The sequence below is a fragment of the Lolium rigidum genome, chromosome 4 (genome assembly GCF_022539505.1).
Source record: "Lolium rigidum isolate FL_2022 chromosome 4, APGP_CSIRO_Lrig_0.1, whole genome shotgun sequence".
Lineage (NCBI taxonomy): Eukaryota > Viridiplantae > Streptophyta > Magnoliopsida > Poales > Poaceae > Lolium > Lolium rigidum.
In genome coordinates, this window is record NC_061511.1 from 21,969,949 (window position 1) to 22,042,037 (window position 72,089).

The 72,089-nt window shown below is 44.1% G+C and overlaps 1 protein-coding gene, 1 long non-coding RNA gene and 1 pseudogene across 4 annotated transcripts; 2 read left to right on the forward strand and 1 right to left on the reverse strand.

Annotated features, from left to right (window-relative positions):
- Positions 1-17,516: 17,516 nt before the first annotated feature.
- LOC124646754 lies at positions 17,517-21,076 on the forward strand (annotated as a pseudogene).
- A 642-nt stretch (positions 21,077-21,718) lies between these two features.
- On the forward strand, positions 21,719-34,784 carry LOC124708260. Of its 3 annotated transcripts, XR_007005074.1 has the most exons (5): positions 21,719-21,840; positions 25,222-25,223; positions 32,407-32,428; positions 32,510-32,632; positions 34,310-34,784. It is a non-coding gene; the product is annotated as an uncharacterized LOC124708260 (long non-coding RNA). The 3 variants fall into 3 exon arrangements; XR_007005075.1 differs by lacking the exons at positions 21,719-21,840; positions 25,222-25,223; positions 32,407-32,428 and adding an exon at positions 32,344-32,386; XR_007005076.1 differs by lacking the exons at positions 21,719-21,840; positions 25,222-25,223; positions 32,407-32,428 and adding an exon at positions 32,345-32,386 and having other exon boundaries at positions 32,494-32,632.
- Positions 34,785-39,003: 4,219 nt separating this feature from the next.
- On the reverse strand, positions 39,004-44,024 carry LOC124646755 (geraniol 8-hydroxylase-like). Its single transcript, XM_047186825.1, has 3 exons — positions 43,653-44,024; positions 39,815-39,925; positions 39,004-39,519 (listed from the first exon to the last, which is right to left on the reverse strand). The coding sequence occupies exons 1-3, from the start codon at positions 44,022-44,024 to the stop codon at positions 39,004-39,006; spliced, it is 999 nt and encodes a 332-aa protein (XP_047042781.1).
- Between the last annotated feature and the right edge of the window lie 28,065 nt (positions 44,025-72,089).

The window sequence follows — 72,089 nt, forward strand, 5'->3', positions numbered from 1 at the left end:
GCGGCAGGGGATCAAAAGAAAAAGGAAATAGCCAAAAATCAGAGGGTGAAAAAAAAAATAAAGAAAATAAACTTTTATAGCACATAGAGGATGACATGCGGGTCCCATGAGCCAGCAGGTTCCTCAACGTTTCAAACGTGGCATGAGATCGAAAGAAAAAAGGCAAGTGACCAAATATGAGGAGCCAAAAATAATTCAAGAAAAGAAAGTTTTATAGTACATAGAGGATGACATGCAGGTCCCATTTAGCAGCAGCGGTATCACCGTTTGAGAGGCGGCAGGGGTTCAAAAGAAAAAAGAAATTGCCAAAAATCAGAAGGTGAAAAAAACCAAGAAAATGAACTTTTATAGTACATAGAGGATGACATGCGGGTCCCATGAGCCTGCAGGTTCCTCAACGTTTCAAACGTGGCATGAGATCGAAAGAAAAAGGCAAGTGAAAAAAATATGAGGAGCCAAAAATAATTCAAGAAAAGAAACTTTTATAGCACATAGAGGATGACATGCGGGTCCCATGAGCCAGCAGGTTCCTCAACGTTTCAAACGTGGCATGAGATCGAAAGAAAAAGGCAAGTGCCCAAATATGAGGTGCCAAAAAAAACTCCAAGAAAAGAAAGTTGATTGCTCATAGAGGATGACATGCGGGTCCCAGTTAGCTGCAGCGGTCTCACTGTTTGAGAGGCGGCAGGGGATCGAAAGAAAAAGGCAAGTGTCCAAATATCATGAGCCAAAAATAATTCAAGAAAAGAAAGTTTTATAGTCCATAGAGGATGACATGCGGGTCCCATTTAGCAGCAGCGGTATCACCGTTTGAGAGGCGGCAGGGGATCGAAAGAAAAAGGCAAGTGACCAAATATGAGGTGCCAAAAAAATCCAAGAAAAGAAAGTTTTATAGTACATAGAGGATGACATGCGGGTCCCATTTAGCAGCAGCGGTATCACCGTTTGAGAGGCGGCAGGGGATCAAAAAAAAAGGCAAGTGACCAAATATGAGGTGCCAAAAAAATCCAAGAAAAGAAAGTTTTATAGTACATAGAGGATGACATGCGGGTCCCATTTAGCAGCAGCGGTATCACCGTTTGAGAGGCGGCAGGGGATCGAAAAAAAGGCAAGTGACCAAATATGAGGTGCCAAAAAAATCCAAGAAAAGAAAGTTTTATAGTACATAGAGGATGACATGCGGGTCCCATTTAGCAGCAGCGGTATCACCGTTTGAGAGGCGGCAGGGGATCGAAAAAAGGCAAGTGACCAAATATGAGGTGCCAAAAAAAACTCCAAGAAAAGAAAGTTGATTGCACATAGAGGATGACATGCAGGTCCCATTTAGCAGCAGCGGTCTCAACGTTTCCAAGGCGGCAAGGGATCAAAAGAAAAAGGAAGTAGCCAGAAATCAAGGGATCAAAAGAAAAAGGAAGTAGCCAGAAATCCAAGAATAGAAAGAATTTTGGTTCATAGAGGATGACATGCGGGACCCATGATCCTGCATCGTAAACGGCTCGATCGGAGAACGTTGAACGAGATGGCGCGATCGAGAAAAAAACAATGCAGAGAGGCTGCCATCTGGGCCCTACATCCCTCGGCGGTGCGGATTTGCGTTGACTCGGCCGGTGAACCCGAGATTTCGAGATGCACCACGTCCCGGGCCACCATACGCGACGTTTTGGCCGCTTTCGTCGGGCTAGGTGGCCTCAAAAACGAGAAAAAAAAAGTTTTGACATGCACCACGGAGGGACCCAAAATCGTCGGCCATGGTACACCAGCAACCACGGCGCGACTTCAACTTCGTCGGCCATGGCAACTTTTCTTGTAGTGTAGGGTTAGGGTTTAGGGTTTAGGGTTTAGTGTTTAGGGTTTAGGGTGTAGTGTTTAGGGTTTAGGGTCTAGGGTTTAGGGTTTAGTGTTTAGGGTGTTTAGGGTGTACGTTTAGGGTATAATTAGGGATTAGGGATTAGGGTTTTAGGATTTAAGGTTTAGGGATCATCGATCGAGTGCACACACACATTATTAGAGGCACCCGCGCCTTTGCGCATAAAGTGCATGCGTATATATATAATTAATGCTTCTTGGCCACCAACGATATATAGATCGAGAGAGAGATTGATATATATATATATATCCCCAAGAATATGTTCAAATATATATTGAAATATATGCACGAATGATATGCAAGGTATGCCATGCGTGCATGCACACTAATTATATATATATTATGAGACTACTTAATCAAATGTGTTTTCATTCGAGATCGAGAACTTGTCAAAATTCAAGTTAATTAATTTATCAGCGCTAATTAGTTGGTCGCCTGCTTGATGCGCATTTAAGTGTCATTGGCCTATATATGTAGGGTTTAATTAGGGCTAGGGTTAGGGTTAGTGTTAATTAGGGTATAGGGTCTAGGGTTTAGGGTTTAGTGTTTAGGGTTTAGGGTTTAGTGTTTAGCTTTTAGGGTTTAGGGTTTAGTGTTTAGAGTTTTTGGGTTTAGGGTTTTAGGGTTTTATGGTTTAAGGTTTAGGGATCATCGATCGAGTGCGCACACACATTATTAGAGGCATCCGCCTTTATTGGCGCATAAAGTGCATGCGTATATATATAAGTTTGTTTCTTGGCCACCAACGATATATAGATCGAGAGATAGAGATTGAAATCCCCAAGAATATGTTCAAATATACGCACACACATGAATTATTAGAGGCACCCGCGCCTTTGCGCATAAAGTGCATGCGTATATATATATGTTCAAATATACGCTTGAGTCTTCTTGAAATATGCAGGGGTGAACCACCGGGGCATCCCCAAGCTTAGAGCTTTCACTCTCCTTGATCATATTGTATATCATCCTCCTCTCTTGACCCTTGAAAACTTCCTCCACACCAAACTCGAAACAAACTCATTAGAGGGTTAGTGCATAATCAAAAATTTATATATTCAGAGGTGACACAATCATTCTTTATACTTCTGGACATTGCACAAAGCTACTGAAAGTCAATGGAATCGAAAAATCCATCAGGCATGACAAAACAGGCAATGCGAAATAAAAGGCAGAATCTGTCAAAACAGAATAGTACGTAAAGACGTATTTTTAAGAGGCACCAGACTTGCTCTGATGAGAAAACTTAAAACTAATGAAAGTTGCGTACATATCTGAGGATCACTCACGTAAATTGGCATAATTTTCTGAGTTACCTACAGAGAATTAGACCCAGATTTGTGACAGCAAAGAAAACTGCTTTCGCGCAGTAATCCAAATCTAGTATCATCCTTCTATTAGAGACTTTACTTGGCACAACAATGCAATAAAACTAAGATAAGGAGAGGTTGCTACAGTAGTAACAACTTCCAAGACTCAAATATAAAACAAAAGTACTGTAGCAAAATAAACACATGGGTTATCTCCCAAGAAGTTCTTTCTTTATAGCCATTAAGATGGACTCAGCAGTTTTAACGATGCACTCGCAAGAAATAGTATTTGAAGCAAAAGAGAGCATCAAGAGGCAAATTCAAAACACATTTAAGTCTAACATGCTTCCTATGAAAAGGAATCTTGTAAATAAACAAGTTCATGAAGAGCAAAGTAACAAGCATAGGAAGATAGAACAAGTGTAGCTTCAAATATTTCAGCACATAGAGAGGTGTTTTAGTAACATGAAAATTTCTACAACCATATTTTCCTCTCTCATAATAAATTTCAGTAGCATCATGAGCAAACTCAACAATATAACTATCACATAAAGCATTCTTATCATGAGTCTCATGCATAAAATTATTACTCTCCACATAGGCATAGTCAATTTTATTAGTAACAGTGGGAGCAAATTCAACAAAGTAGCTATCATTATTATTCTCATCATCAAATATAGGAGGCATATTGTAATCATAATGAAATTTATCCTCCATAACAGGTGGAACCATAAGACCAATATCATTATAATCATCATAAATAGGAGGCAAAGTATCATCAAAGAAAATTTCCTCCTCAATGCTTGGGTGACTAAAAAGATCATGCTCATCAAAGCCAGCTTCCCCAAGCTTAGAATTTTCCATATCATTAGCAACAATGGTGTTCAAAGCGTTCATACTAATATGTTCCATGGGTTTTTTAATTTCCGCATCAAACCATCCATGTCTTAAATCAGGAAATAGAATAAGAAGCTCATTGTTGTCCATTATGCCTAACAAGTGTAAACAAGAAACAAAAAGATGCAATTGCAGGATCTAAAGGAAATAGCTTCAAGCACACACACAACGGCGCCAGAAAAATAGCTGAGTAGCCGAGATCCGGAGTGTGAGTACCTTTTACCTTTCCTCCCCGGCAACGGCGCCAGAAAATAGCTTGATGTCTACGCCCCCTCCTTTTCCTGTAGACAGTGTTGGGCCTCCAAGAGGAGAGGTTTGTAGAACAGCAGCAAGTTTCCCTTAAGTGGATCACCCAAGGTTTATCGAACTCAGGGAGGAAGAGGTCAAAGATATCCCTCTCAAGCAACCCTGCAACCACAAAGCAAGAAGTCTCTTGTGTCCCCAACACACCTAATAGGTGCACTAGTTCGGCGAAGAGATAGTGAAATACAGGTGGTATGAATAAATATGAGCAGTAGCAACGGCACCAGAAAAGTGCTTTGCTATCCACGACTGGCGTGTGGATGATGGTGGTAATATTGCAGGCAGTACAGATGCAGTAAAACAGTAAACAAGCAGCGATAGCAGTATTGGAAACAAGGCCTAGGGATCATACTTTCACTAGTGGACACTCTCAACATTGATCACATAACAGAATAAATAGATAGATGCTAGACTCTACACTCTCTTGTTGGATGATGAACACCATTAACTGTGTAGGATTACACGAACCCTCAATGCCGGAGTTAACAAGCTCCACAATATTCAATGTTCATGTTTAAATAACCTTAGAGTGCACAACAGATCAACATAACCAAACCAAGTACTAACATAGCATGCACACTGTCACCATCACACTACGAAAGGAGGCATAGATCACATCAATACCATCATAGCAATAGTTAACTTCATAATCTACAAGAGATCACAATCATAGCCTACGCCAAGTACTACACGATGCACACACTGTCACCATTACACCGTGCAGGAGCAATAATCTACTTTAATAACATCACTAGAGTAGCACATAGATGAATAGTGATACAAAACACATTGCAATCATAAAGAGATATAAATAAGCACTTCACTATGCCATTCATAACAATGAATAAGTATTCTGTGAAATATAGCCTAAGAGACCCACACGGTGCACACACTGTCACCTTTACACACGTGGGACAAGGAGTCTCCGGAGATCACATAAGTAAAATCCACTTGACTAGCATAATGACATCTAGATTACAAGCATCATCATATGAATCTCAATCATGTAAGGCAGCTCATGAGATTATTGTATTGAAGTACATAGGGAGAGAGATGAACCACATAGCTACCGGTACAGCCCCGAGCCTTGATGGAGAACTACTCCCTCCTCATGGGAGACATCATCGTTGATGAAGATGGCGGTGGTGTCGATGGAGGAGCCTTCCGGGGGCACTTCCCCGTCCCGGCGGCGTGCCGGAACAGAGACTCCTGTCCCCCAGATCTTGGCATCGCGATGGCGGCGGCTCTGGAAGGTTTTTGCGGGTTTCGTCGATCGTGATAGGGTTTTCGCGACGGAGGCTTTAAGTAGGCGGAAGGGCGACGTCAGGGGGCTTGTGGGGCCACCAGACACTAAGGCAGCGCGGCCCCCCCTCTAGCCGCGCCAGCCTGTCATCTGGGGCCCCTGTGGCCCCCCTCTGGCGACTCTCGGGTGTTCTGGAAGCTTCGTGTGAAAATAGGCCCCTGGGTGTTGATTTCGTCCAATTCCGAGAATATTTCCTTACTAGGATTTCTGAAACCAAAAACAGCAGAAAACAGGAACTGACCCTTCGGCATCTCGTCAATAGGTTAGTTCCGGAAAACGCATAAATATGACATAAAGTATGCATAAAACATGTAGATATCATCAATAATGTGGCATGGAACATAAGAAATTATCGATACGTCGGAGACGTATCAATAAGCACTTCACTATGCCATTCATAACAGTGAATAAGTATTCTGTGAAATATAGCCTAAGAGACCCACACGGTGCACACACTGTCACCTTTACACACGTGGGACAAGGAGTCTCTGGAGATCACATAGGTAAAATCCACTTGACTGGCATAATGACATCTAGATTACAAGCATCATCATATGAATCTCAATCATGTAAGGCAGCTCTTGAGATTATTGTATTGAAGTACATAGGAGAGAGATTAACCACATAGCTACCGGTACAGCCCCGAGCCTCGATGGAGAACTACTCCCTCCTCATGGGAGACAGCAGCGCTGATGAAGATGGCGGTGGTGTCGATGGAGGAGCCTTCCGGGGGCACTTCCCCGTCCCGGCGGCGTGCCGGAACAGAGACTCTTGTCCCCCAGATCTTGGCTTCGCGATGGCGGCGGCTCTGGAAGGTTTTTGCGGGTTTTGTCGATCGTGGTAGGGTTTTCGCGACGGAGGCTTTAAGTAGGCGGAAGGGCGACGTCAGGGGGCTTGTGAGGCCACCAGACACTAAGGCGGCACGGCCCCCCCTCTGGCCGCGCCAGCCTGTCATCTGGGGCCCCTGTGGCCCCCCTCTGGCGACTCTCGGGTGTTCTGGAAGCTTCGTGTGAAAATAGGCCCCTGGGCATTGATTTCGTCCAATTCCGAGAATATTTCCTTACTAGGATTTCGAAACCAAAAACAGCGAAAAACAGGAACCGGCACTTCGGCATCTCGTCAATAGGTTAGTTCCGAAAAACGCATAAATATGACATAAAGTATGCATAAAACATGTAGATATCATCAATAATGTGGCATGGAACATAAGAAATTATCGATACGTCGGAGACGTATCACAAGTCACCATTCATGGTTTTAGAAAAATTCTGATGACGGAACAGTATGGCCTTTCCAACTGTCCATAACCGCGGATGCGGCTATTCGAATAGGTTAAAACTCTGCAGAGGTTGTACACTTGTGCCACAACAATTGCAATAGTTCGTCAGGGGTAACTAGCCCTGATTTATCGTACGCAGTACGCGAACTACCAATCCTAACCTTTCATTTACATACTCTAGTATAGGCACCTCTTGCCATGAGCTTGGCCTCCCGGTGAAAACAAACCATCAACCCGGGAACTGCACAGGGCTTGGGTCGTACATTCACCTCATTTCACGTCATTTCACTTCCAATGAAGGCAGCCTCGGCATAACCCCTATGACGCTTGTTCAGAGGGAACCCATACTAAAGTACATAAGTTTCCAGCTAAGCCTTACCCAGATTCAGGTATTGTGGGGGTACTTGTAAAATTGGAATGGTATCGCATCCGAACCCAACCATCAGTTTTTGGTAAATTTCACCAAGTCAGTCACAAGTCAAATTCACCTTCAAAAGCTTTCAATAGAATGACTCATCATTCCAAGGTTTTCAAAGTCATTTCAAACCACAAGTTCCCAACTAGAGTAGTCACTTTTAATCCTTAGCACTAGCAACTAGTTATGAGGGGTGCTAAATATCTTGGAGCTTGCTAGGCTAAGTGTGATGCTCTTGTACTACTCTATAACTAAACCAAGTGAATCATAAATCAAAAAGGTAACTTTGATAAATAAAATTCAATAAAACTTGTAAAGTAAAAACTTGGGATAGGATCACTAAGCATAAGTAATATGTAATGGTGCCTTGCTCCATGAGAGCTTTTGCACACAGAAACTTTGCAAGAGTGTTAGCTTACCTTGGTTGGTGAGGTGATCAAAGTTTTCTTCTTCTTCAAAGTAGGCCTCCTCCTCTTGATAGTCTCCAGTACTAGCGTCTATAAACGAATACGAGGATACACTCACCAAACAATACTTAGGTAGCCTTAATTAGCCTTAATGGCTCACTCAAAAAGATCTAGCATCATCACTTAAGGTTTATCCAAAATTATACTAGGGTTTCCTTACTTAGTATTAGGAAAATAATTTCCTCTCATTGAATCTTCTTAAGATTTAATCTTCTCAAACAACAAGGTATGATCACATGTTGACCAAGGTCAACATTTCACACTTATTATTTGAGAAACAAGATTTAAATGAGATTCACCATCTCATGTGATTTAACTCCTATTTGATTTAATATCCCCAAGTGAGAAAATGTGAGACCATCTAACTAAGGACCTCACACTACTTCATAACACTTGAGAAAATTATTTAAATGAGGTGCTACACCCCATAGATTTAAATTCCTAATTTTTGAAATGGTTTAAATGGACTAGTATTGACTACATAGCCAATATTTTGCTTCTAGCCCATGATCATGTACTGAAGCCATGTGATATTTTTACATAAACAATTTGAGTTTGTGAGATGTGAATTATGAGAGGTGGAATCACCTCAAAATTCAAAATGGTTGATTTTCTAGATTTATTTGAATTCTGAAAACTCTCTGAATTGTCATTTTTGCTATTCGAGTTCTACTCAAGCTATGAGGTTGAAACCAGTGGGGTTAGTTAGATAATTTCATAAGGGTTCTGGAACATTTTGAATCACTAAATTTGGGTTTGTAGATTTGAAACTATTCAAATTATAGCAAAAGACCAGTATTGAATTTGAACTGAAAAGGGATTAAACGAATTTGAATCTTGGGCTTAGGCGGGAACACAGATGGGCCGAATTGGTTTAAAAAGGTAAAGGGTCAAGCCCAACTAACGCTGTGGCCAACTGACAGTGGGACCCAGCTGTCATTGGGTTTTAATACCGAATCGGTATGGATGAACGTGGGACGTAGGATCAGAAGGAGATCGTGCGGCTTACAGGCGTCGTCTACATCGACGAGAGGGAGGTGCGGGCACGGCGGAGGTAGGGGGTCGGCGGCGAGCTGGGGCTCCGGTGATCAACGGCTTCGATGCACGGCGGCGTTGCGGACGACGGCGGTTCGTCTGGTACCGACGGCGACTCCAATGGTGGCGACAATCGTCGGCCTCTTCTGCAGCACCGCCGCAGGCTTCAGCGGTCGATTGGCGGTCTACGGGCGACAATGTGGAGGGGAGAGAGGTCGAGGAGGATCAGAGAGAGGAGGGGAGCAAGTTTTGTGTAGAGAAGGAGGCGCGGGAGAGGCTCTATTTATAGCATTGAGGTGAGGCCGAGGGGTGCGAGCAAGGTCATCGGTGGCGACGGCGTTCAAGGGCGTGAAGGGGCAGGTGAGGTGGTGCGCGAGGTAGGAGACGGCTAGACGAGGCTCAACGTCTAGCTAGCGCTGCCAATGAGTGACAGGACTGATCGGGCGCGTGCAAATTGAGTGCCGCAGTACTGGCAGGCGAACTCCGGCGAGGACGACGGCGACGTTGCCTCTGCGTGAACCTGAGCGTGTCTAGGAGCTAGAGGGAATGGAGGCAATGCTCGATGCAGCGATAGGGCTGCAGGGGAGGACGAGAGCGATTGCACGACGGCGTGCTCTGGCGCGTCCAGGACGGTGTCCGTGCGCGCTCTGGCATTGTATTGGGCGTGGCCTGGGCGTGCGTTGTGTGGCCAATACCGTGCGAGTTTCGGGCCAGGGAGGGTACTGGCGTGCGTAGGAGAGTGAGAGCTACCTAGTTGACATGGTGAGAGGGATAGGAGAGGACCAAGGAGATCGAGTGCATGTGTGTGGGCATGGTGCACGACATGGTTGGATTTTGCTCTCCACAGGCTTTATTCATCAAGGGCAAGGACATGGCTCAATGTAGAGGTCATAGGGGAGCAATGATCATCCAGGAACTAAAGGGGTTTAGGCTAAGAATCATTGGTTAATAGGATGTATGTCAAATGCCAAAGTCTGCCTGCCAAGTGTTCGATGAAATGGCCGCAAGAGAATTTTGTTTGAATTTTGAAAATCTTCTTGGTGCATCTCATTCATATATTTAAAGAGGTAGAATGGTGGTGGTGGTGGTCAATTTGGTGAAGGTTTGCAAGATTTCAAATATGAGGTGATCTTCTCTTTGATTCAATGTCTGCACTTGGCATCTCTATTCTGGTCAACCTAGGCAGAGTCAACACTGGTGGTCAACATCAACGTGGTTCACCTTGACATGGTCTTGGATGAGGTGGTGAGAGTTGGGCAAGTTTAGTTTAGGAAACTTCCAAACCAGGGGTGCAAAGTGGGTAACATTTTATAAATGGGCAAAGTGACCATTATCACATGTATGTTGAATTTGAATTCTTCTTTGATTTGAATTGGGTTTCTTTGATGCAAAAGATTTTTTTTATATATAAGTGTTTTACAAACAATGGCCCAAGCAAATGTGGCCTTGGTTGAAGATTTGCAAAATTGGCTAAAGTGTATGTGAGTGAAAATGGAATTTTCTCACTATTTCATTTCTCTCTATTTGATTTGATTTTTCTTGACTCCAAATTGATTCTTATTAGTTTAGAAACATTTCCAAACCATTGAACCCATTCCAAAAGGTCTAGCTCAAAGATTTGCAAAAATGGCCATAAACACATAAGAGGTGATATTCCAATTTTGCTTATTTTCCTCTTTTGTTCATCTTGCTTTACTTGGGCATGGTTGAGGTTCCATTTAGGGTTAGATTAGGTTTAGAGATGGTTTCACACCATTTGGGTAAGGTATAAGGCATAGAACAAGATTTGGGTAAAATGGCTATGTGCCACATATGCCTCTATGCATATGTTGCATTTGATTTTTAATTTGATCTCTCTTGACCCAATTGATGTTGTTGAGTGTTGAAATGGTATAGAGGAGTGATCCAACAATTCACCACAAGTCTTAGGGTCAAGATTCTCAAATTCACAAATTTGCTATTTGCTCACATATGCCTCTATGGCATTTTTATTTTCTTTCTAAAATCTTTTGTTTCACCTTGGATTTGGTTTGATAAGTACTAGGTAAGGTTTATGAGGGTTTTCCAATCCTCTAAACAAAGTAGAAAGGCTTAGGGTAAAGTTTTACAAGAATAGCCATAGGCACATAGGCCCTTTTCTTATTTAATTTCTTTTTATTTTTATTTAACTTGGATGATCAAAAGAGGGGTGAGGTTTAGGGTTTAAGATTATTTCAAATACTAATTAAACCATCATGGCAAAAGCACAAGAATTAAGCATGCTCACTATGTATCCAACTAAATTTAATAAAAGTTTTTGTTGGTTCCAAAATTTGGAAAAAGGGAAATTCATTTTCTTTGTTTTGAAATTTTTGGGATGTTACAGCTGGTGACGATGGAGATGAACCAGGCACTAACAGCTCCGCTATCTGACAAGGAAATTGAAGAGGCACTTTTCCAAATGGGCCCAACAAAGTCACCAGGGCCGGATGGGCTTCCGGCCATTTTCTATCAAAGGCACTGGACCTTTTTGAAAGAACATGTCTACCGGTCGGTGAGGGATTTTTTGGCGGGTAAGGAATGCCCCCCAGATTTTAATGATACAATTTTGCTTCTGATTCCCAAAGTCTCTGATCATGAGCTTCTAAGTCAGTTCCGTCCAATTAGCCTGTGTAAAGTTTTGTATCACACGGCTTCTAAGGCATGGCGAACAGATTCAAGAAGATTTTACCAGCGTTGATCTCAGAGGAGCAGAGTGCTTTTGTGCCGGGGCGGTTGATCACGGACAACTCTTTATTGCATATGAATGTGTGCATGCCATCAGGACTCGAAAACGAAAAAAAGCTGCTGTGTGCCGTGAAACTGGATATGGTGAAGCTGTACGACCGCGTAGAATGGGGCTTTCTCGAGGCGGTTATGATCAAGATGGAGTTTTCAAGAGCGTGGGTGGACATGATTTTACGGTGTGCGAAGTCAGTGAGGTTCTCAGTAAAGCTCAATGGTTGTTTATCGGACTCTTTCTTGCCAACGAGAGGGTTACGTCAGGGGGACACGCTTTCACCGTACTTGTTCCTTTTTTGTGTAGAGGGTTTCTCAGCTTTGTTGCGGCAAGTTCAGCTGGATAGACAGCTACCCGGAGTGCGGTTTGGGAAGGAGGGGCTGACGGTCACCCATCTCCTCTTTTAAGACGATAGTGTGGTGTTTATGGAGGCAACCAGGAAGAGTATGATGGATCTGAAAAGGGTCCTTCAGAGGTATGAAGCTAGCTCAGGTCAGAAGGTAAATCTCCAGAAGTCGTCAATCTACTTTGGTAAGGGGTGCTCATACCAACAGAGAGGCACGCTGAAATCGGCGGTTGGAATCCAATGTCAAGCGCTGTTAGGGCGTTACCTTGGCGTACTGACTGTGGTGGGTCACTCCAAGGATGGTGCCTTCAAACATCTCAATTAAGGATCTCGGGGGAAGGTCAAGGGTTGGAAGGGGCAAGGTTTGTCGAACGCGGGACGGGAAGTGTTGGTAAAATCTGTTCTGTAGGCTATCCCAACATATGCTATGGGTTGTTTTCAGCTAACAAAAGGACAATGTGGACAATTATTGTCAATCTCATCCAGGTTCTGGTGGGGTGTGGCGGATGGTCAGAGGAAAGTTCACTGGATAAGTTGGAGTCGGATGTGTGTAGCAAAGAGGAAGGGCTGCATGGGCTTAAGGAATTTTGAGGACTTTAATCAAGCACTTCTTGCAAAGCAAGCATGGCGCATGGTCACATCCCCGAACTTGTTATGTGCCAGGGTCCTCCGCGCACGCTATTTCAAGGATGGAAGTTTCATGGAGGCGGCAAGCCCTAAGCGAGCATCATTCACATGGAGAAGCATTCTCCATGGCAAGGACTTGTTGAAGGAAGGTTTGATTTGGAGGGTGGGTGATGGCTCAAATATAAAGATCTGGGGACCATAATTGGATTCCTAGATCATCTTTGAAGCGACCATGGGGTTGCCGGCCGGGAACATCAGTAAATGTGGTGAAGGAGTTACTTCTCCCAGATGGATCAGGTTAGGACCTAAACAAGTTGAACGAAGTGTTTTTTGATACGGATGTGATGGACATTTTGAAGATTCCTGTAGGTAGAGCTAGAACAGAGGATTATCTTGCTTGGAATTACACCAAAAACGGGAATTTTAGTGTCCGATCGGCGTACCACCTCAAGCAATAGATCAAGGCGTCGTTGGCGGGTAGAGCAAGCTCATCGTCGGGTGTTGATGAACAACAAGGCTGGCTGGCTCTATGGTCTGCGGATGTGCCGAGTAAAGTGAAGGTCCACTGTTGGAGATTAGCAAAGACACTAGTAGGAAAACCCTTATAGGCGGAGCTTATTTCTGTGGCGCACCACCAAAAATGCGCCACAGAAAGTTATTTTGTGACGCACCAGACACGGTGCGCCACAGAAATAGCTTAATTTTGTGGCGCACTAGGGATCTATGCGCCACAGAAATTTGGTGGGGCCAGCCCCAATCATTGGTTTCACTATTTCTGTGGCGCACAGGATCACGTGCGCCACAGAAATAAGACATTCAGTGGCGCACTGGCCTGGTGCGCCACTGAATTAAGACTTTCTGTGGCGCACTGGTCCTGGTGCGCCACTGAATTAAGACTTTCTGTGGCGCACGTGGGATGGTGCGCCACAGAAAGCCTTATTTCTGTGGCGCACATGAGTTCCATGCAACTCCACCCCCGTGGATCGCCTTTTTAACCTCTGAAAAAAATATAAAAAATAGATAAAAATTTCAAAAAATAAATCCCTTGAAGATGCCTATGTATTATGTCATCTTGTACGACTGAGAATTAACAAACAATAATTTCGACTTTTTTTGCAAAATTACGTGGGAAAATCATCAAAGTGGATTTCTGGTTGCATACGAACTCGAAAAAAAACGCATAATATATCAAAATGTTCCCACGAAAAATCTACATCTGAATTCACCGGGGCTTGCCCGGTTGGACAATTTTTAGAATCTAAAATTCGAAAAGAGTAAAAAATTACGGGCAGTTAAAGATTTTTTGCTGCAAAATACAAAAAAAAGAAAAAAAAATTCTGTGGCGCACCAAGTGCCCATGCGCCACAGAAATAACGTTCGAAATTTGAAATTTCTGGCGCCCACTTCTCCTTCTCTCCTCCATTTCTCCACTTCTCCACTTCTCCCCTTCTCCTCCTCTCCTCTTCTCTTCCTCTCCTCCACTTCTCCACTTCTCCCCTTCTCCTCCTCTCCTCTTCTCTTCCTCTCCTCCACTTCTCCACTTCTCCTCTCTCCTCTCCTACACCGGCGACCAACTCCGGCGACCTACTCCGGCGACCAACAACTCCGGCGACCTACTACGGCGACCACGACCAACACCTCCTCCGGCAACCACCTCCTCCACAACAACCACCTTCTCCTCCTCCTCCTCCGGCGACAACAACAACCACCACCACCACCACCTCCTCTACCACCACCACCACCACCACCACCACCACCTCCTCCTCCTCTACCTCTACCACCACCACCTCCACCTCCACCTCCACCTCCACCTCCACCTCCTCCTATTCCACCACCAACACCTCCTCCGGCCGGCCTCATCCTCCACCCACCCACCCCACCCACGCAACCAATCACCCACCTCCGGCGACCTTCCAGAAAAATTTAAAAAAAAAATTCGGCGGCCCCAGATCTAGATCTAGATCTAGATCTGGCCGCCACTTTTTTAGAAATTTAAAAAAAAATTCCGTGGCGCACCGGCGGTGGTGCGCCACAGAAATAAGACTTCCTATTTCTGTGGCGCACCACCGCCCGGTGCGCCACAGAAATAAGCTTTCTGTGGCGCATTGGCTGGTGCGCCACAGAATCCTTATTTTTGTGGCGAGAATTCTGTGGCGCACCACCCATGCGCCACAGAATGTGTTTTTGGTGCGCCACTGATGAGGCTTTTCCTACTAGTGAGAACGGCCTGGCCGTGGGTGACGAATTGGAACGTCGAAGAATCAAGGATGGGGTGAGGTGTATAGCATGCAATCGCAAGGAAACCATCATGCACCGGTTTTGGGAGTGCCCTCACCCGGCGCATATCTGGAGCCTACTCTGAGGACGGTCAAGATTAGAGCTATGCTCGCCACCGGGCGACATACAATCTATGGTGGGTTTCCAGAGTTAGTTCTTGGACTGGATGAAAGGGTTGTCGGAGAAGGAGCTGGGGATAGCTATGCTAAGTCTATATCACATGTGGTTAGCTCGGAACAACGAAAGGGAGCTGCCGGTGATAGAGAACCCGGAGTCCACCGTTAATCGTATCTGGGCACTATGGGAGGAATGGCAAGCAATCAAGGTGCCGGCCATGGGCTTGAAGGAAAAGGTGGTCGAACATTGGAGTCCTCCTGCCGAGGGCTGGCTCAAGGCAAACTGCGATGGAGCTTTCACCCCAGGTGATGGTCCAGGGGGCGGGGGAGTGGTCATCCGTGATCACCACGGTGCTTTCCGTATGGGAGCGAGCCGTTTTTTCCCTTCAGCATCGGACCCCGAGGAAGCGGAGCTGCTAGCCTGCAAGATGGCGCTGGAGATGGTAAGGGAGGCGGGGGTGCCGAAGATCCTGGTGGAAACGGATTGCAAGAGTATGGTTACCAAGCTAAATAGTGGTGCTGTTGACAGATCGGTGCATGGACCTGTGGTAGAAGACATCAAGTTTCGTCTACTGAAGTTTGATGAATACAAGGTCCAGTTCGTGCGACGCTCGGCGAATGAGGTTGCAAATTACTTAGCAAAGGAAGGCTGCAAGAATAATTTATGTGAGTCCTGGATGGGTACTCTCCTCTAGCGTTTATTGTAGAACTATTGGGTACTGATTGTGCCGTTTAAATGAAATAGCAGCCGTTAATCTCAAAAAAAGTAAGGATTTTTTTTATCACGTCACAAATTGTAAGGACAATATTACAGAAGAATTAGCAACAAACTGCTATGAAACAGCAATACAAGCAGAGTCCATAATCTTGATGTATGCCACTAGCGGCTTTGTTGTTTTCTTCATCCCGTTGTTGGAAGCACCTTGCGAGAAGAGAAGGAACGTCGAGCTTTTCGTCCACCTTGAACCCTATGCCAAACATTTAAGATCCACATTAGGTTGATAACTGGAGCCACAGAACGCCGCGAGATACGAGACCAGCATGATGATCGAAGAGCGTCTTCTTCCTTGGTGCGCATGGTGTTGAGATAATCCTCGGCATCCTTGAGGACCCTGTCTGATGCGGCCATGAATCTCTGGAACCAGATCGTCTGGGCACGTGTGCTTTCCCTGATGGCTTCGATTTCCTCGTTCTCCGACCGCTCCCAGCAGTTGGCCTTAACCCTCTTCTCCGTGTACTCATCCCCCAGCGTATCCTCGGCCGCCCTCTTCTTCTTCGTTTTCGGTTTCTGCTGGCCACCTCGGCCGGCCATCAGTACGGCTCTGGCCATTGATCCGACTTGAGCGATCATAATCTCGCTGGTGATTTCCGTTTTTCGTTCCCAGTAATATGGAGTCGATGTTTTTTCTGTCTCAGCAGCCCGCCTTGGCCGCCCTTATGTAGTAGTATCACCTTCTTGAGTCCGAGACGGACCAGTTGGTATAACACGGGCCCATCTTGAATAAGAACCAGACTCGGCTTGAGCGGGCGGGCACACGATTCAGGAATCGAAGTTGGTTCGGACCTCCTGCTCCCGAGTTGACTAGCAACAAATAACAAAACCCAATCAATGGGGCTTTAATTCTCCTCCTGGGCTAGGTTTGCCTATTGATTGATCCCTAATTCTATTTTAGTGATAGCTGTGCTGGAATTATGGGGCATTGACGTAGTTCCACATTTTGATAAACCTGGGAATTTCAGTGATTTCGTGTTGGAAAGACACATGTTATATGGTTCAGCTATTTTTTAGAGTGCTATTGTTATTGGATAGGAATTTCCGCAATTTCATGTTGGAAAGACATATTTCGGGGACATAGTAACCTGAATGTTAGGATGTTGATCATAAAGATTCAAATATGTGGTCAAAAAACTGCTTACAGCATCTTCAACAGACGCACTAAATGGTGCCCGCGCGGTAAAGCCGCCAATTTAACGTGTGCGCAGCGAAAGAGCATGCTTCAGCACACACGGCAAAATAGCGGGCTAAAAAAGTTTGCCACGCAAGGGATAAAGTGGCAGAGCACAGAAGATTTGGTGCGTGCGCTTCCGTGCGACGGCCCATGCGACGCGTCTCCAACCGTTGCTGAAAACTCCCTCCCGCCACGCGCTGCCCTCTCCTCTGCCATGCGCCCCTTCTCTTCCACACACACCGCCGCCGCCGAGACCGAGTCGTTGCAATTGCTCCCCAACACAACTCCTCCATCGACGTCCGCGCCTGGCCCAATGACACCTTCTACGCGGAGATCCGCCCCGGTGGCGCTCGCCTCACCCTGATCAAGTTTGCCATAGAGGACCAGGCAGCGCGCGCCAACGATACAGCGACATGGCGCCCGTGCCAGCCGCTCAACGTAAAAGACTGTGAATCAGCCAAGGAGGCGGAGTTCCTGGCCGGCTTCGACAACCTCGTCACCACCAAGCAGCGCCGCACAGCCGCCAGCTTCAGCGCCGCCTCACCATTGTAGAGGCGGAAGAACGCCATGGAGGTGTGGCGCGCCGCCTTCCCACAGGACATCCTCGACGAGCAGGTCTTCTACGCGGCAAAGGGTCTGGAGAAGGACGTACGCTACTCTCGCGTGTATAGGATGCACCGTGTATCCACGGCTCCACGCGCCCGTTTTGGCCGACCGATCTCTTATTTTCCTTTTTAAGTTTCGTTTTTTAAGTTTCGGTTTTTGTGTTTTTTCTTTTCAAGTTCTTTTATGTTTTCTTAAATCTTAATATTTTTGAAATATTCATATTTTGAAAACCTGAATATTTTTTAAAAAGATGAAATCTTGAATCGCTGACTATTTTTGAAATCTAAATACCTTTCAAAATCTGAACATTTTTAAAAACTGAAAGTTAGAAAAAAAACTTATTTTTTAACCCCAATAATTATTTTTTTCGTTTCCACACTAATAAATTCATCCATTAAAGTATTTTTAACCATGTGAACATTTTTCCGACCCGTGAGCATTTTTTCGAACCACCTTGAACATTTTTCTCCCAACATCTGTGAATATTTATTCGAACCACCATGAACATTTTTGGACAAGAACAATTCTTTTAAACCTGAACACGTTTCCTACACGCATGAACATTGCTAAATGACTGCTGTTAAAATGCAATGCCACAAATTTCATCAAAGACCATGTCAATTCCGGAAGTCATGTGATCCCAAGAAATGGCATACTGGTGTTGCATTATGTCCAACAAAATGCCCAAAAGTGCAAGTACATATACATTACCTTATGATTCCTCGAAATAGGCTTTCGCCCCGCTATATTAATATAGCAACCAACCGATACAGGATGGAAAGCATGTAATTTCTAAAACGTAAAAGTACATTACAGGAAGCGGCATAAAAAACCTCATCAATTACGTTACGTTACGAAAGCATATAATAATTTATACCGCAGTACACAACATTATATTTCCTATTTCACATCACTTTTATTGGCTTACTTTGCAAGTTCGTATGCACAACAATACAACATACTAGATTTAAATGTGCGCCTTGGCGCACGATCCCGTGAAATTCGAACTGATCTACAGACTATAGATAAATAGGAATATAGATTTAGAAAACAAAGTTAATAAGATGAACACACGAAATCAGAATATAACAATAATTTTTATGCACAATCAGAAAAAAGCAAAATATAATACACTAAAAGGTAAGCTCGCTGCAGTTCGGTCTTTAGAGGCCACACCGCACATAAAATCTAAACCTAATTCTAATTCAATGCTTATGTTATGTTGATTTTATTTTATTTGAAGTGATATGAGTAGATAATATTATAGGATATAAACGTGCAGTATTGCACGCACTTTTCATGTGGAGATTTGAACTGTTTTTACTCCTTGAGCCAATCCAAGTGGTCTTTTGTCTGATGATACGAATGGAGTGGAGAAGAAGGACCAACTTGTCATTGTGGGCTTGGAGAGTGAGAGAATAGAAATACAGTTTAGCTGGCATGCGAGCGAGCATTTTCGGTGGAGGTATGGCCGCGCTGACAGTCGATGGAGCGGTGTACCGTCGATGGTGGTGGCGGAGATGGAACACATGCGTGACGGCTGTCCGTCCGCTGGTGGTGACGGAGAATGAGTGTTGTCACATCAGCGGTCCATCTAACGCTGTTGGTGGAGATATAGTAATGCCACCTTGGTGCACGATCCCGTGTAATCCTCACTGATTTACAGTTTGTGTAGCAACGATAAATTTCAGGTAGTTGAATGATATACATTGCTTAGGTTTCACAAAACTAAGTTAATAGGATGAAATTAGGATAAAACACATGGAATCATAAAGGAAGCAGCACATTCTTATAAACAATCATGGAAATAGAGAAATATATATTACAATAACCAACACTCCAGTTTTATCAGGAGCATTAGAAGTAAGGAAGGAGAAGCAAAAGCAACATATACATAAGCTTGTTGCATCATTCATGGTTTGAGGGTAACTTATTGTTTGCAAAAAATAGCTCATTTTTCAATCTTATTAGTAAGCGTAAGCATAGGTCTCTTAATCTATATTATAAACATGTATTTCATATTTTCCTTATTTTTATCAACTTTTTTATTTGGAGCCACTTAGATAGGTTTCATGGCCCGACGATGAAATCGTGTGTGTTACACAAAGATCCACACACGTGTTCACTCAAAATTGGCGATGTACAAACATATATCATATTTAGTTTAATACTCCCCCGTTCCATAAATATTTCCTAACTTTGTCTAATTTAAATGTATCTAGGTACTTAAATTTAGATAAATGTTTTTATGGGACGATGGAAGTATGTTTTTTCTTCTATTTTTGCTTTCAAAGATGATTACGTTACCACTTTTGTATGCAAGTTTATTTCCTTGAAAGGATCACGTTGTGTTCCATTACAACGACATGCTGAGTGTTGACTAAGTCGCAATTAGAGCGTGTGTGTTGCATCGGTACTAACCAAGCAGTTTGCAAGCATGCTGAATCGAATATGGGTAAATGAGCTTACAGAAGAAAAAGGACAAGCCACGCTCTGTAGCTCTCTCTCTCCAGTCTCCTCCCCACCGCTCCCTATTGAGTGGTCGGCAGCTCACTCTCCACCGCTGCTCTCTCCCAACCACGTGAGGCCGCCCTTTCCCTTCGTCCCCATCGTCGGCAGGAGACTCACACGCCCCTGCTCTTCTCCGCTCTCCATCCACGCCGCGCTGGCGCTGCTCGGCGCGGGAGCCAAGGGCGACACGCTCGACCAGATCGTCGCCTTCCTCGGCCCCGCTGGCGGCCACGCCCACGCGTCGCTCGCGTCGCACGTCGCGCTGCCCGTCCTCTCCGACAGCGCCGGCGACAACGGGGAGCCCACGGTGCGGTTCGCCAACGGCGTGTGGGTCGACGACGCGATGCGCCTCAAGGCCGGCTACGCCGCCGTCGTCTCCGAGCACTACCGCTCCCAAACGCGCCCGGCGTCCTTCAAAGCCATGGTGAGTCCCAGTCCGCCCCTGTCGATCGTTGCAGCTTTTTCCCAGGAATTCGCCCCAATCTCTCACAATTAATCTGCTTCATGCCCGAGGAAGCGAGAGCCGAGATCAACCAGTGGTTCGAGAGCGTGACGGCAGGCCGGATCACGGAGCTCGTGCCCCAAGGCACCATCAACAGCTACATGGTGGCTGTCCTCGGGAATGCGATGTAGTTGAAGGGCGACTGGCGCAGCAAGTTCGACCTTGTACATGCACGCCTTCGGCCACCACGTCCGCGCGGCCTTCATGTCGAGCGGCGAGCGGCAGCCTGCCGTTCCGGCTACAAGGTGCTCAGGCTCCCGCACGCGCTCGGTAGCCGCGGCGGCAAGAGCCGACGGTGATTCTCCTTGTACATCTACCTCCCGAACGAGTGCCATGGCCTGCAGGCCCTGCTGCAGATGCTAGGGTCCCGCCCGGAGCTGCTCGACGACTCCTCGAGCCTCATGACCCAGGTCCCCGTGGGCGCCTTCAAGGTGCCCGTGGTTCGCCTCGTTGAATCTGGTCGCTGAAGTGCACATGTGGGCGCTCGAGCTCGGCATGCTCGTGGGTGGACGCGGAGGCCCGGGACTCATCTCCACCAGATCAGCGGCCGCAGGCATCCCACATCAGAGGGCTCCACAGAGTCGGCCTCCTCTTCCCGCGGGACACGCTGACAAATCGGAATAAGAGCCGAGGGACGCCGGTGAGGACGCCCGGCTTGGCATATTGGTCGTGTCGCAGGCCTCCCGGGGTGAATCGCCGACGGCCTCCCCACCTTATTGGGTAACTGAATTTATCTTCTGCATGAGTCTTAGAACTGAAATCTGGTTTATATTCGTAGCCCCCAACTCGAACATCAAATTTACTGGTTCCTCGGTGAGTAATTTGCTGCTTTATCTTTTGCAGGTTCCAGGAACATATTGGTCTTGTGATATTCCAAGTCTGTATTTTGGCATGTCTTCTTTGGTTTCACAAACTTGTATGATTCGCGTAAAATGACATGAACGCATCATTCAAAATGGAAGTGATGAATTGCAGTGACAATTCAAACTTCCTCATAACGTTACTGGGTCTAATTCAGCAAATTAGAAACATGCATGTAATCATAGTATCTAAAAGGAAAACAAGTAGAAGCACCATGTAATACAAGATCTTCCTTGGATTATTTGTTTTATGTGTGATTTCTTGATAAGAAACCCAGGCCCTCAGTTTTAGTGGTAGGTTGGGGCTGTGTCCTTGCATACCCTTTTTCCTACACATATTTTACATTGGGGCTTATTTTTATGAAAAGCTTTCAAAATTTCAGATGAAGTTCTTTCTTCCTAAGAAAGCAAGGTGATTATGATACCACTGGTGGAAAAACAGGCTTCCGGGAAGCCCCATAAGTCGCGAAGGTAAAGGAACCGCGACTAATGGGGTCTTTAGTCGCGGTTCGTGTGGCGAACCGCGACCAAAGCACTGGGCCCGGGGCGCACGGTGGCCAGCTGGTGCACGTGGGGGGCTTTAGTCGCGGTTGGCCAGCCCAACCGCGACTAAAGGTGCCCGAAGGCCTTTAGTCGCGGTTGGCCAGGCCAACCGGGACTAAAGCCCCTCCCATTTGGAGCCATTCTCTTCACAAACTTCACAAGTGAGTGTTAGGTTTGCTTTTGGTTCCTCTTATGCACATAAGGTGTTTGATGAAATGCCCCAAGAGCATGAAACAAACATGATATGAAGTGTTGGAGTCACACTTGAGCTTTCTCATTTATTTTTCCTCCTCGATCGCGGTTAGCAACTTGAACCTTTGATGTGTCATTGATAAAATATGCATGTGTGTGTAGTTCATTGTTTAATTTATATTGTTTGTAGCTAGTTAGTTTAACAAATGCATGATGGTTAATTATATATTTTATATTATAATAATGCGGATGAATCGGCAATGGATGTACGGTAACCGACTCTCCGGCGAGTTCTAGTACGGGTTTGAAAGATTTCCTCGTAGTGGCTAATGCGAACAAGCAGGGGGGTTTTGTTATCTGTCCATGTGTTAAGTGTAAGAATCAGAAGGGTTACTCTTCCTCAAGAGATGTTCACATGCACCTGCTTCGGCACGGTTTCATGCCAAGCTATAATTGTTGGACCAAGCATGGAGAAAGAGGGGTTATAATGGAAGAAGATGAAGAAGGGGATGATTTCAATGATGAAAGCTATCTTTCTCATTTCGGTGATACTTTCATGGAGGATGCTGAAGGTGAAGGGGAAGGTGAAGAAGAGGCACGTGATGATCCCGTTGATGATCTTGGTCGGACCATTGCTGATGCACGGAGACGCTGCGAAACTGAAAAAGAGAGGGAGAATTTGGATCGCATGTTAGAGGATCACGGGAAGGCGCTGTACCCCGGATGCGATGATGGTCTGAAAAAGCTGGGCTGCACACTCGGATTTGCTGAGATGGAAGGCACGGGCAGGTGTAGCTGACTCGGCATTTGAAAACTTGCTGAAAATGTTGAAGAATATGTTTCCAAAGAATAACGAGTTGCCCGCCACTACGTACGAAGCAAAGAAGGTTGTCTCGCCCTCTAGGTTTAGAGGTTACGAAGATACATGCATGCATCAACGATCGCATCCTCTACCGCGGTGAATACGAGAATTTGAATGAATGTCCGGTATGCACTGCATTGCGTTATAAGATCGAGGCGATGACCCTGGTGACGATGTTGAGGGCCGAAACCCGGGAAGAGAGTTCCCGCCAAGGTGATGTGGTATGCTCCTATAATACCACGGTTGAAACGTCCGTTCGGGAACAAAGAGCATGCCAAGTTGTTGCGATGGCACAAAGAGGACCGTAAGTCGGACGGGAGTTGAGACACCCCGCAGATGGAACGCAATGGAGAAAGATCGACGAGAGAGTTCAAAGATTTTGCAGCTGACGCAAGGAACATAAGATTTGGTCTAAGTACGGATGGCATGAATCCTTTTGGCGAGCGAGCTCCAGCCATAGTACCTGGCCCGTGACTCTATGCATCTACAACCTTCCTCCTTGGTTGTGCATGAAGCGGAAGTTCATTATGATGCCGGTGCTCATCCAAGGTCCGAAGCAACCCGGCAACGACATCGATGTGTACCTAAGGCCATTAGTTGATGAGCTTTTACAGCTGTGGGGCAGACCTGGTGTCCGTGTGTGGGATGAGCACAAAGAAGAGGAATTTGACCTACGAGCGTTGCTTTTCGTAACCATCAACGATTGGCCTGCTCTTAGTAACCTTTCGGGACTCGTCAAATAAGGGATACAATGCATGCACGCACTGCTTACATGAGACTCGAAAGTGTACATTTGCCAAATTGTAAGAAGAACGTGTACCTTGGGCATCGTCGATTTCTTCCGAAAGGTCATCCGGTAAGAAAGAAAGGCAAGCATTACAACGGCAAGGCAGATCACCGGCCGAAGCCTGCGGAACACACTGGTGCTGAGGTATTTGATATGGTCAAGGGTTTGAAAGTCATCTTTGGAAAGGGTCCGGCGGACAATCGGTTCCGAAGGGAGCTGACGGGCACGTAGCCATGTGGAAGAAGAAATCTATATTCGGGAGCTAGAATATTGGAAAGTCCTAGAAGTCCGCTCCGCAATCGACGTGATGCACGTTACGAAGAATATTTGCGTGAACATCCTAAGCTTCTTGGGCGTGTATGGGAAGTCAAATGATACAAAGGAAGCACGGCAGGACCGGCAAAGTTTGAAAGACCACGATGACAAGCATCCGGAACGGTTTCAAGGTCGTGCCGGCTACGCTCCGACCAAAGAAGAGAAGGTCATCTTTTTTGAATGCCCGAGCGAGTATGAAGGTCCCGTCGAGATTCTCGTCCAATATAAAGGGAATAATAAACATGGCGGAGAAAAAGTTCCAAAACACTGAAGTCTCACGACCGCCACGTGATTATGACGCAATTGCTTCCGATTGCTTTGAGGGGCTCTCTGCCGGAAAATGTTCGAGTAGCCATTGTGAAGCTATGTGCATTCCTCAATGCAATCTCTCGGAAGGTAATCAATCCAGAAGTTCTACCATGGTTACGGAACGATGTGATCCAATGTCTTGTCGGTTTCGAGTTGGTGTTCCCGCCATCCTTCTTCAATATTATGACGCACCTCCTGGTTCACCTAGTCGATGAGATTTCCATTCTCGGTCCTGTATTTCTACACAATATGTTCCCCTTCGAGAGGTTCATGGGAGTATTAAAGAAATATGTTCGTAACCGTGCTAGGCCGGAAGGAAGCATCGCCAAGGGCTATGGAAATGAGGAGGTAATTGAGTTTTGTGTTGACTTTGTTCCCGACCTTAAGCCGATTGGTCTTCCTCAATCGCGGCACGAGGGGAGACTAAGTGGAAAAGGCACGATCGGAAGGAAATCAATGATATGTATGGACGGCCATTCTCTGACTGAAGCACACCACACGGTTCTGACCAATTCCAGCTTGGTGGCTCCGTACTTTGAGAAACACAAGAATATTTTACGCTCGGACAACCCCAGGAAGCCTGAATCCTGGATTAGGAAGGCCCACATGGAGACTTTCGGCGGTTGGTTGAGAAAACATTTAATGAGTGACAATAAGGTTGTAGATCAGCTGTACATGTTGGCCAAGACACCATCTTCGACTATAACGACTTTCCAAGGGTACGAGATAAATGGGAATACATTTTACACGATCGCCCAAGATAAAAAGAGCACCAACCAAAACAGTGGTGTCCGCTTTGATGCAGCAACCGAGAATGGGCAAAAGGTCACATATTATGGTTACATAGAGGAGATATGGGAACTTGACTATGGACCCTCCTTTAGGGTCCCTTTATTCCGGTGCAAATGGTTCAAGCTAACAGGAGGTGGGGTAAAGGTGGACCAGCAATACGGAATGACAATGGTGGATTTCAACAATCTTGGTTACCTTGACGAACCATTCGTCCTAGCGAAAGATGTCGCTCAGGTTTTCTATGTGAAGGACATGAGTAGCAAACCGAGGAAACGGAAAGATAAGAAAACGATCGGTACATCATGCGATGATCCAAAGCGCCACATTGTTCTTTCGGGGAAAAGAAACATCGTGGGAGTGGAGGACAAGACAGACATGTCGGAAGATTATAATATGTTTGCTGAAATTCCGCCCTTCAAAGTGAACACCGACCCAAGCATTAAGTTAAATGATGAGGATGCTCCATGGATACGGCACAATCGTAAGCAAGCGGGGACACAAGGGAAGAAATGATGTGTAATAATTTATTGTACCAAACTTTGTTGAATGAATCATGTGAATTATATTACCCGTGATGTGTTTGGTGTCCATTTTCGAATGATTCAATTGACTCGAGATAGCACTGATGATACATGAAATTTGGAGTGACTAAGTCATACTCCTGCATACATGAAATTTGGAGTGACTAAGTCATACTCCTGCATATAGGAAATTTGGAGTGACTTAGTCATACTCCTGCCTAGGCGTATAATATGCATACTCGTAGTCTTCATAGCCGCCGCCATTGTACTGGTAGTCGTCGCCTTCTAAGTTGCCGGCGTCATCGTCGCTGCTGTCGTCGCTGTCGTCGGGCGGCGCTCGTGGCTCGAACCGAGGGTAGCGCAGGCGGGGGATATCGCCGGCCGTGATGTAGTCCATGACGCTCCGCGAGTCCGGCCGTACCACCATAGCCGACGGCCGGCCTCGTGGAAGTTTCCGGGAGGCGGACCGTCCTCCTCATACTTGGCGAGCGCCCTCTCACGCCGATTGATGAAGAAGGCGTCCCAAGTATGCTGGTTATCGGGATGCCAGCGGGGATTCATCCGCTGCTCCGGCGTGAGGTCGAGGTAGTAGTGGTTCGTGATGGCCGCCCGGCGCGCAGTACTCTGAGGGACGGGAGGGACCGGCACGCCGCCGGCGCTTAGGCTCCGGCCGGCGAGGGACGCGGTAGCCCGGAGGGCAAGGGTAGTTCGAGGCGCAAAGCTCCTCCACCTGCTGGTAGGTTAGAGTGGGTGCGGTGGAAGCCATGAGAGAGTGATGAGAGATTGTAGAGATGTGATGTCTGGCCAAGGCGGGCTACCTATATGTAGTGACAAATGGCGGGAAAAATGGGAGCGGGAAGACAGGAGGCGGGAAGAAAGAGGCGGGAGAAAGTGGCGGGAAGAAATTGGCGGCAAAAAATTGGCGGGAAGAAAGAGGCCGGAAGAAATTGGCGGGAAACAATTGGCGGGAAGAAAGAGGCGGGAAGACAGGGAAGAAATGGCGGGAAGACGAGGAGGGAAGAGGGGGTCGGCGGAAAGAGGCGGGTAGAGGGGGCCAACGAACTTTTGAATTGAATTAGTTTTATTTTTATGAATTTTTGATAATTTGTATTTTTAAGAATTTGAATTGAATTAGTTTATTTTTTCTGAATTTTTTGATATATTATTTGTATTTTTAAGATTTTGATAAAGAAAAGAATTTTGAAAAACGCCTTTAGTCGCGGTTGGCCACACCAACCGCGACTAAAGGTTTTTCCGCGGAAAGGAAATTCGGGCGAAAAAATGCCTTTGGTCGCGGTTGGTGTGGCCAACCGCGACTCAGGTCACCCTTTAGTCGCGGTTGGCCACACCAACCGCGACCAAAGGACGCTTCCTATATAAAGGCGCGGCGCGAACCGCCGCGCCGGACTCTTCTTCTCCGCCGGATCTCGCCGCGCGCGGCCGTCGACCTCCGCCCCGCCTCGCGACGCCGCCGTCGACCGCCGCCCCGCCCTGCGACGCCAACGCCGTCGACCGCCGCCCCGCCCTGCGACGCCGCAGCCCCGCCCTTTGACGCCGCCGCCCCGCTTCAACGCCGCCGCCGTACGTATACGTGTGCCCGCGCCGTGTGTATCTCTCCCGCGCATATGCGCGCCGCCGCCGCCGCCGCCGTACGCCGTCCAGAGAGAGGGAGGGAGAGAAAACGACCGCCGCGCACGCCGCCGCCGCGCACGCGCGCCGCCGCCGCCGCGCGCACGCGCCGCCGCCGCCGCGCACGCGCCGCCGGCCGGAGGCGCGCGGCTGGCCGGCCGCCCGCCACATATACGCCCGCCGGTTTTTTTTTGGAATGTTAACCGAAAATTGACTTAATAAAATTAACTTAATAAAAAATCTCTCTCTTTTTTAACTTAACATAAAATTAACTTAACTAAAATTTTGACTTAATAAACTTAAAACTTAACATATTATTATGACTTAATAAAATTTTGACTTAATATGACTTAAATTTTGACTTAATATGACTTAAAATTTTGACTTAATAAAATTTTAAGTTTTGACTTAATAAAATTTTGACGCACGAGACCGCGCCGTCTCTGTTTGCCCAACCGGTTCACGTCGCCCTTTCCCCCCTCGCCACGGCACTTGTCCGATGAATCCGCCGCGCGCGACACCCTCTCCCACCCCTTCCTCGCCCTCTCCTTTTGCCACCGCCCTTTCGCCACCGCCACCGCCCTTGTTCACTTAATTAATTTGTTTTGACTACATGTTTTCGGGATCGACATATGGCGGACGATAGAGGTGACCCGATTCTGGACAACTATGATCCGGACGCTGAAGAACATATCTTCGGCATCATAAAAGGCGATGTTATATATGTGCCGACCGGAGAAGAAGAAGATGATATCTCTTCTTATCTGAACCTTGAGGGTGAAGATGAAGGGCGCCGTCAGCAAGATGATGCCGAAGAAACGTCGATAAACGACGATCTTCAGTTGGAAGTAGCAACCACCTCCGGCGCCGAGGTATATATATATACATATTGAGCGTCCGGTGATACAACTAACCGATTTGAATAAATTAATGTGTGTGTACTAACGCGCGCGACTCTCTTTCTTATTTTAGCCCTCGGCCGGATCGTCGAAAAAATCGAGTACGTCGTCGTCAAAGCGTGGCGCAACCAAGACGATGAAACCAGGAGAAACATGCACCATCGATGTTGTCGACGAAGAAACCGCACGGCCGCCGGAGCCCAGCAAGAACGCCACCAAGTTTGTCGGCCAATGCGGAGCCGTTGTTAGAGACAACGTCTCGATCACCCGCCAGGAGTGGAATGAGCCAAAGAAGGCACGTGTTGGTTTCACTTTTGTCGAACGAGAGAGAAAAAAAGATTGCTTCAACAAGCTTATGGAACATTTCGTTCTACCTCCGGAATACCGCAAATACGATGAGGAGGGTAACAAGATTACGGAAAACAAGAAGAGGCGCAAGCTAGTCAAACAGTTCGCTCTTTCTAGGATGGCCAACGCATTCCGGAAATACAAGCAAAATCTAGCCCATGACTTTGTCAACCAGGGCAAGACTCCGGATTTCAAAGGACAATATGAGAAACTGCAACATGATTGGCCAGAATTTGTGAAGCAAAAGAAATCGGAGCGGTTCCTTGAACTATCGAAAAAAAATAAGGAAAATGCGGCCAGAAGGAGTACAATCATAAAATGGGGCCGGGAGGGTATCGCTTTTGGCAGCCTAAGTGGGAGAAGATGGAGAACGAGCCGAGGGCGCGAGGAATCCGTCCAGGTACGGAGGGATGGGACCCAAGGGCCAAAAGCTGGTGGTACGGGCATGGGGGATCGCTGAACCCGGAGACGAGGGAGTGTGTTTACCAGGGCAAAATAATTACACCCACCCAAAACCTTATTGAGGCAATGAGGGATGCTCAAGAGGGAGGATCAGGTTCAACGAGAGAGAACGACGCCACGACAAAAGCCCTCGGGAATCCCGAACACGGAGGACGTGTACGAGGCATGCCCGGGGACATTTCGTGGAAACTAGGGTTCCCCGGAAAGATGACCCGTACGGTTACGAAGCCGTAAGAGAAAGATGGATCGGGATGCGGATGTTGTGGCGAAGTTGGTAACGGAAATGGATGTGATGAAGAAAACCGTGAGTGTACTAGTCGCCGAAAGAGATGCAGCTCGGGCGCAGCATGAAGATCATCCAATGGATCTCGGAAGCCAGCAGCGGAGAAGAAGCAGCGTGGCTTCCACGGAGGCCTCACCGGCCGGTGCACCGACGATCGAAATTACTGCACCGGAGCCTCGGCTGGTGGTCGAAGTTACTTGCACCGGAGCCTCCTCGCTACCCCGTGGACGATATAAAGGAGATGAAAGCATGTCATCTGTATTATCCTATGGGGAACATGTCCATGAAGGTAGCCATCGGCAGTGCTTTACCACTCGGAGCACTCCACCACAACAACCCCATTCAAGATGGCTATGCTCGTGTGACGGTGGAGGAGATAGTCCAAGGGTTTGAGGACCTGGACATTGACATTGCTACACCTGAAGGGGTGAAAAGACTTGGAGATGTCAAGCGCCAGTTCATTCTATGGCATAAGAAATTTATCAAGTTTCCAGGCGAGGCGCCAACAAGTCCACCCCCGTACGGTGGTGGTGGTGGCGGTGGCGGTGACGGTGGCGGTGGCGGTGACGGTGGCGGTGGCGGTGACGGTGGTGCTTCACCTAATACACCTCATTCACGTCAGCCGACGCCGCCCCCCAGTCCTCGTCCGGCGGGTGATCAGACACCGGTACCGCCCCCCAATCCACCTCCGGCGAAGAAGCAGAAGCAGTCCTTGGTTATTAACCCGGACCCTTACGTACCTAAGTCCACAAAGGTACCGGAGGTATCACTGAAGCCTCTCCCCGGAGGTCTTGGGAAAGTAGTGCCGAGGAAGTCGAGGCGGGCGCGGCTGCTGATTTAGAGAAATGGAAGGCAAGCGTCCAGAAGAAAATAGAGGGCGAGCCCAAGCCAGTATATTCTGCCAAGGAAAAGCAGTGGGCTAAGTCATTTTTGAACACACCGTCCCAAGCCGCGAAGAATCCGCTCGACGACTATTTACGTGAACTTCGTAGGCAAGCACTCGCGTTCAAGAACGAGGAAAGAGTTGGCGGAGAAGAAAGCCTTGAAGGACGAGGCCGAGTCAAAATTAGAAAGGGGGAAAGAAGTTGCCCAGCTCGGGGAACAAAGTAAACAATCGATCGCCCCGCTCATAGTGCAAGCCGCCGGTCCGGATGCCCCCGATATCATAGCAGCTGCGGCAGCACATGGATTGACTGTAGAAAGTGCCAGAAAACAAGCGGCCGACTTAGGTATCACTCTTCGTGCGGTGTTAGGCCTTGATGAGGCGCCAATGAAGGACGTAGTATTTACATATGTGAAGAATGGCCCTCTCATCGAGCCTGCGCGAGAAGAGGATCTACCTCGACAAATGAAAGGTCCGCTAAATTGGTACAAGGGTTACATAAAACATGAAAACGCCAAAGACTATATCTATGCGGAAGTTAAATATGAGCATCACTTCAAACGTTACTCGGGTACAAATTCCTCCGAGTGAATTGTTCCAGCTGTTCAATCTGCGCGACCTCGACAAATCTATCATCAGTTGCTACGTTCTGTAAGTGATTTATTAATTTCTACCCCATCTCGTTCATTGCCTGCACTATATATATATATATATATATATATATATATTGTCCTAACTATCTTGTTGTGTACGCTATATATTATGCGGAATGAAGAAGCGGGAAATGCGAATAAGGAACATCCATGATGTTGGGTTCATTGACCCACACATCGTTAATTCATATGTGCTAGAACACCACCCCGCCGACGTGGAGGAAGACCTGTGGCGGTTTATTAGAAAACAGCAACAGAAAAGTGATATTCTATTTCCTTACCATTTTGGGTGAGTGTTTCGTCTTGAGCACATTCTCTTTTGTTTACTCCATGCATGGTATGTGGCTAATCGATGAGTTATGCATGATCTGTGCATGTATCGTGTCCGCAGGTTCCACTGGATTCTTATGGTAATTAAAGTTCAGACCTCCTCGGTTCTCGTCCACGACTCTCCGAATATGGATCCGGCGCTTTGGGGCGACATGAGAAAAATGATGCAAAAGTAATTATTTTCATTCATTTGCGCTCTATATCGATCGGCCTATTTCGTTCATCATTTCCTAATATCAAGTAACTAATTAATAACTCTCTTGTTTATTTAATTTTCTTTGCCTCGTAGGGTTTGGAGACGGTTCGTAGATACCAAGGTCGGTGAATTCAAAAAAGAGCTACATTTTAAAATGGCAAGTGCGGACGGCGGGGATACTCAGCCACCGGGGACCAATCTATGTGGATACTATGTTTGTGAGAGGATCCGGAGATACCGCAATGAGCGGGACCGGACGTGTGAGAACAACATCTCGAGGAATAACCTCCGGAAGACGCTTAGTCCGAAGCTCGCTTCCGACCACTTCAAGAGGAACTAGCTGGATGGTTGGCGAGGAAGTCATCGATCCTAGAGGAGAACACTATTACGATGACGTAGATCTTTATAGGCACCGGAATTTGTAACTAACTTGTTCAAAATTGTATATGGTCATCCGATATTGAATATATATTGTATATGGTCATCCGATATTGAATATATATTGTATATTACTCTTGAATTCTTTTTGGTTCTAATTTCAAATTTGTTTGAAATTGTACATTCATATGCATGTATGTATACGATGCACGTAGAATATGTGAAACTCCTTCAAAATTAAAACCCAAAAGAAATAAAATAATACAAATTAAAAAGAAACCAGATTTAGGGGGAGGGGGGCTAAACCCTAAACCCAGCGGAGGCCTTTAGTCGCGGTTGGCCGGAAGAACCGCGACTAAAGGTCCTCTCGCCCGGCGCTCGCCCGAGGCCCACGTGGATGGGCCTTTAGTCGCGGTTCGTGAGGAACCGCGACTAAAGGGGGGGGCCTTTAGTCGCGCTACTTTGGTCGCGGTTGGGCCACCGCGACTAATGGCAGTTGCCAACCGCGACCAAAGCCCCTTTTTCCACCAGTGTACGCTTGATCGGAGTAAGGGTCAAATCAGAACAATGGAGCAGGTGAATGGTGCGATGGCTAGCTGCCAGGTTTTGAAGTTTCTTGTATGCTACATGACATTTGTCAATTATTTAAAATAGAAGTATACATGATTTTAATCCTAAATCAGTGTACTTTCCTTGAAGGTGTCACACCGAATACATATGATGCTAAACTTACTGGGCCTTGGTTGCGGCAGTGAAGATGTCACACTGAATACATATGATGGCCAACCTGCTGGGTTTTGGCTGCAGCAGTGTGCAACAAAGGTATAACCGAACTCCTAAACCAGTGTACTTTCCTTGAAGGTGTCACATTTCCATGGTCATGGGTTTCAAAAACATGTCAAACAGCAAGGCCTTATCAATACAATGTTTCAAAAAACATGTCAAATGAATGATTCACATATTTGGAAGTATCATCAACAATCAATACATTTATTGATTTACATAAGAAGCAGAACTCGCAAATTATGCAGTTTAGCAAGAAGTCCCTCGCCAAAGAAATTTTGCACACATGAAAGTAAAAAAATAGCTAACAGAGGAATTGCATGGAGGAAGAAATAGAGCTAGTTCAAATTTACAGTAAGAGTACAACAGTGAACACCACAACCTTCATAGTCCAGAGCATGCGAACGACACAAGAGTAACACCGATGGCCATATCGTAATAAAAAAATCCTACACATAATTGGATGAACTTAGTTTTTCTTGGGCTGCAGATCCAACAAACCTTTCTCTGACGGCCGCCTGATTCTGGGAACAATTATAATGAACTTAGTTCAAGCTAGTGCTGCACGGGGTATACTCTATATACATGTACACAAAAACTGGTTTTCGCAAGGAAGAAGACGGGTCACCTCTTATCCGATGAAGACATGTCAGATGGTTCCGGTGGTTACTTCACATCCCGTGCGAGGGATGGAATGGGCTGGCATGCGAGTTGAGTAAACCATGAAGGAAAAATTCATATTGAGCACATATAACTATGAACAAACATGGATAATATGCAGGCAATTACCTGGCCAGACCGATCTTGAATAGTTTTGCCACATTTTGTGATTTGCAAAAGAACATACTCGCTACTATTTTAGTAGGTCTTCCATCCAATATAGCAGGTAAGTAATAGATGCGGCAAAGGTTAAACTTCTCCGTATTGGCTACAATGGAATGTCAAACCAAATAAGTATATACATGCACTTATATATAAAATAACCAAAATATATTTGGGCTCAAAAACCCAGGTCAGTTAGAGAAGCCAAATAAAACACGACACAATGGCAAGAAAAGCATAGATTGCATATACTGACCTGAAATGAATAGCCACAACAACTGCATTTAAAGGTGCAAAAAATATTAGGAAGAACAGTTGTTACTTGCTGAAAATATTAGAAATAGTGTGTAATTTAGGAAGATGGAAATAATGCTGGATAAGCATTTGTAACATTTTCTTGCTGATTAGAAGCTAAAAATAATTTGTATAGAGAGAAAAATATACAAGGCGAAGCAATGTATTTGTTTTCATCAAAAGGGGAGTAAAAGTGATCTCAATGCATGAAATTGTAAGAGATCACCTCACTTATGTCATGTTTGCTAGTCTCTATTCTCCCAGATCTGGCCAATACATGCAAGGACTTCTCAAGGATGAGAATTAAGTGAGATATCCTGGACCAATGAAGTTTGCATGTTGCTTCTCTTTTGATCTTCGAGAGAAGTAGAACTTTTTATGTAAATTTTAAACTATATTAGAAAGTGGACGGTGAAAAGGGTGGAATGTCTAGTTTCATGAGCCGGCCCAGCAACGATAATGTGGGGTTCTCTTACATAATGGACTGAGCCACACTCGGCCCATACGTGTTTTATTTATCAACTATGGCTCGTTTTTCTTTTATTTATTTATATTTTTATTATTAGTTCTTCCTGCCTAACCCATTTTCCTCATCACAAGCCTACACCGATAGAGAAAGAAGAGGCATATAATGAAGGTCATTGGATATTTGGTTCTTCGGATCCTGTCAATTAGACTGAAAGCCACGTTTGGAATCATCCATTTAAGTCAACAATGAGAGCCAACCTGCTGCTAAACGGTATGTTCCTCTTTCCTGAGTAAGAAAAATCATATTTTATTTACATGCACCAGTTGATTGTATCAGTTAACCCAAAATTCTTATTTTTGAGTTCAAGAAAATAAATGTGATGTTTCCAATTTGATCGCGGATGTTTTTATCTTTGACACAGTTTTCTAATACTCATATCGTCCTATCTCCCTGTAGAATTTACCCTATCCATATCAGCAAGAAATTTGAGCCAAAATACCCCCCACCCCCCTTCCAGCCTTGCTCTAGTATGGAATTTCTAAATATTTATATGAATCGTGGCATGGTGGTTTGACACGGGATTATCAGTTTCTGAATCCAAATTTACTTATGAATCAAAATCTTTGACATGTACGGTCTATAGCCTATGCAAACCTCTGTTCAATATTACCAATAGTCTTGGACGGAATAGTGGTATATCTGGAAACATCAGTAAATGCAAACTTGCGAGACGTCAATATCCAGGGTACCAAACACAAAACATTAACAGCTAAGAACAGAAGTTATGTATCCGCGAGTGCTTGAAGAGCATCACAAAACAAGTTTTCTTCCCATGTAAGCAGCCACATATTATTATTGGTATGGTCTATATGGACCTACTATAGTATGCAGTAAAAGGTTTAACATCATTACAATAGTATCATGACGTGGATGCTCCTGCCAGCATTGCAGGCTGGCAATGTGCCATAGACACAGCTATTTTTTTATCGAAACGAGTGCAAGTAGTCATAAGAGATGCGTCAAACTTCCTACAATAATAGGGACAATTCTAACTCAAAACATTCAAACCTGAACCCACGACTTGAAAGTTTTGCCGAGCATGTACTGAGAATCCAAAACCATCGACACGGTCGCACACTTGTAAAAATTTCATGTCCAACACATTACCATCACCAGCACACATCAATAATTAGTTTTAATATTTCCGATGATTCGACAAAACATACACAAATTCAGGTTTCATCTGGTTTGCTCAGAAGTAAATATAAATATGGTGGAGCGGTACACCCTGATACACATTTACTCTAATAAATAAATAGAATACAGAGGCAAGAAGTGATTTCATTTTTATTCAAACAAAATGTCCAGTGATATCACCCGAGTATCTAACGGGGCAACTATGAATTTACGGGAAGCAATAGCTTCTTAAAACCAAAAGTTATGTATGCCAACTGTGCAGTTAACAAATAAGAATTCAACAGTGGAAACTAACTTGATGCATTGAAATTTACTGGCTAGCAAGACAACATTAAAGAAACTTAACAACTGAAGTGCCCTTTTAGAAGAGAAACCCCAAAACATGGTTCTTACCTATTCTCATCTTGCTTCCATGCCTGAAAGTTACTAAAATTACAACTGAAAACCTTGGAGAAAACACCTAGTTATAGCAGCACAATCATAAATAAGAAAACACGAAAAGGGTTACTTTACTGTCCATACCCGAAGCAACAATACATGAAGTCGATATGGTAGTTGGTAGATACCGTATACAACACACAATAGAGCGAGGCAGTGAATGAGGTGAAGGAGATATCGACGATGTGGCAGACTGCCCTATAGCTTCAGCCTATCAATTGGAGAGCAATAGAGATGAAATTAAAATACGTACATCCAAGAAGAAGACATGAACAATACAATTATTTTACTGAAGAGAAAACATCAGTCTCCAAGAGAAGTAAATCGTATTCTCATGAGATTTTCTGTAAACCTAGCTATATACTCTTAGTAAATATGTGTCTGCCTGATCTCAGTTGTTTGAAACAAAAGGTGGAAGAGCTCCACTACATGATAAAATTATAAGAGCATATGGATAATTCTGAGCTTAACCAAAGTACCAAACTGTCTGGATGCCTAAAGTTGCAAAATGAAGTACATACAAAATTCTACAGCTATTTCAACACTGGTCTCAGCAATGCGCTAGTTTGGAAGGGAAATGCTATGAATCACATAGAACTTTTCTTCCAAGCAGGAGACAAAGGACAGAGACAAAATTTAATCATCCGTATAATAGAGGAAAGCAACAACACCAAGTTAGATCCTACATAGGAAGCGCAACTCACCTATGTATGCGGGGAGGGCGGCAAGGTTCAATTATAGTGGCACCGGCCATATGATGTTGCCACTGGCTTGGGACACACTGCATCGCATAACCATACACAGCTGTTTGAAAAACAATATGTACAAACTGAAAACTTATGTAAAGTTCCATTACAATTGTTTGGTAAAACAAATTAAAGGTTTTGAATCCACTGTGTTCACAAATAAACGTGGAAATGGTAAGTGAATTAAAGCTCTAAAATGATATCCTCTTGTGTACCAAAGGAATCTCAATTATTGATCTATTAAGAAGATTCATCAACAACTATCTGATAAAATAAAGAAATCAAAACCAGCAATGCCCAATACATGTATGTCTTGGAGCACCAAGCAGTTACAGATTTAAGTAAGGTTCAGTAGCTTTTATGAGAGAGCGAAGTAAGATACATTAGCTGGGGCATGAGGTTGATTTATGTGGCTATTCAATAAATATCAAAGCACAACATATAGGAGCTGATGAACTTTCTCAGTTTGGTAGTAACAAAGAACTGAAACCATCTAACCTTGTGCCTCTCAGCATATAGGAGCTAATGAACTTTCTCGGCCCTATGATTTAGAACTATTGCATCTGAGTGAATACCAAGCCTCGTGAGCTCCACAGCCAACGACACTGCCCATAGGGTCCAAGATCTGATTCCAAACTTTGTGTCATAAGGGCGTATACAAGTAGTCTGAATATGTGAACAACCTCCGCTGACATAAACAAGCACCCAAAAACCCTTTTAGAAGACCATACGGTTGCAAAGTTGGCTTCTCAACCTCCATCACTGCACGACACATAACAAAAACAAGTAAATATAGAACGAAATATAATTCCATAAATAAACTAATGGAATGCTTATGACAAATAATAGGTAAGCATTCCAATGTGGGAACCATAATAGTTGTTTAGTAAAAGACAAGTTACCATGTGGAATAGAGTCTCGCCATCCAAATCGGATGTGACATTATGTTTGCATTATGGGAAAACTTGTTCAAAGAAGCTACTGCTCTTCCCTTAGAACTTATGAAATAAATCCAGATTTTCCATCCATACCATTAGACCCAATCTCATGGCCATTTTGGGACCATTCATCCCGAGACTTCGTTATTTTTGGCACCATAATTGTACTGCAATAATATCCTCCTCTTCAGCTCGTAAGAAAACTGCTTTTAGGCAAAACGAGTAGGCAATTAGCACAAACACAAGCTGAGCCATCAATAAGAAATGAAATCACTGGACTCTGTCTTCAACCATGTTTAGCTGTATACAAAGACTAAAGCAAAATCAGTAATCTCATGCTGTGAACCAAATAGAAACTAAATCCCTTTTACATGACAAGAAGTCACAAACCAGAGTTTTTTCCCATTTATCTCATACTCCCAGCTGAATAGCCATTACGAGCTCGCAGTCAGATCTAATATACCCAAAAATAACTACTGCTGAGATTTTGTTTAAAAAAGGCACATGTACTTCACTAATCAACAACTACAATCAGTAGAGGAGATTGATAGATAGATCAAGGCAAGCCATATTGTTTAAGGAGAAAATGACCGGGAAAAGTGGGATTGGCCAGAAGTAATTATGTATATATTGCATAATCACAGAGCCTCCAGCTTATCATCGGTGGCAACATCATTTTTCTCCGCGACCATTTATGGCGGGGCCTTCCCTCTTGACCTCCCAAGCCTTGTAGTCCCAAATCCAATTCAGCTAGAGAAACGATTTGATGTTAAATCATACATACAAATACATAGAGCAAACAATTGAATAAATTACATAGTAAAAATAGCCAGGCAAGGAATTAGCACCACGAAAAATTGGATGTCTCACATACGTGACTCGATCTGACACACAGCGGCGGTTCGAGCCATGGCGGCGCTTCTCCCGCCGGCGACCAACCGTTCCCCAGCCATGGCTAGGTCGCTGTTGAGCCGGGGATGGAGGCGGCCGGTGGACTCCCGTTCTCCTCCCCATGAGCCTCCCGCCGGCGGCCAACCAGCCGGTGGTCTCCGGTGCTCCTCCCCATGGCGGCGGCCGGCGATGGCGGCGGCCGGCCATGACGGCGGCCGGCGGCCTCCCGTGCTCCTCCCCATGGGCCGGCCGTTAAGGAGATCTGCTGCGTGAAGCTCGGGTCATCCATTGCCATTTGTGTCCATGGGGAAGGAGGAAGAAGAGACGTACAGGGAGGAGGAGGAAGAGAGGGAGACGGGAGGAGGAGAGACGGGATTGGGGGAGGGTGAGAGAGGTGGGATTGGGGGAGAGATTGCAGGCGGCTAGGGTTTCTCACTTTGGGGTCCCTTTTTATACTGCTGCGGTGCAAACAATGGACGGCCAAGATCCAGCATCAGGTAAGATCCAACGGATGAGAAGCGCTAATCGCTGTGAATCCCCCTATGGGGGGCATCATTTATACCTTTAGATGTGCACGTTGCACAGAAGAAACATCCCACGAACCATGCCATTAACTTATCTTGGCTTGGCTATAACTTGGAGGGGAGTAGCCATCGTCATCGTCAACCCAAGCTTCTCCGACATATCCACACCATTTTCCTTGCCATCTAGTGGCAGTGTCCATTCAAAACGATGCAACAGCGAGCCGAGCATGGCGTGAAGCATCCTGGTCGCGAGCGGCAAGCCGAGGCAGATGCGCCTCCCGGCGCTGAACGGGATGAACCTGAAGTCTGCCCCTTGGAAATTGATGTCCTCGTGCTGCATGAACCTCTCCGGGAGGAACTTGTCCGGCTCCGTCCATACCTCAGGGTCATGATGGATCGCCCACAAGTTCACCAAAACAGTGCTCCCTTTGGGGATGGTGTAGCCTTGTATCTCCACCGTGGCCTCGGCCTTGTTTGGTACCAGTGGCACAACCGCGTGCACACGAAGTGTTTCTTTCACAACTGCTTCGAGGTAGGGAAGTTGGTTGATGTCGGAGTATTCAACGTGTGTCTTTGAGCCAAGGACCATTTTGAGTTGAGAACCAACCTGAGGTTGGGTGGTTAGGAGGGTGGTTGTACCCCCAGCCCACCAGAGTTCAAACCCCAGGTTTGACATCTGTGTGTCTCATAAAAGCGGAATATTCATTCAGTGGGAGGCGACGTTCCCGTCGACAGCGAGGCGCCTGTGGTGACTTCGTCAATTTCAAGATCCAATCCGCCGGCTCGGTCTTCCGGAGGTGCTCATAGGGGTAGGGTGTGCGTGTGTGCGTTCATAGGGGTGAGTGTATACGCGTGTATGTGAGCGTCTGCGTTTGTACTGTGTTTCTCAAAAAAAAAAGGACCATTTTGAGTTCTTGTTGTAGTGTTGTCATAATTCGTTGATCTTGTAGTAATTCAGCCATTTCCCACTCAACTGTACTCGAGATTGTGTCGATGGCTGCAAGAAATATGTCCTGAAATTTGCAACTATATAGATTACAGGACCAAATAATAGCAGACGAAATATGTACTGCTGCTATTTTAGAATCAAAGTGACAAAAAAAATTGTTGTGAAGGACAAGTGACAGCTATTTCCATGTTCAGATATCAATTTCAATATTCTTGAGTGTCACCACACACATGTGAGAAACCAAATTAACACTACACCGACTAAGACATTTTTCTGAGAAATTCCGTCAAACATCATATAGTCAACATTTTCTAACTTCAACTGCTTACTTAACTAATTTTATATTCATTATTCACAATTTGAATTAGAATAATTATATTTATACAAATGTTTCCCATTATTTACATAAATTTCACCCAATACATATACAAACAATGGTCACAATCTTTCTGGAATGAACTTCTAAAACTATGTATAGTTAAATAGAAAGCTACTAGTAAATATATGACAAAATATTATGTCCTTTTGTATACATATTTCAGTAAGTAATTTTATTATTATTTAAAACTGGGCATGCTTATTTACATGTCATCCATTATGTGTAGCTCACATATTCAAACTTTATATGGTCCATTTTTAATATCAATATTTTAAGTGTCCAACATGTCTACTATATTTTATCTAGAAGAAATAAACATAGAAAAATAATGATAATAAATATTTACATACTTAAAGTATTATTTATCCAAGATGGTCCAACCATAACTAGCATATCATGTATCGTTTCTATGTTGAGGTTCATGCTTTAATTGTTATTTATTTTATTTTGTGTTAGTAACGTTTCAAAACATGTATTAATCATATCAACCTAAGCATTTTGCCTCCATCAGCTCTCCAAAGTAAGAGTGCTCCTATTTACCGCTTTTGAAGCAAATAGGTGTTGCATGGCCTGAAACTTACAACATGTGTTTACTACTAGGGCAGCCCATTATCACAAATATTGTTATCGTTTTTATTAATGTAAAAAATAGTTTTACATTTTTTACTTTAATGATCTTGTTATACTGTTAAAGTATAGTTTCTTACTTCCATACATCTCGGATGCCAATTTTATTTTATTTACATGTATCCGTTAATAAAAAATTAATTGAATATATTCGTCATTTCACTAAAAGTCTCATACATTTCAAAAAATCATTTATTTGAGCATAAATATTAATTTTTTTAGGAGTAATGCTCATAAATAATAACAACTATTGATACATACGAAAACAAATGATCTAGTATTTAAATGGTCATGTATGTGAATTTTTTAAAATCATAAGTAAAAGTAGTAAGAAAGACAAAGTAAGAAAGGAAATGATGAAAGAAGAAGAGGATGAGAAGGACGAGGAGAAGAAATCAAGAAACAAATCACGGAAATTAGGTGGAATAAAAAGAGAATTAAAATTAAGCGAAATAATTTTGTACTTACACACATGAGTGTGGATGTTTCCATCGCTGTTCCTTCTACTTTAAGATGCGGATAAAAAGAGAAAAGAGAAAGGAATATTTTCATCTACCATGATGAGCAAGAATCTCGAGTAATAATTGAACGGCGATGGAAACACCCACACCCATGCGTGTAAGTACAAAATCCACTCTCAATAAAGAAAGAAAAAAATCATACCCTAGAAAAGCAAAAGGGGAGAAATAGCATAAAAAAGAAAGCAAACAAAATACAAAAACATACAAAATAATACTAAAAACTAGTTTACATGCCCATGTGTATGTGACATGTACCCGACGCTTCAACATAGAGGAGGTAGTAAAAGACCCACGATAGACTGAATATTGTAACACTAGTGGAAAAAAGGCCTTCTATCCCAACCCATTAGTCCCCAAATATTTTGACCCGGGACTAATAGGGTCTTTAGTCCCGGTTCTGCTGGTGAACCGAGACTAATGCTCGGGCAACCGGAACTAAAGGGCTACGGTGGGCTGCGGCCAGGACAGGCCTCTTTAGTCCCGGTTGGGGACTCCAACTGGGACTAAAGGGATTAAAGGGTTTTTTCTGGTTTTTGGCTCCCCACGCAAGTCCACCCCCTCCCCCGTGGATCGCCCATTTTAGCACTGTAAAATAGAAAATAAAATGATAGAAAATAAAAAAAAAAGGTTTTCAGATTCTTGTATGTTATACAACCTAGTATTAGGGAAAATTAACAAATTTGAATTTTCACTTTTTTTGCAAAAAAGGTTTGAAAAATGGTAAAACCGCATTAACTTTTGCATATGATGTCGAAAAAAACGTATAATATGTCAAAATGATCGTGGGAAAAATTTACATCCGAATTCACCGGGGTTTACCCGGTTAGCCAAATTTTAGATTCTCAAAATTCCAAATGAAAATACGAAAGTAGGAAGATTTTAGTTTTTTCTATAAATTCGGGATTTTATATTTTTTTTAAAAAAATTAATAATTAATAATTGCATCATGCATAAAGTTACTATTTCTTTTACCCATTTTTTAGATTTTCAAATTTTTAGGTTTGGCAATAAAAAAATTTAAAAACAAATAAATAATAATACAAATTTAAAAGTTAATATTTATTTATTTATTAAAGATTATTATTATATCATTACTTTTGTTTATTAAAAGAATTATTTGAAATTCAAACAATAAAGAAATGTGAGATCGACCAACATGTTAATATGATTGATATTATACTAGTATCACATACATGCGCGCGAAGTACTTGGATGCGGGATAGATGGAACTCGAAAGTTAAGCGTGCTAGTGCTTGAGGAGTGGGAGGATGAGTAACCGAGCAGGAAGTTTGACCACGAGTAAGTAATTTGACTAGAGATAAGTGTAGATAGAGACTAAACTATGCAAAAAACAAAAATAATAGAAATTCTGAAAAAATAGAAAAAATGGTGTGGAAAAATATTAGAAAAAATAATATTAGAAAAATTCACCTGGGGAGACATTTTCGCCCCGACGCACAGAACCAGCGCGGACGGACCATTAGTCCCGGTTCGTAAGCAACCGGGACTAAAGGGGAGGCCTTAGTCGCGACCCTTTAGTCCCGGTTGCACAACCGGGACTAAAGCCTATTGTGAACCGGGACTAAAGACCCTTTTTCTACTAGTGTAAGGTTTTTCTTGTTATTCTTGTGTGTGCTTCGTGGGGGCGCCTCAACGTGGACGCGGCCCATGCATGGTCTTCATGACTGATGTCGCAGAGTTAGTGATGCCTCGGTTTCTTCTGCGTTGTATCCTACTATCATCAGGATCTTCTCCTTTGGCAGTCTAGTGATGAAGAAATGGTTCATGAGCCTGCCTTGTGAGAACATTCTTTTATTTTTTGAGGGGAATGGTCTAATATTCTCGGTCCTTTTGGTGGGCAACTTATGTGACTACTTAAAACCTTACAGATTATTCATTTCTATGGTGTGTCGCGAATTATTTACAGGGTGCATCGAAGAACATCAAGATGCGTGACTTTATAATGTTCTGATGTAAATGTAGAGGTTATCAATATATGTTATCTGCTGGTTGCTTTTGTTTCAGGTTCTCTGATCCGACATAAAGTGTTCTCTTAATTAATTGAGTCAGATCGTTGGTCTTAAAAAAATTCTAGTGCAGAATATTCGGCCTGTCTTGGAGGAGATGGAGAGGAGATGGAGAGGAGATGAAGAATCTTGAAGCATGACCTAAAGGTTTAGGAGGCCAACGGACCTATCGCAGCAAAATGAAAATTTGAACACGTTGTTAAAGAAATGTTTCGTGATATGCATCCGCATGCTTACCGTGAGAAATGACCTGATAAAATCCCGGTTGATGTTCACCAAGCTGTTGTCGACGTCGTTCTTCCCATGCTCCTCCATGTCGAGCATCGTGTCCAACAAGTCGTCCTTACGCGCACCGCCGCCTCCTGCAGCTTCCCGGTCATGGCTGCGCTGATCAATCTGTTGGTCGATGAGCTGGTAAACCCTCGCCAGGTGCCTCGTGAAGACGCGCCGCACGCTCTGGAGGTCGGCGGCCGCGAGCGCCGGGAAGAAGTCGGAGACGTTGGGCTTGAGGGAGAAGGCCACGGCCTCCCGCGCGAACACGTGCATCTCGCGGGACGTGGCCTCGTCGAGCCCGACCGAGAACATGGCGCGCCACTGCAGGTCCGCCATCGCCGCGAACGCCGCGCGCCCGACATCCACGGTTCCGCCGGACGCCGCGAGTTCCGACACTTGACGGAGCATTTCGAGGATGGCTTCCTGCAGTAGCGGCCGTAGCGCGTCCCCGTCGAGCCGCCTGGGTGATAGGAGCCGCTCCGTGCCGATCCTGCGCAGCGCGCGCCACTTGTGGCGCGGCGGGAGGACAAACACGGAGTTGGCGGCGTGCCCCATGGCGTGCCACGCGTCCGGCGGGTTGCGGCCGGCGAGCGTGGCGTTGTGCGTCTGGAGGATCTCGCGGGCGGTGGTCGCGGACGAGGCGACGATCATGACCACCGTGCCCAGCCGGAGCGTCATGAGAGGGCCGTACCGTTGGGCCAGGCCCGCGAGGGAGCGGTGCGGGAGACTATTTGCAACATCCAGGAGGTTGCCGATGACCGGAAGCGACCTTGGTCCGGGTGGCAGGCGGCAACGGATGTCGGGAAGCAGTTGGAACACGTAGGAAGACAAGAGGATGAACACAAAGGAGCATGCGCACACTAGGAAGAAGGCCATTTCAATCCAAATAGTCTATGTTGTTATTGGTAAGCATGCAGCAAGCAACTCTTCTACATGTATATATTTATACTATACTATGTAACCCTGCGAGTGGCTAGCCAGGTATCTCTTTTCAGAGAGACCCAGCCAAAACTTTGCTATTGACTGGGTGGACAGTTGACCTACAGCATCTCGAATAACATTCTCCAACAATGTCTGAACTTTGGCAAATGCTGTCTGTTTAGAATGGCCAGACACATGGTAGACGCTTCGATCGGGTGTACCCAAAGGGCATTCACAAAACACTCCCACGAGAAAGGCGGATCGATGACATTTTTCTTTTACTCCCTTCATAAAATAATATTGAAATTTTGTTCAAATTTAGATGTATCTATACACTAAAAAAATATTTAGGTACATCTAAATTAAGATAAATTTGCGAAACCTTTTGGTGGACAATGGTAGTACATTTTCTTTTGTCCAGAAATAAGTGATCCAGATTTACATAAATTCATATCTATTTTTACGCACTAAAACATGTCTAGTACATGCAAATGTAGATACATCTGTATCACTTATTTCCAGACAAAAGGAGTATTATTTTTTATGGTGGGATTCTTTTATACTACCTCCATCCCAAGGCTTAAGGTCTATATTTTTTTAGAAAGTCAAACTATGTTAAGTTTGACTAAGTTTTTATAAAAAAATCATTAACATGTTAAATATAAAATTAATATTATTAGATAGATAATGAAATATATTTTCATGTGCTATCTACCATATATCATATTTATTGATAGATTATTCTAAAATTTTGGTCAAATTTTACTTGCTTTCACTTTTCCAAAAAAAAAAAATAAGTCCTAAACCTTGGGATGGAGGTAGTATATTTTAACGGTGTGGGACAGTAGGAAATTTGCTCAAGCTAAGAATCAGAGCCCATACTTTACATAAAAGGAATCACATTCCGCACAGCTAACTGAAATGACCAGCGAATAAAGATAGCAGTATGTCTTAGCAGTTAGCATAACAGTGCTATGTACAAATAAACGTTATCTCAACGGGGAACTGGTTCCACTCCACGAACCTTACTCTCTAAGCAAAGTAATAGACGTTACTCTCACAGCAGCGGGGAACTAGTTCCACAAGACCCGTAAATATGCAGGGAAAGAGTGGTCTGCAAAAAATTGAGTCTATATATAGCTTGTGTGCTGTTAGACTATATATCTGTATATTGTAGCTTTCCCATATGTTAAGGGGCTTCCTGCATATTTTCACCTGTACATGTACTATATATTGTGGTATTTGACCCCCTGGTAATACAACAAGCATATTGCTCTAACATGGTATCAGAGCGAAAATTGGTCCTCTAGGTCCATGCTCCCCGGCCATCGTTGCCGCCGCTCTCCGCCCCCGGTCGCCACTCTTCACCTCCCGGCCGCCGCTCTCCGTTCTCCGCCGATCGCCGCCGGACCTCTCCGCCCCGGCCTCTCCGCCCCCGGCCCGCTCTCTCCAGCCACACCGCCTGTCGTCCGCCCGCGCCGGACCATCCCCCGTACGGCCGCTCTCACGCCCACCGCCCGCCGCCCCCGTGATGCGTGCGTTCCGCCGCGCCGTCCCCGTGTGATGCGTTTCCGTGATGCGTGTGTTCTCTGATACGATTGGGATTTGACCCGATCTAAAAAAAACCATGTCTTCCTCGTCGGGCTATGTTGCGATTCTTCGCTGCCCGGTGATCTTTGATGGCGCGAATTATCCTGATTTCGCTGCCTTCGTGCGCGTCCACATGCGCGGTCTTCGTCTTTGGGGTGTGCTTTTTGGCGAGGTCTCCTGTCTGCCGCGCCCCATTGCTCCTACGACGCCTACTGCACTGACGCTCGTTGCCCTTGCCCCCGATGCTACTCAGGCGGTCAAGGATGCAGCCAAGAGTGCTAATGATACTGCTATGGCAGATTATGACCGGAAGGTCCAGGAGCATACTACTGTTGTTGCGACGTATCGGCTGGATCTGACTGACTACACTCAGTGGATAGATGAGGATGCTCGTGCTGTTGTTATTCTCACTTTCAGTGTTTTGCCTCAGTATGCTGGTGAGTTCATGGGTCTTCCCACTGTTGCTGCTCAGTAGGTTTTTCTTCGTCAGCGCTATCAGCCGTTTGGGGATGCTCTTTACCTGTCTGTGGTGCGCCAGGAGCATGCTCTTCAGCAGGGTGATTCCACTATTGATGAGTTCTATACTCAGAGTGCTGCTATTTGGTGTCAGCTTGATTCTCTTCGTACAGCTGTGTGTCCCACATGTCCCTGCTGTCTGACTGTGAGTGCGGATCTGGAGTTTCAGCGCGTATTTGAGTTCTTGTTGTAGGATAACGTTGCATAGAAAACAAAAATTTTCCTACCGCGAACACGCAATCCAAGCCAAGATGCAATCTAGAAGACGGTAGCAACGAGGGGGTATCGAGTCTCACCCTTGAAGAGATTCCAAAGCCTACAAGATGAGGCTCTTGTTGCTGCGGTAGACGTTCACTTGCCGCTTGCAAAAGCGCGTAGAAGATCTTGATCACGATCGGTTCCGAGCGCCACGAACGGGCAGCACCTCCGTACTCGGTCACACGTTCGGTTGTTGATGAAGACGACGTCCACCTCCCCGTTCCGGCGGGCAGCGGAAGTAGTAGCTCCTCTTGAATCCGACAGCACGACGGCGTGGTGTCGGTGGCGGTGTAGAAGTCCGGCGGAGCTTCGCTAAGCAAACCGGGCAATATGAAGTGGAGGAGCAAAGCTAGGGTTTGGGAGGGGGTGGCCGGCCACTCAAGGGGGCGGCCAAGCTATGGTCTTAGGGGTGGCCGGCCCCCTCCCTTGGCCCCTCATTATATAGGTGGATCCCAAGTGTTGGTGTCCAAGTCTTCGAATAAGACCCGAAACCAAAACCTTCCATAGGAGGGGGCAAACCTAGCCCAACTAGGACTCCCACCCAAAGGTGGGATTCCCACCTCCCATGTGGGGGTGGCCGGCCCCCTATGGTGGAGTCCACTTGGGACTCCACCCCCACTAGGGCTGGCCGGCCATGGAGGTGGAGTCCCTTGTGGACTCCACCTTCCTTGGTGGTTTCTTCCGGACTTTTCTAGAACCTTCTAGAACCTTCCATAGAACCTTCCGCGACATTTTATTCACATAAAATGACATCCTATATATGAATCTTATTCTCCGGACCATTCCGGAACTCCTCGTGATGTCCGGGATCACATCCGGGACTCCGAACAAATATTCCAACTTCATTCCATATTCAAGAACTACCATTTCAACATCCAACTTTAAGTGTGTCACCCTACGGTTCGAGAACTATGCGGACATGGTTGAGTACTTACTCCGACCAATAACCAATAGCGGGATCCGGAGATCCATAATGGCTCCCACATATTCAACGATGACTTTAGTGATCGAATGAACCATTCACAAACATTACCAATTCCCTTTGTCTCGCGATATTTTACTTGTCCGAGGTTTGATCTTCGGTATCACTCTATACCTTGTTCAACCTCGTCTCCTGACAAGTACTCTTTACTCATACCGTGGTATGTGGTCTCTTATGAACTCATTCATATGCTTGCAAGACATTAGACAACATTCCACCGAGAGGGCCCGGAGTATATCTATCCGTCATCGGGATGGACAAATCCCACTTGTTGATCCATATGCCTCAACTCATACTTTCCGGATACTTAATCCCACCTTTATAACCACCCATTTACGCAGTGGTGTTTGGTGTAATCAAAGTACCTTTCCGGTATAAGTGATTTACATGATCTCATGGTCATAAGGACTAGGTAACTATGTATTGAAAGCTTATAGCAAATAACTTAATGACGAGATCTTATGCTACGCTTAATTGGGTGTGCCCATTACATCATTCATATAATGATATAACCTTGTTATTAATAACATCCAATGTTCATGATTATGAAACTAATCATCCATTAATCAACAAGCTAGTTTAAGAGGCATACTAGGGACTTCTTGTTGTCTACATATCACACATGTACTAATGTTTCGGTTAATACAATTATAGCATGACATATAAACATTTATCATAAACATAGAGATATAAATAATAACTACTTTTATTATTGCCTCTAGGGCATATCTCCTTCGGTCTCCCACTTGCACTAGAGTCAATAATCTAGATTACATTGTAATATACCTAACACCCATGGCATTTTGGTGTTGGTCATGCTTTGCCCTAGGGAGAGCTTTAGTCAACGGATCTGCTACATTCGGATCGGTGTGTACTTTGCAAATCTTTACTTCTCCATCTTCGATGTACTCGCGAATCGAGTGGTAACGCAGCTTGATATGCTTCAGCCTCTTGTGTGACCTTGGCTCTTGTGCATTGGCGATGGCACCCATGTTATCACGGTAAATGATTAATGGGTCCAATGCACTAGGAACCACACCGAGCTCTACAATGAACCTCTTCATCCATACCGCTTCGATGAAGCCTCCGAAGCCGCTATGTACTCGATTACTGTTGAAGACTTCGCCACCGTGCACTCTGCTTCGAGCTTGCCCAGCTACTTGCGGCACCATTCAATATAAACACGTACCCGAGTTGTGACTTAGAGTCATCGGGATCAGTGTTCCAACTTGCATCGGTGTAACCATTTACAACGAGCTCTTGGTCACCTCCATAACAAAGAAACATATCCTTAGTTCTTTTCAAGTACTTTAGGATATTCTTGACCGCTGTCCAGTGTTCCATTCCTGGATCACTTTGATATCTGCTAGTCAAACTAACTGCATGTGCTATATCCGGTCTAGTACATAGCATGGCATACATGATAGATCCTACTTCCGAGGCATAGGGGATATTACTCATCCTTTCTCTTTCTTCTGCCGTAGCCGGTCCTTGAGTCTTACTCAAGACCTTGCACAGTAACATAGGTAAGAACCCTTTCTTACTTTCGTCCATTCTAAATTTCTTTAGAATCTTGTCCAGATATGTACTCTGCGATAGCCCTATTAGGCGTCTTGATCTATCTCTATAAATCTTGATGCCTAATATATACGATGCTTCACCAAGGTCTTTCATTGAAAAACTATTATTCAAATAACCTTTTACCATTGCTTAATAGTTCTATATCATTCCCAATTAATAATATGTCATCTACATATAATATCGGGAATGCTACGAGCTCCCACTCACTTTCTTGTAAATACGAGGCCTCTCCATGACCTTTGTATAAACCCAAAGTCTTTGATCACCTTATCAAAGCGTCGGTTCCAACTTCTTGATGCTTGCTTCAGTCCATAGATTGAACGCTGAAGTTTGCATACTTTGTCGGCATTTTTAGGATCGACAAAACCTTTGGGTTGTACCATATACAACTCTTCCTCAATGTCTCCATTAAGGAACGCCGTTTTGACATCCATACGCCAAATCTCATAATCGAAAAATGCAGCTATTGCTAACAAAATCCTCACAGATTTTAGCTTCGCTACGAGTGAGAAAGTCTCATCGTAGTCAACTCCTTGAATTTGTCGGAAACCCTTTGCGACAAGTCGAGCTTTATAGACGATAATATTACCATCGGCATCTGTTTTTCTTTTGAAGATCCATTTATTCTCGACAGCCTTTCGGCTATCGGAGTAAGTCTACCAAAGTCCATACTTTGTTATCATACATGGATCCCATTTCGGATTTCATGGCTTCTTGCCATTTGTTGGAATACGGGCTCATCATTGCTTCTTCATACGTCGCAGGGTCCTCATCATTGTTATCCACAATCATGACATTTAGACAAGGATCATACCAATCGGGAGTGGCACGTTCCCTTGTCGATCTGCGAGGTTCGAGTAGTTTCCTCGTTCGAAGTTTCATGATCATTATCATTAGCTTCCTCTGTTGCCGGTGTAGGCGGTACAGGTACAACTTCCGATGCTTGCGCTACTCGATCAACGAGTATAGATTCATTAATCTCATCGAGTTCTACTTTTCTTCCAGTCACTTCTTTAGTGAGAAATTCTTTCTCAAGAAAGGTTCCGTTCTTTGCAACAAATATTTTGCCTTCGGATTTGTGATAGAAAGTATACCCTATAGTTTCCTTAGGGTATCCTATGAAGACGCATTTCTCCGCTTTGGGTTCTAGCTTGTCCGGTTGTAACTTCTTTACATAGGCTTCGCAACCCCAAACTTTCAGGAACGACAGCTTAGGTTTCTTATTAAACCATAATTCATACGGTGTCGTTTCTACGGATTTTGATGGTGCTCTATTTAAAGTGAATGCGGCTGTCTCTAATGCATAACTCCAAAATGATAATGGCAAATCAGTAAGAGACATCATAGAACGAACCATATCTAAGAGAGTTCGATTACGACGTTCGGATACACCGTTTCGTTGTGGTGTTCCCGGCGGTGTCAATTGTGAAAGTATTCCGCATTTCTTTAAATGCATGCCAAACTCATAACTCAGATATTCACCTCCACGATCAGATCGTAGAAATTTTATCTTCTTGTTACGTTGATTTTCTACTTCACTTTGAAATTCCTTAAACTTCTCGAAAGTTTCGGATTTATGTTTCTGTGAAGGTTAGAACATAACGATAACCACCGCGCGATGCTACACTCATTGGTCCGCACACATCGGTATGTATGATTTCCAATAAGTCAGTAGCTCGCTCCATCATACCAGAAAATGGAGTCTTAGTCATTTTTCCCATTAGACATGCTTCGCATCTATCAAGTGACTCAAAGTCAAGTGATTCAAGTAATCCATCGGTATGGAGTTTCTTCATGCGCTTCACTCCAATATGACCAAGACGACAGTGCCACATATAAGTAGAATTATCATTCAATTTAATTCGCTTAGCATCGATGTTATGTATATGCGTATCACTACTATCGAGATCTAACAGAAATAAGCCATTCTTTTGTGGTGCTTGACCATAAAAGATATTATTCATAAAAATAGAACAACCATTATTCTCAGACTTGAATGAATAACCGTCTTGCATTAAACAAGATCCAGATATAATGTTCATGCTCAACGCGGGTACAAAATAACAATTATTTAGGCTTAAAACTAATCCCGAAGGTAGATGTAGAGGAAGTGTGCCGACAGCGATCACATCGACTTTGGATCCATTTCCAACGCGCATTGTCACTTCATCTTTCGGTAGTCTTCGTTTATTCTTTAGTTCCTGTTTCGAGTTACAAATATGAGCAACCGAACCGGTATCAAATACCCAGGTACTAGAACGAGAACCGAGTGAGATAAACATCTATAACATGTATATCGGATATACCTTCTTTCTTCTTCTTGACAAGGCCGCTCTTCGGATCAGCCGGATACTTGGAGCAATTACGCTTCCGGTGTCCCTTCTCCTTGCGAGTAATAGCACTCAGCATCAGGCTTAGGGCCGTTCTTAGGTTTCATAGGAGGCGTGGCAGCTTTCTTGCCACCCTTCTTGAATTTTCCCTTAGACTTGCCCTGTTTCTTGAAACTAGTGGTCTTGTTGACCATCAACACTTGGTGCTCTTTCTTGATCTCAATCTCAGCAGCTTTTAGCATGCCAAAAAGTTCGAGGTAACTCCTTGTTCATGTTCTGCATATTGTAGTTCATCACAAAGTTCTTGTAACTTGGTGGCGGTGATTGAAGGACACGATTAATCCCCGATCTGTTAGGAATCACTATTCCCAAGTCACGAGTTTCTTCGCATGCCCGGTCATGGCGAGCATGTGCTCACTAATGGAGCTGCCTTCTTCCATCATACAGGCTGAAGAAATGTTTCGATGCTTCATAGCATTCCACGGCCGCATGAGTCTCGAAAATAGTCTTTAACTCTTTCATCAACTCATGAGGATCGTGGTGCTCAAAACGTTTTTGAAGATCGGATTCCGGAGCTGCACGGGATGGCACACTGAACTTGAGAGTACCGAGTTTTCCGAGTCTCGTAAACAGCTTTTACTTCATCGGTTTCAGTTTATGCAGGAGGGTCACCTAGCGGTGCATCAAGCACATATTGCAGATTTCCGCCAGAGAGGAAGATCCTCACATGACGGAACCAGTCGGTGAAGTTGCTACCGTTGCTTTTAAGCTTTTCTTTCTCTAGGAACTGGTTAAAATTGATTGGGGACGCCATCTCTACAACATATATTTGCAATAGTTTAGACTAAGTTTATGACAAATTGAGTTCAAATTTTAATTCAATATAATTAAAAAATCTAGGTGAACTCCCACTCAAAACAATATCCCTCGCATTGTCTTAGTGATTACACGAACCAAATCCACCACACCATAGTCCGATCATCACGAGACAAGGTGTAATTTCAATGGCGAACACTCAAAGTGTTCATCATATCAATCATATGATTCATGCTCTACCTTTCGGTATCACGTGTTCCGAGACCATGTACGTACATGCTAGGCTCGTCAAGGCCACCTTAGTATCCGCATGTGCAAAACTGGCTTGCACCCGTTGTATGCACTTGTTGATTCTATCACACCCGATCATCACGAGATGCTTGAAACGACAAGTCTTGGCAACGGTGCTACTAAGGATGAACACTTTATTATCTTGAGATTTTTGTGAGGGATCATCTTATAATGCTACCGTCGCGATCTAAGCAAAATAAGATGCATAAAAGGATTAACATCACATGCGGTTCATATGTGATATGATATGGCCCTTTTGTCTTTGCGCCTTTGATCTTCATCTCCAAAGCACGGACATGATCTCCATCATCTTCGGGCATGATCTCCATCATCGTCGGCGAAGCACCAAGGTCAATGGCGCCGTCTTCATGATTGTCCTCCATGTAGCAACTATTACAACTACTTTGAAATACTACTCAACATGAAATTTAAAGACAACCATAAGGCTCCTGCCGGTTGCCACAATACAATAATGATCATCTCATACATATTCATCATCACATTATGGCCATATCACATCACCAAACCCTGCAAAAACAAGTTAGACGCTCTCTAATTTGGTTTGCATATTTTACGTGGTTTAGGGTTTTCGATATAGATCTAATCTACCTACGAACATGAACCACAACGTTGATACTAATGTTGTCAATAGAAGAGTAAATTGAATCTTTACTATAGTAGGAGAGACGAGACACCCGCAAAGCCTCTTATGCAATACAAGTTGCATGTCGAACGAGGAACAAGTCTCATGAACGCGGTCATGTAAAGTTAGTCCGAGCCGCTTCATCCCACTATGCCATAAAGATGCAAAGTACTCAACTAAAGATAACAAGAGCATCAACGCCCACAAACTAATTGTGTTCTACTCGTGCAACCATCTATGCATAGACACGGCTACGATACCACTCGTAGGATAACGTTGCATAGAAAACAAAAATTTTCCTACCGCGAACACGCAATCCAAGCCAAGATGCAATCTAGAAGACGGTAGCAACGAGGGGTATCGAGTCTCACCCTTGAAGAGATTCCAAAGCCTACAAGATGAGGCTCTTGTTGCTGCGGTAGACGTTCACTTGCCGCTTGCAAAAGCGCGTAGAAGATCTTGATCACGATCGGTTCCGGCGCCACGAACGGGCAGCACCTCCGTACTCGGTCACACGTTCGGTTGTTGATGAAGACGACGTCCACCTCCCCGTTCCGGCGGGCAGCGGAAGTAGTAGCTCCTCTTGAATCCGACAGACACGACGGCGTGGTGTCGGTGGCGGTGTAGAAGTCCGGCGGAGCTTCGCTAAGCAAACCGGGCAATATGAAGTGGAGGAGCAAAGCTAGGGTTTGGGAGGGGGTGGCCGGCCACTCAAGGGGGCGGCCAAGCTATGGTCTTAGGGGTGGCCGGCCCCCTCCCTTGGCCCCTCATTATATAGGTGGATCCCAAGTGTTGGTGTCCAAGTCTTCGAATAAGACCCGAAACCAAAACCTTCCATAGGAGGGGCAAACCTAGCCCAACTAGGACTCCCACCCAAAGGTGGGATTCCCACCTCCCATGTGGGGGTGGCCGGCCCCCTATGGTGGAGTCCACTTGGGACTCCACCCCCACTAGGGCTGGCCGGCCATGGAGGTGGAGTCCCTTGTGGACTCCACCTTCCTTGGTGGTTTCTTCCGGACTTTTCTAGAACCTTCTAGAACCTTCCATAGAACCTTCCGCGACATTTTATTCACATAAAATGACATCCTATATATGAATCTTATTCTCCGGACCATTCCGGAACTCCTCGTGATGTCCGGGATCACATCCGGGACTCCGAACAAATATTCCAACTTCATTCCATATTCAAGAACTACCATTTCAACATCCAACTTTAAGTGTGTCACCCTACGGTTCGAGAACTATGCGGACATGGTTGAGTACTTACTCCGACCAATAACCAATAGCGGGATCTGGAGATCCATAATGGCTCCCACATATTCAACGATGACTTTAGTGATCGAATGAACCATTCACAAACATTACCAATTCCCTTTGTCTCGCGATATTTTACTTGTCCGAGGTTTGATCTTCGGTATCACTCTATACCTTGTTCAACCTCGTCTCCGACAAGTACTCTTTACTCGTACCGTGGTATGTGGTCTCTTATGAACTCATTCATATGCTTGCAAGACATTAGACAACATTCCACCGAGAGGGCCCGAGTATATCTATCCGTCATCGGGATGGACAAATCCCATTGTTGATCCATATGCCTCAACTCATACTTTCCGGATACTTAATCCCACCTTTATAACCACCCATTTACGCGAGTGGTGTTTGGTGTAATCAAAGTACCTTTCCGGTATAAGTGATTTACATGATCTCATGGTCATAAGGACTAGGTAACTATGTATTGAAAGCTTATAGCAAATAACTTAATGACGAGATCTTATGCTACGCTTAATTGGGTGTGCCCATTACATCATTCATATAATGATATAACCTTGTTATTAATAACATCCAATGTTCATGATTATGAAACTAATCATCCATTAATCAACAAGCTAGTTTAAGAGGCATACTAGGGACTTCTTGTTGTCTACATATCACACATGTACTAATGTTTCGGTTAATACAATTATAGCATGACATATAAACATTTATCATAAACATAGAGATATAAATAATAACTACTTTTATTATTGCCTCTAGGGCATATCTCCTTCACTTGTCGCGGCTCCGCAAGGAGTTTGAGCTGCGTCGTGCCCAGCTGCTTGCCAGTGGTCGTGTTCCACTCTCTAAGGTACTGGCTGAGTTTCGTGCTGAGGAGACTCGTCTTCGTGGTGCTGGTCTTCTTGAGGTTCCCTCTGTACTTGCTGCTCGTGGTCCTCCTGTGCCGTATGCTCGTGGTCCTCCTGTGCCGTCGGCTTCGTTGCGGTCTCTAGTATCGCTTATACTCTCTACTCCTCTGACCCAGGGCCAGAGTCAGCCTCAGCAGCCTCGTGGTATGACAACACCTCCTCGTCCTCCCAGCGCCTTCTGTGGCAAGTCTGGCCACGATGTCTCTGGTTGCTGGAGGAGGGATCCCAGCTTACGTCAGCAGTACCTTGCTCTTAGGCAGGCTGGTTCTTCAGGATCTTCTGCTGTTGCACTGTCTGATCAGGACACTATCCGTGGTCTTCGTGGTCTGCTCGCTGCTACAGGCTCTTCCTCGTCGGGTACTGCTGGTTCTGTGCCTAGCTCTTCTGGCACCGCGCGACCACCACCTTCTACACAGTCAGGTACGTCATCCCCGTGGTATCTGGATTCTGGAGCTTCTTTTCATATGACTTCTGCGTCTTCTATTCTTTCTGCTCTTCGCTCTCTTATTTCTCATGTCTGTGTTATCACGGCTGATGGTACCTCTCTTCATGTTTCCAGTCGAGGCACCCTTCTATTTCATCTTTCTCTGTTCCTGATGTTTCTCATGTTCCTAATCTTAAGATGAACCTGTTTTCTGCTAGTCAGCTTACATATTCTGGTTGTCACATCATTTTTGCCGCTGATTCTTGTGCTGTTCAGGACCGCCGTACACAGGCCATGGTTGGAGCTGGCCCTCGCAGCCTTGAGTCCCCGGGGCTATGGGAGTTAGACTGGCTTCGCGTTCCTTCTGCTGACTCTTCATCTGCCAGTTCTCCTGCGGTTGCTGCTTCTTTCACTGGCTCTTTTTAGCAGTGGCATCATTGGCTGGGGTCATCTTTGTGGCTCTCGTTTATCGTCATTAGTTCGTCGTGGTCTTCTGGGGCCTGTCTCGGGAGATGTGTCTTTACATTCGTGTCAGGGTTGTAGGTTAGGTAAACAGATTCAGCTTCCCTATCCTACTAGTGTGTCTGTATCTCAGCGACCTTTTGATTTAGTTCATTCAGATGTTTGGGGTCCGGCTCCCTTTCCTTCGAAGGGGGGCCATCGATAATATATTTTGTTTATTGATGATTTTTCACGGTACACCTGGTTGTTTTTTATGCGCTATCGTAATCAGGTGCTTTCTATTTATCAGCGCTTTGCGGCCATGGTTCGTACTCAGTATTCCACGCATATTCGTGTGTTTCGTGCTGATTCTGCAGGAGAGTATTGTTGGAGATATGCCCAGGAGGCAATAATAAAGTGGTTATTATATATCTTTGTGTTTATGATAAATGTTTGCATACCATGCTATAATTGTATTAACCGAAACATTGATACATATGTGTTATGTAAACAACAAGGAGTCCCTAGTAAGCCTCTTGTATAACTAGCTTGTTGATTAATAGATGATCATGGTTTCGTGATCATGAACATTGGATGTTATTAATAACAAGGTTATGTCATTGATGAATGATATAATGGATATACACCCAAATAAGCGTAGCATAAGATCACGTCATTAAGTTCAATTTTCTATAAGCTTCCGATACATAGTTACCTAGTCCTTCGACTATGAGATCATGTAAATCACTTATACCGGAAGGGTACTTTGATTAATCAAACGCCACTGCGTAAATGGGTGGTTATAAAGATGGGATTAAGTATTCGGAAAGTGTGAGTTGAGGCATATGGATCAAGAGTGGGATTTGTCCATCCTGATGACGGATAGATATACTCTGGGCCCTCTCGGTGGAATGTCGTCTGATTAGCTTGCAAGCATGTGACTGGTTCACAAGAGATGACAAAGGGAATAGGTATCATATGTAAATGGTTCAATCGATCACTAAGTTATCGTTGAATGTGTGGGAGCCATTATGGATCTCCAGATCCCTCTATTGGTTATTGGTCGGAGAAGAGTCTCAACCATGTCTGCATAGTTCACGAACCGTAGGGTGACACACTTAAGGTTTGATGTCGTTTTAAGTAGATACGGAATATGGAATGGAGTTCGAATTTTGTTCGGAGTCTCGGATGGGATCCAGGACATCACGAGGAGGTCCGGAATGGTCCGGAGAATAAGATTCATATATAGGAAGTCACTTTCCAAGTTTGGAAATGATCCGGTGCATTTATGAAAGGTGCTAGACTGTTCTAGAACCTTTCGGAAGAAATCATCATGGAAGGTGGAGTCCCGGTTGGGCTCCACCAACCCTAACCAGCCAACCAAGTGGGAGGGTGGAGTCCATGGTGGACTCCACCTCCTTGTCCGGCCAACAAGGGGGGAACGGGAGAGTCCCTGTCCATCTAGGTTTCGTCCATATGGCAGTTTTTGAATTGGGGTCTTATTCGAAGACTTTGGGGAAACCCTAGGGATTCCACCTATATAAAGAGGATGAGAGGGAGGGGCGGCCACACCAATACCACCTTGGCCGCACCCCTCAAGGCTCCTGATGTCTACGCCCCCTCCTTTTCCTGTAGACAGTGTTGGGCCTCCAAGAGCAGAGGTTTGTAGAACAGCAGCAAGTTTCCCTTAAGTGGATCACCCAAGGTTTATCGAACTCGGGGAGGAAGAGGTCAAAGATATCCCTCTCATGCAACCACTGCAACCACAAAGCAAGAAGTCTCTTGTGTCCCCAACACACCTAATAGGTGCACTAGTTCGGCGAAGAGATAGTGAAATACAGGTGGTATGAATAAATAGTAGCAGTAGCAACGGTGCCAGAAAAGTGCTTTGCCCAGGACAGTAAACAAGCAGTAGTAACACAGTAAAACAGTAAACAAGCAGCGATAGCAGTATTTAGGAACAAGGCCTAGGGATTACGCTTTCACTAGTGGACACTCTCAACATTGATCGCATAATAAATAACTCTTTCTCATATGTGCTACATACACTCTTTTGTTGGATGATGAACACATTGCGTAGGATTACACGAACCCTCAATGCCGGAGTTAACAAGCTCCACAATTCAATGTTCATATTTAAATAACCTTAGAGCATAATAGATCATTGCAAAATAAACCAAGAACTAACATAGTGCACACACTGTCCACATTACACTATGAAAGAGGAATAGATCACATCAATACTATCATAATGATAATTAACTCCACAATCTACAAGTGATCATGATCATAGCCTACGACAAGAACCACATGGTGCACACACTAGTCACCTTTACACCATGCAGGAGGAATAGACTACTTTAATAACATCACATGAGTAGCACACAACTAGTAGCGATACAAAGCTCATATGAATCTCAATCATGTAAAGCAGCTCATGAGATCATTGTATTGAAGTACATAGGAGAGAGATTAACCACATAGCTACCGGTACAGCCCCGAGACTCGATGGAGAACTACTCCCTCCTCATGGGAGCAGCAGCGGTGATGAAGATGGTGGTGGAGATGGCAGCGGTGTCGATGGAGAAGCCTTCGGGGGCACTTCCCCGTCCGGCGGCGTGCCGGAACAGAGACTCCTGTCCCCCAGATCTTGGCTTCGCGATGGCGGCGGCTCTGGAAGGTTTCTGTGGGTTTCGTCGATCGTAATAGGGTTTTCGCGATGGAGGCTTTAAATAGGCGGAAGGGCAGCCTCGGAGGGGGCACTGGGGCCACCACACCATAGGGCGGCGCGGCCCCCTCTGGCCGCGCCAGGGTGTAGTGTGGGGCCCCCAGGGCTTCCCTCTGGCGGCTCTCGGGTGTTCTGGATGCTTCCGGTGAAAATAGGAACCTGGGCGTTGATTTCGTCCAATTCCGAGAATATTTCGTTACTAGGATTTCTGAAACCAAAAACAGCAGAAAACGAGGACGGCACTTCGGCATCTTGTTAATAGGTTAGTTCCAGAAAATGCACGAATATGACATAAAGTGTGCATAAAACATGTAGATATCATCAATAATGTGGCATGGAACATAAGAAATTATCGATACGTCGGAGACGTATCAGCATCCCCAAGCTTAGTTTCTGCTCGTCCCGAGCAGGTAAACGATAACAAAGATAATTTCTGAAGTGACATGCCATCATAAACTTGATCATATTGTAAACATATGTAATGAATGCAGCGATCAAAACAATGGTAATGACATGAGTAAACAACTGAATCATAAAGCAAAGACTTTTCATGAATAGTACTTTCAAGACAAGCATCAATAAGTCTTGCATAAGAGTTAACTCATAAAGCAATAATTCAAAGTAGAGGCATTGAAGCAACACAAAGGAAGATGAAGTTTCAGCGGTTGCTTTCAACTTATAACATGTATATCTCATGGATAATTGTCAATGCAAAGCAATATAACAAATGCAATATGCAAATATGAGAATCAATGCAAAGTTCACACAAGTGTTTGCTTCTTGAGGTGGAGAGAAATAGGTGAACTGACTCAACAATAAAAGTAAAAGAATGGTCCTTCGAAGAGGAAAGCATCGATTGCTATATTTGTGCTAGAGCTTTGATTTTGAAAACATAAAGAGAGCATCTTATATTTATTAATTGGAGGCACCGTAAAAGCCTCCACATTAATCCACATCATTGGAATAATTAAGACAGTTAGATCTAAAATTTATGGTTAAGATTAGTCGAAAAAGTCGTGATTTGTAATGTACCATATGTCATGTAGACACGTTACCTATCATACACATTACCTCACGTAGGCGGATTCTTATCCGCACACCGATCCGATCGATGCGCGTCTAAATAATTCCCCACGTAGTTGTATTCTTCTTGGACTCCTCGCCCTGCCTTCTTACAAATACGGCTGATCCATGCATGACAATACCAGCGGAAATCCTGATTCCAAACAAAACCATGTTGTCCAATGGTGAGGATCAGCACAATCCTCATAAGGTGCTTCGTGCTGATGCCGTGAGTCCGCCTTGAATCGACTTTACCGTATTTTGCAGGTTGCTGGTACGGTACTATGGCTTTGCCTACCATTATCTATAAACCTTGATTTTCTAATTGAAGGTGATTTGCTTCTTGGATTAATTATTTTCTTTAGTGGATTTGTTGCCAGATTATGCAATCGGCACATGAGATTTTCTAATGGCTTTTCATACCATCATCTAACATTGATTTTCTGATTGCATGGGCTTTAGTTGTTGCATTATTTATCACCTTCACTGGATTGGTTCTCGGATTATACAATCGGGACAGTGTCTTTATATCAGGCGATTAAAACGTATTGACTGTCGTCATGTAAGTTTCATTCTTCTCACTGGATTGGTTCTCTGATTGTACGATCGGCAATGTCTTTACATCAGGCGATTAGAACGTATTGACTATCGTCAGGTAAGCTTATTTCTTTTTTATGGACCTCATCCACGTTTTCCTTCTCATGCTATAATGCGGCTGTGATATCCTGTAATAGTTGATTAGATGGCATTATGTTTGCGAATTTTTACTCTGCTTTTTTGTTCATTAGATGCTCAATCAAATTCCTATGAATGATAAATGCTCTGAGGTTTATTGTTTATCAATATGAGCGAGTCGTTACGAATAGTTTTTCTTCGAAAGTCCAAGCCAAAAGGAGACAAATCAAGCCGAGTGCCGATGGCGACGGGGAGGACTTATGGCTGCATGAGCTTCTCATCCACGTCATGGTTGCATTCTGTGTCTGAAAGTGCAGGTATTAGCTACATGCAGTTTTGTTTGTACAGATCCATGCTGAACGAAATTTGATTGTTAGCATGGATTTTTCTCTATTGCTTAGTCCCTCAGCGCATGATGCATGGATGATAAGCTATGCAGATGGTGGAATACTGATGTTTCCCTGTTTATACATACACAGGCCCCACATCGTGTATCATTTGTCTGTATGTATACACATATGGTCTATGTATTTATTTCGGCCCCAACTAATGTGTATAAAAAATGTCCCTCTCACAAAAAGTACAAGAAACATCTAATTCCGGAGTTGCCATGTACTTACTAAAAGGGAGAAAATAAGCCATCTGTGTGAATAGAGCAATGAAAAATATATCATATGCATGAATATGTGTATTCCATAGATCTCATATACATACTTATGCATGTTATAAGTCTTGGACAAATAATTCTAATTCATCTAGACCGCATGGTTAGTGTGAAAATAAGGAATGAATTGTTTTTGCGTGTTCATAAAATTTTCTTTTAATATATTTTCCCTATTTTCTAAGCCAGTGCGAACTGTGCATATAATAAATGTCAGTTTCACTTGGCCGAAAAGCTAGAAGTTCTAGGAAAAAATCTAGGCATTACGGACTATGATATATGGAACTCCATAACTTTTCCAAAATTAATTCCTTACCATTATAACATTTAACATAACTGAATAAATCCCATGGGTGATACAGATACATCCAAAGTCAAGCCAAGTAGGGCATGCCTATACATGGAGTCAGGCTACGCTTGCAGATGATTGGTTACAGTAATAACTAGCTTGACAAGAACTTCAAAATCAGGTCAATTTTCAAGTTACTTGGTTGCAATTTTTAATTCATAAGATCTTAAAATGTGCTCCATGCAAACAAGACAAATTTCTTATATTTTTATTTTAAGAGAACAGAATTTATTTATGTTTGTTGAGGACATAAAATGCTTATTCTCACATGCACGAACATATTTTGTTCTATTTTACTTTCCTGGATTGGTACATATACCAATGTGTATAAAATTTGTGGTGCTATCTATTGATACACAGCGAATAAATTTATAGCTCTACATCCTTTATGTTCAAGATAAACTATTATTCTTTGATGCCGTCCATATATAATTGTATGTTGAATCGTACTAACTAAGCAAACTCTAATGACTACGGAATGGTATTGATCTTTATTCTCAATGAATTGGGCATGTGGTTCCTTAAATAAGCACATTCTAATATAGGTTTCCATAACTATGAAATATATTGATCAATAGGAGCGATTCATGGTATATATTGATCAGTTGGACCATTTCAAAAGTATGTTCCTATTCTCACATGTTTCAGGCCAACTAAATTCACGTACAAAGTTTCTAAAATACTTTTTTACTTTCATGTTTTCAAAATAACTAGCCCGTGCAAGTTTGCACGGGTTAATGACTAGTAAAAATAAAGTTTTGAGAGGTGTATGTTGTTGTCAACGAATGGTAGCGGGTACTCTAACCCCCTTGCCAGGCAAACCTTCAAAGAGCGGCTCCCATTTTATTTTATTTTTGGGTGGCACTCCTTCCAACCTTTCTTTCACAAACCATGGCTAACCGAATCCTCGGGTGCACGCCCAACAATCTCATACCATGAAGGAGTGCCTTTTTATTTTAGTTTTATTATGATGACACTCCTCCCAACCTTTGCTTACACAAGCCATGGCTAACCGAAACCTTCGGGTGCCGTCCAACAATCACATACCATGGAGGAGTGTCTATTTTTGTTAATTAATTTGGGACTGGGAATTCCATTGCCAGCTCTTTTTGCAAAATTATTGGATAAGCGGATGAAGCCACTAGTCCATTGGTGAAAGTTGCCCAACAAGATTGAAAGATAAGCACCACATACTTCCTCATGAGCTATAAAACATTGACACAAATCAGAGGTGATAAATTTTGAATTGTTTAAAGGTAGCACTCAAGCAATTTACTTTGGAATGGCAGGAAATACCATGTAGTAGGTAGGTATGGTGGACACAAATGGCATAGTGTTGTTTGGCTCAAGGATTTGGATGCATGAGAAGTATTCCCTCTCGATACAAGGGTTAGGCTAGCAAGGTTGTTTGAAGCAAACACAAGCACGAACTAGTACAGCAAAACTCACATAAAAGACATATTACAAGCATTATAAGACTATACATCGTCTTCCTTGTTGTTCAAACACCTCACTAGAAAATATCTAGACTCTAGAGAAACCACTCATGCAAACCAAATTTTAACAAGCTCTATGTATTTCTTCACTAATAGGTGCAAAGTATATGATGCAAGAGCTTAAACAAGAGCACAACAATTGCCAAATATCAAGTTATTCAAGACATCATACCAATTACTACATGTAGCATTTTCCGTTTCCAACCATATAACAATTAACGAAGCAGTTTCAATCTTCGCCATGAAAATTAAAAGCTAAGAACACATGTGTTCATACGAACCAACGGAGCGTGTCTCTCTCCCACACAAGCATTTATTCAAACAAAAACAAAAATAGAAACAAACAAGCAGGAGCTCCAAGTAAAGTACATAAGATGTGACCGAATAAAAATATAGTTTCAAGAGAAGGAACCTGATAATTTGTCGATGAAAAAGGGGATGCCTTGGGCATCCCCCAGCTTAGATGCTTGAGTCTTCTTGAAATATGTAGGGATGAACCACCGGGGCATCCCCAAGCTTAGACTCTTCACTCTTCTTGATCATAGTATATCATCCTCCTCTCTTGACCCTTGAAAACTTCCTCCACACCAAACTCGAAACAAACTCATTAGAGGGTTAGTGCATAATCAAAAACTCACATGTTCAGAGGTGACACAATCATTCTTAACACTTCTGGACATTGTCCAAAGCTTCTGAAAGTTAATGGAACAAAGAAATCCATCCAACATAGCAAAAGAGGCAATGCGAAATAAAAGGCAGAATCTGTCAAAACAGAACAGTCCGTAAAGACGAATTTTAAAATGGCACCAGACTTGCTCAGATGAAAATGCCCAAATCACCACTACTATTAAAAGAGCAAGAGAGTCCCATCCAACAAATCTTAACCATTGAACCAATCTATTGAACGTGTGAGATTTGTTCCGTGTTTGAGGCGGCAGACAACGTCCTGCACGGTATAATTTCACCACTAACCCACGTTTATAGCGAACAAACTGCTATTCCTCCGTTTCCAGTGACATCCCCCATCGCCGCCGCAGTCCCAGGCTCCCGCGGCCTGTCTCCCAGGCGACCGCCGCATCCCTCGAGATGGGTCTCGAGCGAGGGCTCCCATCGCCTCTGACATGGAAATGCCGGAGGAGGTGGCCGGTCGGGAGGCACCCGCAGCTGCTCCGCCACGGAGGTGCCGGAGGAGGTGGTCGGGCGGGAGGCTTCCACGGCTGTTGGTGATTCACGCAAGAAGATTTCAAGACCGAACGACGGCTGGGAGGCAACGCCACGGCAGCCTCTTCTACTAGACCACCGCCGTCCTCCTCAAAAATGCCGCCCATCAACGCCGGTGGCGTCCCCAACTGTGGCCTCACCCCGTGATGCTGCCTCTCCACCATGTCCCGGCTGGCGCCCTTCTCCTGAGCGGCTACCCCACCTAGCCACGACTGCCGCCTGCTGATGCCGTCTCCGACCTCCCTACCTGGCCCGGGACGCAGCCTACACACGTGCTCCGCCCGCGTTGTCCCTTTCCTCACCTAAGCCGAATTTCAGGTGTTCCTCATCTTCATTATCCAATTCTCAGAGCAGCAAAATTTCGTCCAATCCGAAAGGAAGTGCTGTATGGATCAAACTTGGTCTGTCGGATACTATTAGTGGGTTATTTTGGAAAGCAAGGAATTGTGGAAATTTGATTCACCTGTCTATCGATTTCATTGTTTACAACACTTATATTGTTCTGTTTCAGGCTGTGTTCGTCTATTCTAGAGCTCAAAAATTGCAACCATGAGATCCTGTTATCCTTCCACTCGAAGTTCTGATTTCAGGGTTTCTGTGCCACATACCTCTGTATATTAGTGCCATTCATTCACAATTTAGGTAATCAATTATGTTACTACAAAATGACCTCTAACGAAATATTTGATTTGTACCCATACAGGTATTGTGGCTGCTTTTTATGTTAGAATAAGTCAATTGCTGGAGATCAGGACCTGACTCAAAGCATCAACCACTGAATGAACCTGATCCTACAACATAAATAGAGGTATGTGCAATTCAAAAGGATTTTATCACCTGATGTGAAACTCAAATTAATGAATGAAAGTATTATTATTCCATAAGTTGAAGATCTGCATCAACTATTTCACTTTATCTTAGTGCAGATCCCTGAACAGATTAAGCAGCCTGTGAAGTGATAGACTATGCAAAATTTTCATACGGGTTGTTTTCGCAAAACATCTTTTGATTTGAAAGTAACAAAATATACTTTTTAGTGGGGAGATAATAATTGAATGCACTTTCTCTGTATCACATTTTATTAGACTCTGCAAAATTTTCACCGAGGTAGTTTTCACATAAGATTTTTTTATTTGAAAGTAAGAAAATATGCTTTTTAGTTTGGAAATAATAATTGAATGCACTTTCTCTGTATCGCATTTTATTATGTTGTGTTTACCTACCATTTCTAAAGAATTCCTCTACTCTATAGATGACACATATTATATTTTGTGCCATGTGAGCTTTATTTTGCCTCCAGTTTATCATTGTGTTGCCGCAGGCCGAGAGCGTCGCCATCGTGCACCTGGACGACGTGCTGAAGCACCATTGGAAGTATGGCTTTTCCAAGGAGCTGCTCAAGTTAGGACATAGGAATCACGGCTGGTTGTGTTTATGGTATATTGAAGTGCAGTTCATGTTTAATTTTGTGTGATTCGCTATGGCCTGTGATTCATCCCTTCTATGCCATGCTTATTTTTGATTGTGCATGTATGCTTACATGCTTGGCGAGATATCATGGAACTGATGATGGTAGCGTGAGATATCATGTTATGTACATACTCTGTTGAGTCTATGCAAGTAGGCAAATAGTCTCAATTTGTGCGTGTTTCATGTTTGAAATTTCTGTCAAGGAGAAGATGTTTATTTATATTATTTTTGGGATTGTATCTATTGATAGGTTTTTTTCTGAAGTTTTCTAGCCGATTGTATAGCAACTCAATGATTTGGAGGTCTGACGTGGGGATTGGTGTGGAAGCACCGGCGAGCTGGCATACAGGGACTGAAGGAGGTGTTTACCCAAGTGAGATGTGCAACAGGCAATCTAAGGTAAGTAGGCGATACATTCTTCGTCTGATAGTTCTAAATATCTGCATAATCGGTGAAGCATGTATCGAATGAAAATTGGGAAAAGAAGAATCTTGCATCCAATGCACATCACGCATGTTTTTCATCCTGTGGTCTAAGAAATTGTAGTGTTGTATCAGTAAGATCGGGCTGGCAATCCTTCTCAATCTCGGGTTTTGGTTGGGGCTGCTTCATCTTTCATCTCTCCCAGCGGAAAATGGTCACTGCTCCAGATTAAACTCGGCGAGGAAAACCATCAGCTTTCCTCTTTGCCGCCGTTTGGTAGTATTCTAACTATTCTAATGAGCGGTTGACTTTTGCTTGAGACTAAACTCAACGAGGAGCAGCATGCCAAGTGATAAGATATATAAACATGTGCAGTTGTGTACAACTGAATTTCAGTTCTAGATTATTTTTACAGGTTTGTTACTCAAATCCCCTTTTTCCTAATTACATTTCCAAGCATACCATGTTCCTTTCCCATTGTTCACCTTTTCTTAATTGCTTTCAAATTATTTTGGTTCAGCATCATAACGTATAATATCACTGAACATTAACTTCATTAAATAATTTTGCTATATTAATTTTGATTGGTGTCATGTCTGTCGATTTTTCAGATTCTGCATTAACCACCTGTGTTGTGGTGTTGGAAGATTCCTTTTCACATTCTTGGTTGCAATTTGCAAGCACAAATTTCCCCTACTGAAGATCTATTTCTTCATCCAGCTGTATACATGATTAGTTGTCATCTTTTGTTGAACTGAGCTTTTGGGAGAATGGAAGCAGACCATGTTTATGTGCCGCAAAATGTATTTTCTAGATTCCGACATTTTCAAAGGTTTTCTCCGTACCTCGCAAGAAGGGATTTCTTGGTACAATTCCTAATCCAACACAATAACTTCTCATTTTTATATGAACTACTAGGCACGACATTGTTAGAGAAGTAAGAATTATTCCTTGATTTTTGTGTGACTAATATTCCATTACTATGGACCAATAGTGTACTAAGCATTTTAATTATTGTATTAATCTGACTTAATAACAATATTTTATTTGCATCATCTGCATATATTGCGTCTTTTGGGCACCTCATTTCCAGTTTATGATCTTTGTACTCTGTCGAGAACCTTTCACGCCTTCCAGCTGAATCCTTTCCCTGTCTAGAATCTGGATATAAGTTAAAGTTGACATATTCTTCTCTCGGTAGTTAATTGTTGTTAGTTTTACGTGTGCTAATGACAACTGTTGTTGCTTTCCCAATTGGTACACAGAGGTATTGCCCTTAGATACACGTTATTTTTTGGCTTTCTTATTTTTGTATGGACTGTTCATACAATTGGCTATGAAGTCTGGAAGAAAACAACAATCTTTAGTACATAATGGTCACCCAATTTGCGCTGCCAGTACTGTTCTTGCATGTGGTGTCAATGATTTTAGCATTTTGTTAGTTTCAGCATACATACACTGCTAACGGGAGCCTTTGTGTTGGAAAAATTGCACACGTGATTCAGTTCCGTAATGCTGGTTCATAAATTTTCCTCAATTTCTTTTCCAGCTTGTCATGCTATGATAACCTCTTTAAAAAGTAGTTACAGAACGATGTCATTCCTCTACTTCAGTTTGATTTGTTTGTGTAGATATGAACTATTTATTTTGATATAGTAAATGTCGTCCCGGATCCAGGCCAGGATTTGAGCAGGATATGGAAGATGGAGCTCGCCAATAGAACCATTCTCAGCAGTCTGAAGTTGCTAAGTTTGTTGGTTGTTTCTGAGTTTTAAAATTATCTTCTCATATTGATGTTCATCTTGGATCTGTTCCTCATTTTTCTTGGTCAGACTCTTGGCATTCAAAAGGACTTGTAATATTGTGTTGCTGATGTCATGTGAAATAATCACACCTTGAGATCAAATAGAAGTGATACATCTATTTTTGGACCCATAGAATCTTACACTTATTAAAGGATTAAAGGATATAGTTCACATATTTTATGATTGTGTCCTTTTATTTATAGAGACGTGCGTTGCACGTGCCCGTTTACTAGTTGAATGAAAGTTGCGTACATATCTAAGGATCACTCACGTAAATTGGCATAATTTTCTGAGTTACCTACAGAAAATTTTGCCCAGATTCGTGACAGCAAAGAAATCTGAAACTGCGCAGTAATCCAAATCTAGTATGAACTTTACTATCAAAGACTTTACTTGGCACAACAAAACACAAAACTAAGATAAGGAGAGGTTGCTACAGTAGTAAACAACTTCCAAGACACAAATATAAAACAAAGTACTGTAGCAAAATAACACATGGGTTATCTCCCAAGAAGTTCTTTCTTTATAGCCATTAAGATGGGCTCAGCAGTTTTAATGATGCACTTGCAAGAAATAGTATTTGAAGCAAAAGAGAGCATCAAGAAGCAAATCCAAAACATATTTAAGTCTAAAATGCTTCCTATGCATAGGAATCTTGTAAATAAACAAGTTCATGAGGAGCAAAGTAACAAGCATAGGAAGATAAAACAAGTGTAGCTTCAAAAATTTCAGCACATAGAGAGGTGTTTTAGTAACATGAAAATTTCTACAACCATATTTTCCTCTCTCATAATAACTTTCAGTAGCATCATGAGCAAACTCAACAATATAACTATCACATAAAGCATTCTTATCATGAGTCTCATGCATAAAATTATTACTCTCCACATAAGCATAATCAATTTTATTAGTTGTTATGGGAGCAAATTCAACAAAGTAGCTATCATTATTATTCTCATCATCAAATATAGGAGGCATATTGTAATCATAATTAAATTTATCCTCCATAACAGGTGGCAACAAAAGACTACTATCATTATAATCATCATAAATAGGAGGCAAAGTATCATCAAAGTAAATTTTCTCCTCAATTCTTGGGGACTAAAAAGATCATGAAAACCAGCTTCCCCAAGCTTAGAACTTTCTATATCATTATCAACAATGGTGTTCAAAGCGTTCATACTAATATTACTACCAGCATGCAAATAAGATTCCATATGTTTTTTAATTTTCGCATCAAACAATCCATGTTTTAAATCAGGAAATAGAATAAGAAGCTCATTCTTGTCCATTATGCCAAACTAGTATAAACAAGAAATAAAAAGATGCAATTGCAGGATCTAAAGGAAATAGCTTCGAGTACTTACAACGGCGAAAATAGCTTAGTAGCCAAGATCCGGAGTGTGAGTACCTTTTACCTTTCCTCCGCGGCAACGGCGCCAGAAAATAGCTTGACTGCCCACAACTGGCGCGTAGTTGACGTGGGAGGTTTAATGGCGGTTGGCGGGCTTGGTGGAGTGTCTTGATTCGTCCCCGGCAACGGCGCCAGAAAATAGCTTGATGTCTACGCCCCCTCCTTTTCCTGTAGACAGTGTTGGGCCTCCAAGAGCAGAGGTTTGTAGAACAGCTGCAAGTTTCCCTTAAGTGGATCACCCAAGGTTTATCGAACTCAGGGAGGAAGAGGTCAAAGATATCCCTCTCATGCAACCCTGCAACCACAAAGCAAGAAGTCTCTTGTGTCCCCAACACACCTAATAGGTGCACTAGTTCGGCGAAAAGATAGTGAAATACAGGTGGTATGAATAAATAGTAGCAGTAGCAACGGTGCCAGAAAAGTGCTTTGCCCAGGATAGTAAACAAGCAGTAGTAACGCAACAGTAGTAACACAGTAAAACAGTAAACAAGCAGCGATAGCAGTATTTAGGAACAAGGCCTAGGGATTACGCTTTCACTAGTGGACACTCTCAACATTGATCGCATAATAAATAACTCTTTCTCATATGTGCTACATACACTCTTTTGTTGGATGATGAACACATTGCGTAGGATTACACGAACCCTCAATGCCGGAGTTAACAAGCTCCACAATTCAATGTTCATATTTAAATAACCTTAGAGCATAATAGATCATTGCAAAATAAACCAAGAACTAACATAGTGCACACACTGTCCACATTACACTATGAAGGAGGAATAGATCACATCAATACTATCATAATGATAATTAACTCCACAATCTACAAGAGATCATGATCATAGCCTACGACAAGAACCACATGGTGCACACACTAGTCACCTTTACACCATGCGGGAGGAATAGACTACTTTAATAACATCACCCGAGTAGCACACAACTAGTAGCGATACAAAGCTCATATGAATCTCAATCATGTAAAGCAGCTCATGAGATCATTGTATTGAAGTACATAGGAGAGAGATTAACCACATAGCTACCGGTACAGCCCCGAGACTCGATGGAGAACTACTCCCTCCTCATGGGAGCAGCAGCGGTGATGAAGATGGCGGTGGAGATGGCAGCGGTGTCGATGGAGAAGCCTTCCGGGGGCACTTCCCCGTCCCGGCGGCGTGCCGGAACAGAGACTCCTGTCCCCCAGATCTTGGCTTCGCGATGGCGGCGGCTCTGGAAGGTTTCTGTGGGTTTCGTCGATTGTAATAGGGTTTTCGCGATGGAGGCTTTAAATAGGCGGAAGGGCAGCCTCGGAGGGGGCCTGGGGCCACCACACCATAGGGCGGCGCGGCCCCCCTCTGGCCGCGCCAGGGTGTAGTGTGGGGCCCCCAGGGTTTCCCTCTGGCGGTTCTCGGGTGTTCTGGATGCTTCCGGTGAAAATAGGAACCTGGGCGTTGATTTCGTCCAATTCCGAGAATATTTCGTTACAAGGATTTCTGAAACCAAAAACAGCAGAAAACGAGAACCGGCACTTCGGCATCTTGTTAATAGGTTAGTTCCAGAAAATGCACGAATATGACATAAAGTGTGCATAAAACATGTAGATATCATCAATAATGTGGCATGGAACATAAGAAATTATCGATACGTCGGAGACGTATCAGTTCCCAAGCCGGCGCCCCCTCTCCCAAACCCTAGCCGCCTCCCTCCTCCCACCTCTCCCGCATAGCTTAGGCGAAGCCCTGCCGGAGATCTCCACCGCCACCGACACCACGCCGTCGTGCTATCGGGATTCCGAGGAGGATCTACTACTTCTGCTGCCCGCTGGAATGGGGAAAAGGACGTCGTCATCAACACCGAACGTGTGACCAAGTACGGAGGTGCTGCCCGACTGTGGCACCTTCAAGATCTTCTACGCGCTTTTGAAAGCGGCAAGTGATAATCTTCTGCAACAACGAGATCTAATCTCGTAGGCTTTGGAAATCTTCGAGGGTTAGTCTCATGATCTTCTCATTGCTACTATCTTCTAGATTGCATCTTGGCTTGTTATTCGTTCTTGTGGTAGGAAATTTTTTGTTTTCTATGCTACGAATCCCATCAAGTATATCTCCCAGCACCAGTGTGGTG

Excerpts from the sequence above, each read along its gene's own strand:
- LOC124646755 (XM_047186825.1), bottom strand. The coding sequence starts at position 44,024 with ATGGCGGACCTGCAGTGGCGCGCCATGTTCTCGGTCGGGCTCGACGAG. Across the intron at positions 39,926-43,652 it reads TTATCAGGTCATTTCTCACG|GACATATTTCTTGCAGCCAT; the intron begins GTAAGCATGCGG and ends TGCAAATTTCAG. Across the intron at positions 39,520-39,814 it reads TACAACAAGAACTCAAAATG|GTTGGTTCTCAACTCAAAAT; the intron begins GTCCTTTTTTTT and ends ACCCAACCTCAG.